At 44.1% G+C, this 71,103-nt stretch overlaps 2 protein-coding genes and 1 long non-coding RNA gene across 4 annotated transcripts; 2 read left to right on the forward strand and 1 right to left on the reverse strand.

The window, feature by feature from the left end:
- Positions 1 to 33,467: 33,467 nt before the first annotated feature.
- On the forward strand, positions 33,468 to 47,294 carry LOC124881294 (alpha-tectorin-like). The gene is made up of 19 exons (XM_047386840.1): positions 33,468 to 34,537; positions 34,861 to 34,936; positions 35,184 to 35,275; positions 35,996 to 36,202; positions 36,369 to 36,440; positions 36,639 to 36,741; positions 36,884 to 37,010; positions 39,500 to 39,755; positions 40,619 to 40,775; positions 40,903 to 40,990; positions 41,083 to 41,145; positions 41,301 to 41,497; positions 41,576 to 41,710; positions 41,802 to 41,989; positions 42,137 to 42,288; positions 44,109 to 44,354; positions 44,447 to 44,609; positions 44,858 to 44,941; positions 45,721 to 47,294. Exons 2-18 carry the CDS (start codon positions 34,891 to 34,893, stop codon positions 44,939 to 44,941), a joined length of 2,376 nt encoding a protein of 791 aa, XP_047242796.1. The 5' UTR covers positions 33,468 to 34,537; positions 34,861 to 34,890; the 3' UTR covers positions 45,721 to 47,294.
- A 5,171-nt stretch (positions 47,295 to 52,465) lies between these two features.
- Positions 52,466 to 54,835, reverse strand: LOC124881336. Of its 2 annotated transcripts, XR_007041622.1 has the most exons (5): positions 54,823 to 54,835; positions 53,741 to 53,838; positions 53,501 to 53,658; positions 53,269 to 53,368; positions 52,466 to 53,192 (listed from the first exon to the last, which is right to left on the reverse strand). It is a non-coding gene; the product is annotated as an uncharacterized LOC124881336 (long non-coding RNA). The 2 variants fall into 2 exon arrangements; XR_007041621.1 differs by lacking the exon at positions 54,823 to 54,835 and having other exon boundaries at positions 53,741 to 53,990.
- Positions 54,836 to 58,704: 3,869 nt separating this feature from the next.
- On the forward strand, positions 58,705 to 69,609 carry LOC124881293 (alpha-tectorin-like). Its single transcript, XM_047386839.1, has 19 exons — positions 58,705 to 58,845; positions 59,168 to 59,243; positions 59,491 to 59,579; positions 60,300 to 60,506; positions 60,673 to 60,744; positions 60,943 to 61,054; positions 61,196 to 61,322; positions 62,297 to 62,552; positions 63,440 to 63,596; positions 63,724 to 63,811; positions 63,904 to 63,966; positions 64,122 to 64,318; positions 64,397 to 64,531; positions 64,623 to 64,810; positions 64,958 to 65,109; positions 66,936 to 67,181; positions 67,274 to 67,436; positions 67,685 to 67,768; positions 68,605 to 69,609. Exons 2-18 carry the CDS (start codon positions 59,198 to 59,200, stop codon positions 67,766 to 67,768), a joined length of 2,382 nt encoding a protein of 793 aa, XP_047242795.1. The 5' UTR covers positions 58,705 to 58,845; positions 59,168 to 59,197; the 3' UTR covers positions 68,605 to 69,609.
- Positions 69,610 to 71,103: the final 1,494 nt, after the last annotated feature.

Below are 71,103 nucleotides of genomic sequence, written 5' to 3' on the forward strand. Positions count from 1 at the left end.
TAGCATATTTCATTAATTTATTTTTTTTCTTTATCTTTCCAGAGGCAACGTTGATGGTGGAGCAGATTTAATCGAGACCTGGACAGCAACATCGCAGACAGAGAGTTCCCCTATCCTTACGTGACCGTTGTAATAAAGCATCATGTTTAACGCTTCTGGCAGCATGTCAGACATTGTTACTGAAACATTGCGCTGATATCAAGGTAATTTAAACTGATCCCTGGGTCTTCTTCTTCTGATACTCATGTTAATATGGAAAGCCAGATCACACATGCGCTGAATGAGATAAGGAATGTTGTTGCTCATCTTAATGAAAGTCCTGTTAATGCTGATGTAGCAGATAACATCGGGTTAAATGCATCTCCGACTAACAGTGAAAATGTAATAAATCAAAATCTCCCTGCCCTGGTCATGTTCCTGATCTTGCTACAATCTATATAAACATCATGCATATTCTCACTGAATTAGCCGATACTGCAAGATCTTTAGCCAGACGTAACAATGTTGTGCAGCTAGAATTAGTCGGGGAAAATCTGAACCGTAACGTCACATTTACCATTAACGATGATGGGAATATGATTCTGCCTGCTTTTGAGGATTTTCTGGATGAGTTAGTACAGTCCAACGCTGAAATGACTGCCGATAATAACCTGGAATTTGTTCTACAGGTAGTTAATGACCCTGCAGGAGGGTCGAAACGTAAGGTTAAAGGAACGTTAGACTGTGAACTGATTAATAAGAAAAAGCGTCACCTGTATATTGTAGATAATATTGGTAATCAATTATGCTTTGCCATCAGTCTTGCACACGTCTCTGACTCTAACCTTACTGATAATCAGGCTTTAGAGCTGGGGAGGGAGTGGCAACACAGGGCTGGTTTAGATGATCAGACAGCAGTAACTTTCAGCGACATTGGTACATTTGAAAACATTCTAAAGAGAAAAATTGTAGTGTTTCACAGAACCGTTACAGGCTCTGCAGCTCTGTGTAAATTTGAGACCAGTTTCCCTGATCGATCAAACCCTCTCTTTCTGCTGTTATTTCAAGGTCACTACTATGGGATAAAAACTCTCAAGGGTTTTATAGGATCGAGATACATCTGTGCATATTGTTACGGGAGCTATGAAAAGCCAGACACACACCATTGTGAAGGCCATTGTCCGGTGTGTCACTCATACCAGTGTATGCGTGAAATTAACGAACCTGTCGCCTGTGCAGGTTGTCACAGAATCTGTTGTAACTCTTCTTGTTTCAGTAGACACAGGGAACCTCGCAAAAGACCTAGTGCTGACAGGCCCATGAGTGACTGTGAGTTGGTAAAACTGTGCAAGGTGTGCAAAAGGATATACGTTATTCCAATCAGCAAGCAGGATAAATCACACGTGTGTAATGTAAAATGCCGTATTTGCGGTGAGAATATACCTCCTGATTTAGATGTGACGTGCGATGGTCATCTGTGTTACATTCAAACCGCCCAAGCCTGTAATCAGTTAGATGATAAACTGGTTTTTTATGATTTTGAATGCTTCATTGACGAGAACGGTGTGCACATCCCTTATCTGGGCTGTGTTAAAACGCTGAAAGGTGAGGAATGGCATTCTTATGGATTGAATTGGACCCAAAAATTACTTCTCCATTTCAGGAGACCGATGTACAGAGGCTTTACCTTAACAGCTCAGAACGCACGTGGGTATGATAGCTACCTGATTATCACAGCTATACTGCAGTTAGGCATTAAACCTCATCTCATCATGCAGGGAAGTAAAGTTCTCTGTTTAACCGACCCTGATTACAGGTTAAAATACATTGATAGTCTGTCCTTCATGTGTATGAAGCTTAGTGCGATGCCGAAAGCATTAGGTTTTAGTGATAAGACCAAAGGTTTTTTCCCTCACCTATTCTCGTCTGAGCAACATCTCCAGTATGTGGGGTCTTTTCCTCCTCCATCCTCCTACGCTGTAGAACGCATGAGCCTTCAAGAACAACAGGTGTTTAGCAGCTGGTACAGAGAAGCGAGCAAAGGGGTCTTTGACTTTGAGAAGGAAGCTCTTCGTTATTGTAAAAATGATGTGGACATTCTTTATCAAGGTTGTGTTAAATTCAGGGATGAGTTCTTTAAGGAGACAAGTGTGGATCCGCTTAAATGCGTCACGATAGCATCAGCCTGCATGAAGGTTTTTGTAACCAATTTCCTTCCTCCTAAAACCTTGGCTATCCCCTCACCTCTGGACTACAGGCGTAGTAGTAAGACGTTTTCCAGCACGTCCATTCAATGGCTTTTCAGACAGCAGAAAAATTGACATCGAGCATGCATTAAACATGGGGGAAAGAAAAATTGGTCCATATTCTGTGGATGGGTATGCAGAGATTAACGGTGTCAAAGTTGCATTTGAATTTTATGGCTGTTTTTTCCACGGCTGTAAAAAGTGTTACATGCCTCATGACAAATGTCCGTTGAGAGGGGTCGCATTTGAACAGTTGTACGCAGCCACTGTTGAGAGAAGCAAGGTACTCCAAACTGTGTACGGTCTTCGTCTCGAGGTCATCTGGGAGCATGAGTGGACTGAAATGAAAAAATCAGACCCAGGGGTGATCAGCTTTCTTGAGAAAGTGAATGCACCCGAGATGCTCTGTATGGTGGACGCACCTGTCCTATGAGGTTGAGGTACACAGCAGGGGCAGGTGAAACTGTACACTATGTGGATTACACATCTCTGTACCCCTATGTAAATGCTAGCTGCGTCTTTCCCATCGGGCACCCCACCATCATTTACAAAACTTTTGATGACCCCAGCAGCTACTTTGGCCTCATCAGAGCTGTGGTCTACCCCCCACGAGGGCTCTTTTTCCCTGTTTTGCCTTACAGAACATCCCAAGGTAAACTGGTGTTTACTCTCTGCCGCACATGTGCTGAAATAAATAACCAGTCAGGTCCCTGCAGGCATAATGATGAGGACAGAGCTCTGACAGGTGTGTGGTGAGTGTAGAGTTTTGTAAAGCGTTGCAGTGTGGTTATCGCCTAGCTAAAATCACTGAAGTTTGGCATTTTGAGAAGACCAGCGACACAATCTTTAAAGGTTACATTCACTGCTTTTTAAAGGGTAAGCAGGAGGCTTCAGGCTACCCAACTGAAGCGGTGGATGAGGAGAGCAGGTCAAAGTATGTTGCAGACTACAAACTTCACCAGGGTATCCAATTAGACGCAGGCAAAATCGAGGTGAACCCTGCCAAAAGACAGGTAGCGAAACTGTGCTTAAACAGCTTTTGGGGAAAGTTTGCGCAGCGAAGTGATCTGTCTCAGACCACAGTCATCACTAACCCTGATGAGTTTTTCAGCTTCATGTTCTAGTAAATACAGGGTTAACTACTTCCATTTCTTCAACCCTGAAATGTTTGTAGTGCAGTGGAACTACAGCAAACGTGTCATCTCTCCCCCAAGCAAGGTAAACAATGTGTTTATTGCAGCATTCACCATGCGCGTTTAAAACTTCTCAGCAGCATGGAGCAATTGCAGGACAGATTGATTTATATTGACACAGACAGTTTGATTTATGTGACAAAAAGTGGTGAAACTCCTCTGGAGTTGGGGAATTATCTGGGTGATCTTACTGACGAGCTCGCAGGAGACAGCATTTCGGAGTTTGCATCAACAAGACCCAAGAGTTATGCATATCAAACCAAAAACCAGAAAAAGCTAGTGATACGTGCTAAGGGTATCACTCAGACACATGAATGCAGCAAGAGGGTCAATTTTGACAGCATCAAAGGGCTGGTCCAGGGCTACTTACAGAGGTCAAGTGAGGGTGTCATTGAAATCCCTCAGCACACAATCAGGAGGGATAAAAAGAGATTCCTCTTAAGAAATGCTGCATTTGTTAAAAGGTTTCAGTTGGTGTATGACAAGAGATGCCTTTTTTCTGACGGGACAACTCTGCCTTTTGGTTATTAGAGCATAAGAAGAAGAAGAAGAAAGATAAAATAAAAATGTTGCAATCTGCCAATTTACAGGAGGTTGATTTTGATCCTAGATTTAGAGCACCTTTCTCATGTAGGATAATAGGACCCAGTGGTTGTGGAAAAACATTTTTTGTAAAAAGTGTTTTGCAAAACTGTAACCATGTCATTGATGTTGTTCCAGAAAATATTGTATGGATTTACACATCTTTTCAGCCGATGTATGCTGAATTGCAGAAGATGAATAAAAATATTACCTTTGTGGAAGGATTGCCTCATTCTTTTGAAGATGAAAACCTGTTTCCTCCTGATCAGAATCATCTGATTATTCTAGACGATGTTATCGCTCAAGCCTCAGATGATGAAAACGTGATGAAGGTCTTTACCCAGTTTCGTCACCATCGTAATATGAGTGTTATGATGTTGACTCAGAATGATTTTCATCAAGGAAAGTTCAGTCGCACTATTAGTTTGAACTGTAATTATATGGTGTTGTTTAAAAACCCGAGAGATAAACTCCAGCTGAATATACTGGCCCGCCAAATGTTTCCATCTCAAAAGGGTCTCTTCTTGGAGAGTTTTGAAGACGCGACGAGAGAAGCTCATGGATATTTAATCATCGATTTTACGCCTACCTGCCCAGAACATTTCAGACTGAGAACGGGGATACTTCCTCAGCAGTGGCCTGCTGTGTACGTACCCAGAACAAAGTAAGTCATCATGTCTGCACGTATAAAAAGGAATGTACCATTATTCAGAGCCTTGTTTGAGGCCACCCCGCAGAAACGTAAAGATATTCTCGCACACTGCTCTCCCGACTTTCTTCAGGCTCTGTGCGAGATTGCTCTGAATATCCTAAAATGTAACATTAAACTATCTCCATCTCAACACCGGAAATTGAAGAAGCAAAGAAAAATAATCAGATTGTTGGGTGATAAAAAAACCGGAATAAAAACTAAACAGTTGGCTCTCAAAAGGCAACGAGGTGGTTTTATTCTCCCCATCTTAACGGCTCTTGCTCCCTTGATAGGTGATCTAGTGGGTGGTATAATCAGGAGATAATGTCTCTCAGAACATCGCAGAAGATGTTTCTCATTTCCCCTCATCCATTCAAGCGTCTGACCCAGTCAGACACGTCCATCAGACAGACGGCGGAGGAGAATTTGGATGCTGAAATGAGAGCGATAATAAATGAGCCCGGTTTGACTTCTTATGAAAAAACCAAGAAATACGATGCGCTTTTGCAGAGGTATCTGCCTCTACTCAAGCAAGGTGTGAAAGAAGAACAGCGGGTAAGTTTAACGCTGCAGCGTGACATAGAAGGTTCCTGAACATGAGCGGTCCCAAGAAAAACAAGGCCCAGGGCAGGACGAGGCCCCTAAGGATCAGGTTGTTACGGATGTACTGAAAAGCCTACCGAAGCATAACCGTAAAATGCTGAGTACATTTTGATGAAATTATCCGAAAGAAGTGAGAGTTGGACTTCGCGAGGTGAATTTGTATATAAAGGGAATGTTGTAAAGGGGTCCCACATGATTGACTTGTTGAAAAATCTCATCCTACCGTTTAAAAAATCTGGAGCATGGCTACCCCAAGGGTGGTCAGACTTTCTACATACCTTGTCAGAGGTAAACATCCCCATATCTTCAGTCATTAACCCTTATGCTCGTGATGAATATAGACGGTTCAAAACAGGGGGTATATCTATTGAAAATGGGGGTACACCACCCAGCATTAAGCAGAGAAGAAAAAGAAGAAGAAGGCAGATAACTCATTCTCCCCACTGGTCGAGATCCGAGCTGGAAGATCCAAAAAATGCTGATGGGAAGTCAAAAAAGTCTCTTCGTAAGACGACACTACCACCCTGATGGATTACATTTTCACCATAAACCGTTATAAGAAAAGGAAACATGTAGCCTATTTCTTTTATTCAATAAAATATTTATTGATTATATTTTCAAGTCTAGCTTCGTTCTCTACTTCACACACTAACATATGATATCATTACACAAATATTATATCACGTCCTGACATGAGAACTGTCCTTAAACGATCACCAGGGGGTCTTGTTCTGGGTCTTTTGGATAAAACCATAATTCCTGAACCTTCTTGACCTTCGGTGCGTGTAGAACCACTCGTTTTACTCACGGCTCTACCGATGACATCCGAAGCGATATTTGATGCAGCCGTTTTAAGATGGGGTTTTGCAATAGCAAATCCTTTTTTAACCAGAGGGGATACGAAGCAGAATAATTTTGAAAATAATGATCCAATTCCGCGTCCGTACATGACCGGGGCCCCATAAAACCCTGGCAGATTACCGCCTGATTGACTTACATAGTAATTTACAAAGCGATTTGGATCACGTCTCAGACTTAGATGTGCCATGTTCTCTCTTGCCTGCTTGATGCCGTGTTGAAGGACCAGGGTAATATGAATGATAATCAATCAGTCTTAGAGGTTATATATATTTCTCTGGAATAGTTTATACAAATAAAATTTATCTCAGGCTACGTTGTGATATCACCGGTTTGAATTGTAGTCTTACGATGGTCTTACCATAGACGAAATTTACAGGAACATTTTGGTCCGATTTAATTTCTACATGGATATTTTCAATATGTCTTCTGGAAACTGGAAGGTAGTGGGCAGGGTTAAACATCAGAGTAACCATATCACTGAAGTCGCCTTGTACTTTGACGGTCCGCAGTAAAGGCGCAAAAGTGTCGCCTACTATTTGCGGGCTGACCACGTCGCTGTAACAGTATAGGTGATAGAAACCAGCCTTTATATCTGCCGGAAAAGGAGCCAGTTTTGGTTCAGATACATGAATCCATTCCCCTGGTTTCACGCCCATCATATAAGCCAGAGTGTTGAAGAAGCGTATTTCATACGGACCGCTTGCTTGAAATGCAAATCTCTTTTGAACTTTGCTGAATTTAATGCGGATACCCGAGTTAATTTTTTTGAAAAACATTTCCATCTCTGTCTCGAGTTGAATAACACTGTTATAGTAGCCACTTCTGATCCTTTGCGTATTGATCTCCACATCGCCAACCTTCCTCCATTCAAAGTAGGCATCATAATCTGGTAAATTATGCCATGTATGAGGGTATGAAATCTCTGCTAATGCAACCATCCATTGGCCTTCTAAATCAATATGTTGAGCTAAATTTACACGGAAACTCGAACTGGTATTATTTTTAAACACTTCCATGCTAGCGTTAGAGGGAAGGGTAATGTAAAAACCGTCATCCTCTGCCTTGCTGTCCATGATGCTGTATGAATCGTTAGGTTTTAGCACACACCTATTTTATACGTTTCGTAGTTCATCAAACTTGATCCAACTGTTGAATTTCTCAGGCCAATTTTTCCAGCGTACAAAAACCTGTTTGACACCCTTGACCGTACGTCGTTTTAATATTTTATTTTTACTTTTTGAAGTTCCTCAGCGTAAAAAGAACCCTCAATAGGTTCTCCATCCAAATCTTTGAGTTTGTATACAGGAGGAGATCGGGGTATCCGTTCATACACTGTAAACACTTCATCTGTAAAACTCTGTTTGTATTTTTTGTCAAACACTCCACGTACCTTGGATATTCTGACAAGATCCCCCTGTTTAAACATTGTCACTGAGTCCCTGCAATATCTGTTGGAGGTACATTGTACAGATTCTGAAACACCTGAAAGGCATTTTCTGAGGTCACTTCCATTGGGCTCATCTTAATGCTGGTGTGGTAGCTGTGGTTGTAGCTTCTAGTTAAATTTTGCAGGACATCCTTGTTTTTAACGTACGTTTAAACTTCTCAACCACAGAGGCTTTTGCTTCACTTGCTGTGGCAAAATGTTCAATACCGTGTTTCTCCATTAGAAGCCTAAATTTCTTGTTAAAAAATTATTTCCCTGCATCAGTCTGAAGTTTTTTTGGGACCTGACTTTCTTTAAAAACTGATTCAAAAGCCTTTAGCACCTCTGCAGCAGTTTTCCTCTTCAAAACACGTACATACGCCCTCTTTGAAAAGATGTCAATGACTGTTAATAAACAATTGTAACCGTCATTTTCCTTGGCCAGAGCTTGCATGTCACAGAGATCGGCTTGGAACTGTCTCAATGGTCTGGTGACAAAAACTCTGTTTCTCGGGAACTTTATTCTTGCAGGTTTATGTAGAGTATAGGTATCTTCTCCCGATAAAAAATCTTTAACTTTTTCAACCGCTACCTTCTTCCCCATTTCATCTTGTATAACCCTCCTCAACCTTTCTAAACCCCCTCAACTTCCAGGATTTGATGGGTTGTAATATACATTTTTCATGATCCTTCTTTCAGACATCCCAGTTTTATGCTCACTCTGACGACTACTTGTTAAATAATGAATAAAACAAACACCTGAGGGTATATTTATACTTCTTTTTTTTACTTTGTACCCGTATTTAATAGAGAAACAGAAAAAAAACACATTCAGATAATAAAGATCAATTCAAACATTGCAATCTTTAAAAAAAAAAAAGACTGTTATATATGTATACCAGTAGAAAGCCAAGAGAGAATACAGAAAAGACAAAACAAGTCATCAATCATCTGAGATCGGATCGTAGCACTCTGAGACAGAGTTAAGCTGCTTGAGACAATCATTACCGCTCATCTTAAAAAGAGGGTGGGTCCTCAAAAGAGGGTGGGCTTTAGATCCACAACAGGGAACGTCAGGATTCTTTTCACTGCAGCTCATGATGTTTGTTTCTGTCTCCATCAGCTGCAGCTTGGACACCATCTGCACTGTGACGGGTCCCGCTGTCATCAACTTCCACGGCCAGCAGAACTCTGTGAAGGATCAGTGTTCGTACTCTCTGCTGAGGATCCCATCAGTCCCAGACTTCCAGGTTCTGGCCAACTTCCAGGAGCGGCACCGTAAAGATGTGAGCTTTCTGGACAGCGTGACGCTGCGACTGAACGGGTCGGGCGTTCACATTTACCTGAAACAAGGAGGCAGAGTTCTGGTGAGTCGCCTGCAAACACAGTCCATGAGATCCAGCAGGGCCGTAATCAGGATCCTGGTTTGCTGTTTCATGTGGAGGCAGAGAACTGATGTTAGATTGACTAAATAAATCAATTACCTACATTAAATTTAATATCCAAAACTACACTCTGATTTGATAATAAGTGAAGGAAATCCTGCTTTTATCTTTATGATACAATGTCACACCTGGTTCCAGGTAGCCAGACAGTCAGAACTTAGCTACACCCTCAATGTCAGATGATGAGCAGATCAGATGAACAGGTTGGAGGTGAAAGAAAGCCAAATGGATTTCACAGAGAAGAAGGAGGAGGACATGAGGAGAAAATGGTCAAAGTCTGGTCCTGTTGTCTTCTCAGGTGGCTTCCACAGTGACTGGCCGAAAGGCTGCAAACCTCCATGATGATCCCAGTCTTTGGACCAGTTCTGACCCACAGCCTGGATGTTATGAGGACATCTCTGACACATAATGGGTCTACAGCTGATACTCTCTTTGATTTTATGTGAATCTGGTGAAGGGAAATGAGTGGGTTACATGTGATGTTTATTATAACCAGATGAAAACTTCTAAGAAACATTCAAATAATCAGATTTTATGCTTAGAGTCTCTGTATCCTCCTGCATCCTGAAGGCCATATGTTGGATTAGAGTTGGTACAAACCAGTTGACCTTCTGTCTTCAAGAAGTGTCTGGACACAGGATACAGATGTCTAAGAGCAGTGAGGCCTTCAAGCAAAGAAGCTTTTTAATTAGATGTGAAACTATCCCATGATGCACAGAAGAAAACAAGGAGCAGAAATGAGGCTGCAGTGACTGACAGATACAATCTGAAGACATAATGGGCTTTAATGGTTCAAATGATAAATGTTTAAATAAGTTGAATAATCAGAGGGAGGAATTTGTTTTAATCTGCATTTTTAACAATAATAAGTCGATTTTTCAGGGATTTGTAGCTTCTACAAGAAATCATCAGTAATCTAAACATAAAGAAATTACATGAAACCGCATGTTTTCAGCGTATCTGAAGATCAGATTTGGATCAAAGTTCAGCAGGTTAATAACAAACTTATAAAACTGAGACGATGATGAAAAAGCCTAGATGCAGTCAGTTTGAGAGAAACTTCAGTTTTGGAGGAAGAACCACCACAGGAGGACAGTAGAGCATACTGATGATTAAAAGGTCACATTTAACAGCAGAAAGTCTGCAGACATCCAGATTTTCTTGATGCTCTTTAAATCCTCTGCAACTAAAACTATGGTTTCATATACGTTCATGTTTTTCTTCTTCTGAAGCTGGTATCTGTCAGTGTGTTTTCGGTTCTGTATTTGTTTATGTTTAAATCAGATGTTTTTGATGTCTTTGAGTTCCTGCTTCTGGTATTTTATTTCCTAGGTTCTGTTCTGATTGACTGTGTGATTTTATTGTAATTTTTAGATCTGTTGTTCTCCCCGTGTTCTGGTTCCCTGGGTGTGTTTTTCAGTTTGTTTCTTCATCTTGCTCCTCCATGTCCTCATTTGTCTCTGTATGCTTCACCTGCTCCCTCCCTCCCTGCGTCCCTGTCACATCTGTTCCCTGTTTCTGTGATTATCTGCCCTTTGTTTCCCCTCTCACATCTTCCTGTATATTAGTTGGTCTGTGTTCTTTGTTCCCCGCTGGTTCCTCTTGTCTCTTACCCTGTGCACTACCCGCATCCTTGCCTTGAATCCCTGCAGTATTTTTGTAAGTTTGGCTCTGACTCTGGTTGACACCTGCAGTGTTTTTGTTACGTTTTTTGTTACTTTTCATTTTATGATTAAAAACCAAGACTGCTTGAAATGCTGCTCCCGAGCTCTTGACTGCGCTTTGGTCCAACCCCAAACCCGAATGTGACAGTATCTACAGAAGCTCTAACATTAAAGTCAGACATAAAGTCTGTTGGTGTTTCTTAAATGTCATTAACTTTGAATCTTGTCTTATTGTTGTCCTGATAACAGATGTTCAGTCCTGTTGGGATTCATGTGGATGATAAAAATCATCATTTATAGTTACAGTTATTAATCATTGAGGTGACTGTGGCTCAGTAGGAAGAGTAGTTGTCTTGCAATCAGAAGGTTGTGGGTTTGATTCCAGCTTCCTCCTGCCATATGTCAATGTGCCCCTGGGCAAGGCACTTAACCTCAAGTTGCCTACCGATCTGCGTATCGGTGTATGAATGTGTGAGCGTTAGTGAGTGCGATTGGGTGAATGTGGCGCTAGTGTAAAGCGCTTTGAGCGGTCTGTATGACTGGAAAAGCGCTATATAAATTCAGTCCATTTACCATTTAGTTTTAACTCACAAAGTTAAAATAAAGATTTTCTTTTTTTTATTTTACCATGTCCTGTCCGGCAGAGTATCGCTCAGAATTGTTGTCTGAGTGCCAAGAAATTGCCCAACAGATTTACTTTCACAAGCAGAGCATCACAGCTAATGCTTTAAAGCTCTGCTTGATATTTATAGAAGAAACTTTATTATAAACTTCTTTGGGAATATTTCAATTGTTACGGACTGAAATGAAAAGGAAAAAAGAAGCTCAAAAACGAGAGAGATGGGAAAAAAGGGGAGAAAAGGAGGAGAGAAAGAACGATGAAGAGAATACAAGATTACACCCTGCTTGCTTATACACCTTGCAGCTGTTTTTTTTTTTTTTAACAAAATAGTACACGGTAATTCTGAATGTACAATGTACTTAGTGAGAGGTGCAGCCCAATATAGAACATCTGTGTATCTGTCAACACCTGAAGCTTAATACCTGTGAGTATGAGTGTGGACGCGCTTTTGTATACAAGTTTTCTCCACAAAAATATGCAATAGCTAGTGTGAGGACCCACAGACCGGCCCCATGGTCCCTGGACGGACACTGAGGATATCCGAGCCACAGACATCTAAAGATCCCCCAAAGTACAGGAACCCCAGGAGAACCACCGCCGGGACTACCGCGACCCCCCCAAAGAAGAGCAGTGGAGAGTCCCAGGGGAACCACCCAGCAGCGACAGTGCAGAAGCCCCAGGGGGCCCCAGTGACGAGCCCACAGGCCCCGCCGGCAGCCGTCCACGCCCGAACAGATCCAGCCATGGACCCAGAGGCCCAAGACACCGGGACACACCACTCCCCAAGCAGAGGCCTGACAGAGCCCAGGAGGCCAGGCTCCGGCAAGCGGCCACCAGGAGTGAGCCAACACACACCAAAGCACCTGGCCCCGGACACCGAGAACCACAAGTACACTAGCGGGCAGAGACTCCAACCACCGGCAGGCGGTGTGGCGGGGAGGAAGCTGATCCAGGAGAGGGAGCAATCCAAGATCCAACCTGTCGTAAAAAAAAGAGAAAACAGGCACACACAGTCACAATCACCCACTCCCACCCTCATGCATACACATAAAATCACTCACACCCAACGTAAGGATAAACAACAATGGACGTCATACACTCACTCACACTCCCCATGCATACTCTATACTCCCAGGTCCATGCGCCGGTACCCCATAGGGGCAACCAGCCCCCGGACCCAGGAGGTGCCCCTCCTGGGGCAGAGGCAGGCAGACTGCGCCGGTACTGCCCAGACCCGGGTGACCCCAGCCCAGCTCCCGCCTCCCCGCCCCGAATCCAGTCCCCAACAACCCCCATCCACCTCCGGAGAGGGGTTCAAGGAGGGGATATACAGTGTTGGGGGTTATGATTATTGATTGATTAACCTTGATCAATAATTATAATCAAAAATCATAATTTGACAAAATTAACTTCTTAACCAAAATCCTCATTTATGAATCGAGACCAGAGATGTTTCTAGTGTTGTAATTGTTGCTCAACGCCTTTGACAATTACAACTGTCAAATACTCCGTAATAATTAATAACTATTGCCGGAGATGGCGGGGGGGTTGTCGAGCGAGAAAAGGTGGAAAGGGGTTAATTGTGCGTCCACAATTAACTTCAGGAAAAACGGTCAGTCTTCATCTTCTTGCCTTTTTGGCGAAAAGGGGAAATATGATCTGACCATCAAAGTCGACTTGGGATGAAGCACGGTAGCGGTTTGACTCCTCGAAACTCCGTGTTCTTAGTTACCTGTTAAGCTCAAGTCTTCGATCGGCAAAGTGAAATTTCTGGCCTTCCTAGTCCAGAAACCTCAGTTATGAATTGTTCGTTGTCCAACGAGAGAATGAATGAATGAAGTCCGCCAGGAGCTCTTCTCTTAAAGGAGAGATTAAAGTGAGATGAATCGCAGTCTTTGAAGCTACTGGGACCATTATGTCCTTTGCTGAACAATCAGTGATCCGTAGCAAAGCAGAACAAAACAAACTGTCTCTGTGTTCCTCAAAACCTATGACTGGGCAGGATAGAGGTTAGCCTGGGCAGGACTAAACTCTGACTAACTCATACCTTTCTACGTTGTTCAATGAGAAAATACAGGTCCTTAGCATATTGTGATAAAGTTTATTATTTTCCATAATGTCATGATGAAAATTTAACATTCATATATTTTAGATTCATTGCACACTAACTGAAATATTTCAGGTCTTTTATTGTCTTAATACGGATGATTTTGGCATACAGCTCATGAAAACCCAAAATTCCTATCTCACAAAATTAGCATATTTCATCCGACCAATAAAAGAAAAGTGTTTTTAATACAAAAAACGTTAACCTTCAAATAATCATGTACAGTTATGCACTCAATACTTGGTCGGGAATCCTTTGGCAGAAATGACTGCTTCAATGCGGCGTGGCATGGAGGCAATCAGCCTGTGGCACTGCTGAGGTCTTATGGAGGCCCAGGATGCTTCGATAGCGGCCTTTAGCTCATCCAGAGTGTTGGGTCTTGAGTCTCTCAACGTTCTCTTCACAATATCCCACAGATTCTCTATGGGGTTCAGGTCAGGAGAGTTGGCAGGCCAATTGAGCATAGTGATACCATGGTCAGTAAACCATTTACCAGTGATTTTGGCACTGTGAGCAGGTGCCAGGTCGTGCTGAAAAATGAAATCTTCATCTCCATAAAGCTTTTCAGCAGATGGAAGCATGAAGTGCTCCAAAATCTCCTGATAGCTAGCTGCATTGACCCTTGATAAAACACAGTGGACCAACACCAGCAGCTGACACGGCACCCCAGACCATCACTGACTGTGGGTACTTGACACTGGACTTCTGGCATTTCCTTCTCCCCAGTCTTCCTCCAGACTCTGGCACCTTGATTTCCGAATGACATGCAGAATTTGCTTTCATCCGAAAAAAGTACTTTGGACCACTGAGCAACAGTCCAGTGCTGCTTCTCTGTAGCCCAGGTCAGGCACTTCTGCCGCTGTTTCTGGTTCAAAAGTGGCTTGACCTGGGGAATGCGGCACCTGTAGCCCATTTCCAGCACACGCCTGTGCACGGTGGCTCTGGATGTTTCTACTCCAGACTCAGTCCACTGCTTCTGCAGGTCCCCCAAGGTCTGGAATCGGCCCTTCTCCACAATCTTCCTCAGGGTCCGGTCACCTCTTCTCGTTGTGCAGCGTTTTCTGCCACACTTTTTCCTTCCCACAGACTTCCCACTGAGGTGCCTTGATACAGCACTCTGGGAACAGCCTATTCATTCAGAAATTTCTTTCTGTGTCTTACCCTCTTGCTTGAGGGTGTCAATAGTGGCCTTCTGGACAGCAGTCAGGTCGGCAGTCTTACCCATGATTGGGGTTTTGAGTGATGAACCAGGCTGGGAGTTTTAAAGGCCTCAGGGATCTTTTGCAGGTGTTTAGAGTTAACTCGTTGATTCAGATGATTAGGTTCATAGCTCGTTTAGAGACCCTTTTAATGATATGCTAATTTTGTGAGATAGGAATTTTGGGTTTCATGAGCTGAATGCCAAAATCATTCGTATTAAGACAATAAAAGACCTGAAATATTTCAGTTAGTGTGCAATGAATCTAAAATATATGAATGTTAAATTTTCATCATTACATTATGGAAAATACTGAACTATCACAATATGCTAATATTTTGAGAAGGACCTGTACAGGACAATACATTTATATCATCATTACATTCCTTGGTCATCAGCTTTGGTAACCCTGAGACAAAATGAAACAACAATAAAAGATACCATACACATATATGTATATATAAAAACAAAAACAAAATCATGGTTCATAGCTTATTCGTCCCAACTTCTATTAGGCACTGGAACCTGGCTGTGTCATTGGCAAAGGCGGTGCTATGAACCGTGAGGGAATGAATGTGAGGGAATCAATCCTGACCTGTAAACGCTTAACCTGTCTGTATGCAGTGTGTGCCATTCCAGCCGTCACGACCCACCCAATTACAAGGAGAACTACCGTAACGGTCACAGTGTGGGTTTCTGTCCATTCTGTTCGCCGGGGGAACTGAGGGAGAGGTGTGAAGCTTAATTCCGCAGGGGTGAGGCTGAACTTAATCTGTTCGGTACCTTCCACTATCAGTTGTTTTCCAATACTAGCGTCAATGCTGAAATTATATCCCTTGAAGGCATCCATAATTTCAATTTCTGTATCATATCAATCGAGATTAAGGTGATGAAGGATTATGTCCCCAAGATGTAGGAGTGCACCTTGGCGTACGGAGACGAACATTGTTTGGTTGGGTAATTTTATACTGGTAACGGTGTCATGATGATCGTAGGATAGCAAGGCTTCTGTTACCGGTGTGCTTAAAAGCCATCGGTTACCCGCACGTTCGACCTTGGTTTCTAACTCTATATCCTTCAGAGTTACCTTTGCCTGACAATTTTGTTCGGGAGATCCCTCCCTTAAACCACACATGTAATCAGTTACACCTCTAATAAATGGGTCACTTGGGCACACCCAATGGAGGTCCTTGGTTTTGGGTGCACAGGTCTAAATTGGGAATCAAATAAAGCTTTGGGTCGGCCTCATGGTAAGCCAAGAGTGATGGGGTTTTTAGTTGTACGTGTGTGTTTTCCTTCCAAAACCCGACAATTAACACTGTTTTAAGCCTGTATACATTTGCTCTTTCGATGATAGGAAGATTGAGCATAAATCTTATCTCTAGGTTATCTGGATTGAAGAAAATTGGGATTGCACTGCCTAAGCTATAAGCTAGCTGTGTTTGTGGAGGTTGCAAGGTGTCTGTTGTGGTGGACTTTAGGATTTTCTCTACCAAATCCAGCAGAACTAGGTAAGGGGTTATCCGTCCTTCGGTTAGGCTGTCTACCGATGAACCAACCTCCCTAATCAGGTCCTGCATCAAATCTCTTACAACCTGTGTGTACATCAAATCATTCCTGACCACTTCTGTGAGGGTTTGCAGTGCGTGCAGGGTATTGTTAATAAAAGTGGAGTGTAAGTTTACAGTAACCACGGTGCCCTGGAGGGTCTTGGTTTGTATTTCTAATAGTCTCTGTTGGAGGAGGAGTCTTTGTTGGATTTCTGGCATTTCGTCATCCAATTCTTGCACGTGTCTGAATAGTTTTCCGGCTAACGGAATTTGCTGCTGAAAGGCCAATGGAAAACAAAGATCCCAGCGCCGCAGCTGAGGCTATCAATCCACCTAGGAATCTCTTTGGGCGTTTACTGCCGCTGAGGTCCTCCTCGGTGACCATGAATTTCTGCAGTTGTTTGAGGATATAGATTGTAGTTTGTTTGGCATGGTCTATGGTGTCGGGGATTTGAGTCCCCTGAGGTCTTCCTTCAGTCATCAGTGGCAGAAGACAGATGTGTTTGCAGTATACATCCCACGGGTCTAGGCGCATGAAGACCCTCTGCGTGTGGAGTCTACAGTGCGTAATAAGGAGTGGGATCCTTTGGGGGTCCTTTGGGGTGTCTTGCAGGACTGTGCCGATTGGTGGTCCTATCTGTATTATCCCGGTTGGTAGAGCAAGTGTGGAGCCAATAAGAATGCCAATCATCCAGATGACTTCCATCCTGCAACAGAGAAATCCTGATTATAGAAGGAAAATGTTTTTTTTTTTTTTATGGGTGGAGTTGTTAGTGGTTAGTGCATGTTAGTGTGGAGCTTATTTACATGCACTTATCTGGCTGAGCCTATGCGCTACTCTCTCCTCCTTTATTTCCGGAAGGGAGCCCTGTTCCTGTGGAGGAGAGTCTGTGGTAGGGTTTGATTTGGTTCGTGTGAACCCATTTGTACGTCGGGGCCTGTTTGGAGTTTGAGATTCTTATTCTGTAGGCCACTGGTGAGAGTTTCCCCACAATTTCGAAGGGGCCTGCCCATTTTGGGAGAAATTTTCTGGAGCGTCCGGTTGGTAGGGCAAATCTGAAATAGAAAACCTTTTCACCCACTTCGTATTCACGGTGGGCTGCTTTCCGGTCATAATATGCTTTTGCGCCCTCTACGCTGGCTTCCAGGTTTGTTTGCGCCCAAGCGAATGTGGATCTGAGGTGCTCCTTCAAGTCTGCGACATATTGGTGTGCTGTGTAGGCAGTTGTCACACACATCTTCTGGATGGTACAGTAGATGGAGTGGAAGAGTCATTTGCCTTCCAGTCATCATCTCAAAGGGTGTCACTCCTGTAGGGCGTTGGGGGGTGGACTGGATGGCCATCAGGATTAAAGGGAGTTTGATGTCCCAGTCCTTTCCATTGTTGCTAACATACTTCTTTAGCATGGCCACTATGGTACGGTTCATCCGCTCCACCTGGCCCGACAATTGAGGGTGGTAGGGAATGTGAAATTTTACTTCCACTCCCAGAATGTCAAACAGCGCTGTCATGACGCTTGAGGTGAAATGTGTCCCTCTGTCTGAGTTAATGGACAGGGGAAGGCCCTACCGGCTGAAAACATGGTTCAGCAGAAGAACAGCTGTGGTTACAGCTGTGTCGTTTTGTGCAGGTAAGCATTCAACCCACTTGGTGAAACTGCACGTCACTGTTAGGAGGTATTTGTTACCTCTGGTCGATTTGGGGACCGGTCCAACCCAGTCGATTTGCAGGTGGGACCACGGGAATGTAACCCCCCTTCGCTGAAGTGGGGCCCGACCGAGTGGTTTTGACGGTTGGAACTGACAGCAGGTCAAACACCCTTGGATGTAGATTTGGGTGTCGTGAGCCATTGAAGGCCAGTATGCCACTTGTTGTAGGGTGCGGAGTGTGGCCTTAAGACCCCTGTGACCCCCTACAGGAGAGTCATGAGCGTAGGCTAACATGACCCCCCTTTGGTCAGTTGGTACCACCAATCGGGGCGTCCCGCGCCAGTTGTGGGTGTAGACTAATAAACCTTTCTCCAGCTTCAGGTGGGACAGGTAACGTCGGAGGGTTCTCAGTTCTTTGGTCTCGCCCGTCGCCAATGGCGACGTTTCCGTTGACCAACCGCTGGCCACTAGCTCCCTGATGGTGTGGAGGTCTGGGTCTTGGTCCTGCATGGTTGCCAAGTCTGTGTCACAGGGTTTTTGTCCAAGGTGGAGAGTCTCCCCGGAGCTTTGGGGGTTTTCACGCCGAGTAACGGCACAGATGGCATGGGTATGAGACGTAGGAAGCTGTTCTTTTTGGAAACTCCATGGGGTTCCACTTTCAGCTCCCAATCGGGCTAGACGGTCTGCTTCATCATTTCCGTCCTTGTCTGGACCCAACGTTCGGGAGTGACCTTTCACCTTTTTCCAATACACTACCATTCCCTGCTCTGTGGTGAGATGGTCACATGCCAGGAAGAGTTCGGAGTGTTTATTCCTGGCATTCTTCATTCCATTCTCTTTCCACACCGGGAGATGGGAGGCGAAACTGTGCCGAGCATAGTTGGAGTCGGAGCAGATCACCATTTGTTTAATGTCCAGGGCTGTAGCCTGCTGGAGGGTGATGAGTACTGCTGCGATCTCTGCATATTGACTTGTTTTCGGCCCCAGTTGGTAGTGGTTTGGTTCGGTGACGTGGTGTCCAACCCAGATGATGCCCACACCAGCCTGTAGTCGACCTTCACGAAGAAAGGCGCACCTGTCAATGTAGGCTCTTGGAAGCCCTTCGCACACATTTTCATCGAAATAGCGGTGATTCGAGGAAAACTGGGAGGTGGCAGGTTTGTCAGTGGTGGTCGCTACTGTGTCGCATTCACAGTGCTGACACGCTGCTAACCCTTGTCCCAACACCATTTTATTATTCTGACCGTACTTGACCTCAACGTTATAACCTTGGAGTGCCATCATCCATGTTGCGATGCGACTGTTGGACACTCTTCCTTCTCTCAACCGTTTGCTGTTCAAGAAAGTGACCGGTTGATGGCACGTCTCAATAATGACTTTCTGCCCCCCAATGTAACTGCGGAAATGTTTGACTGCCCAGACTGTAGAAAGCAGAGCTCTCTCACAGTCGGAGAACTTAACCTCTATGTCACTCAAAGGTCGGCTTGCGTATGCGACAACTCGCATGTCCTGGTCATGTTTCTGCTTCAATGCAGCACTTAGACACTTGGAGGAGAAACCCGTTTCCAGGTAGAACTCCTTGTCCTTATCTGGGTAGGCCAGGCAAGGAGCAGAACCAAGTTTCTGTTTCAGGAGTTGGAAGGCATGCTCTTGGGGTTCTCCCCAAGTAAAAGGCGTGTCTTTGCGCAGGAGTTCTGTGAGGGATCTGGCCATCTCCGCTTAGTCTTCAATAAACTGGCGGGAGTGGTTACAGACCCCTAAGAAACTCCAGAGTTCAGACACGTTCGTTGGAGCCTTTATGTCTTGGATGGCTCGGATCCTGCTGGTTTGGGGCTCAATGCCGTTTGGGCCCACGGTTAAACCAACATATTCCACCTTTGTCCGGAACCATTGGCCTTTGGCGAGTGCTAGCTTAGCCCCTGCTGCGCCAAGCTGGTCCAGGACGTGCCGGAGTTTGGCTAGGTGTTCCTCAAACGTCCTGCTCCTCATAAGGATGTAATCGACATAAATGAGGTTTCCTCGGGTTGTGGCATCAGACATGGCCTTGTGAAGGAAGATGTTAAATTCAGCCGGAGAGTTCGAGTACCCAAAGGGGCACCTGTTCCAGGTATACTGGCGGTTCCCAAAGGAAAACGCCAATTTGTACTGGTCGGCCGGGTCTACCTTCATTGTCCAAAAGCCATTCGCCACGTCCACTGTGGAAAAGAAGCGAGCGTCTCTCACCTTAGCCAGCTACTGGTCCAGATGAATTATGGGCCAGCGTGAGAGGGGTACCTGCTTGTTCAGTGAACGGTAGTCAATTGTCAGGCGCCATTTCCCGGTCAGTTTCAACACCAACAAAATTGGGGAGTTGTACGTGGAGTTGCATTCACGTATTATCTGTTTCTCCAACAGCTTGTTGAGGATCTCCTGAATCGACTCATAAGCGGCCAGAGGGATCTTATATTGACGCAAGAACGTGGGGGGTGCATTTGGGTTCGTTGGGATACGAACCATGTGGAGGTTGGTGACCCCACAGTCATGGGAGTCCTTCGAGAAGACTGACTGATATTCATAAAACAACTTCTTAAGAGCTGTTCTTTCCTCTTCTGTGCTTAGCGCATTGGCTTTCTCCAGCTGCTCACTGACCTCGGTCTCAAAACCGGGGTAGGGCTCGCTAGAGTAGTCCTGGGTCCCAGGCTCTTCTTGAGCTGGTTGTTCTGGGTGTGTCGCCAGTGCGTACACTACCAGGTTGCCTTCATGCCCCAGGGTAGCACCACAGGTGGATTTGGATTTAAAACCCCATGTCTCTCAATTGTGATCATGTCTGACGGGAACGTGGACACAACGTCTGGAGAGTCCTGTCTATCGGACACAAATAAGGACATGTCTCCAATCACGGGGATGGTTAGCTCGAAGTCATGATAAGAACTGTCTATGAGCATGCCCAGGTGTTTTCTTGCGGCTACCTGGATCGGCACTTGGGTTGGATTCTCCACCAAAAGATAAGTCGAACGGTTGTTCAACTCAAGCATGGCCGTGCCGCAGGCCACCAGGTTCAAGTCCCGGAAGTAGGGAAGAGGTTGGAAGAAAACGTGGGTGTTCTGAAGCTTCTGTCCTGTTTTGACCGTCAGTCGGATCGGTACCCCTGCTGTTCGCTGCGATATTAGTGAATCGGTCTCACTGATGGCCTGGCAGGCCTGAGGGATAGTTTGTCCCGACAGCATGACCTCAGGGGTTCCCAGGAAGGGACTTGAGGGAGCGTTGGCTCAGGCCCAAACAACCTGGTTAAAGGTGTCCAACTGGGCGCCCAGCCGAACCAGTAGATCTGCCCCGATGAAAACCGGCGGGTGCAGGTGTTGAGCAATACTGAAGGTATGGGAGAGCTGTCTCACGCCCAGCTGCACATTGAGGATGCAGACTCCAGTTGCCTTCAGCAGACGGCGTGGCCAGCCTGCTGAGAGCAGACTGTGGCTACGTCGCGCCTCAATTATATGTGGGTTTTCCCGGGACAGACGGTCATATAACTCACTGCTGATTGCGGACTTCTCCAGCCAAAGTGCTAAGATCACTTCCGGTGTGAAGGTGTCCTCCAGGTGCACACCTTCCACTATTTTGGGGTTGTAAGGTTTCAACCCTTCGCTTTCCAGAGAGCAGAGAAACGAGTCATGACAGTGAAGGGCAGTTCCCTGGGTGGCCGGATGCACTTGTGCCCGAGACTGGTTCTGTCGAAGGCATAAGCTTCGCTAGAGGTTCTTTGGGCCCCTCCACACTGGAAACTTGGTTGGTGGAAAAGGGCGGTTTACTGCTCGTGCCCAGGGGTTTTGGCGTCTCCACCTGGGCCCAGAGTTGGCCCTGGTGGCAGTCAATGAGCGGGGCTAACCTGCCCAGCAGGTCTTGGACGACAAGGAGAGGCTCTGTGTCCAATGTGCAAATGTAAATGGGGTGGACCAAAGTCATGTCTTGGAATGAAACATTCAACCACACCCGACTGGTTATGTATGAGCGATCTTGGGTGTAGCTGGTTATGCTTACATCGCAACCCTCAATTTGAAATGGTTTACCGAGAGCGAGCATCGCTCTACTCACCTCCTCAAACAGGGTTGAGCACATCAGGCTAATTTCTGATCCGGTGTCCAGGAGTACGTTCGCCTTAACGCACCCCCCTATAATTGTCGGACAGTATAGGCGACCGGCATGCGTGTTGTGGGTTAGTTCATCTAAGAATTTTAGGAAGGGAGTCCGGGGTGTTTCTCCTGACGAGGTCTCAAGGGGTACTTGAGTTTTCTCAGGTTTGTCTCCCCACCCGACCAGATAGATTTTGGTTGCCGTCGAGGCGGAGTCCACGCCTAGTCATGCTGACGGGGGTTTCTGGATCTGGTTTATCTAGGTGGTCGGTTTCCCGTTTTGAAGGTGGTGGTGGTGCGGTGGCCTCACGCACCACTTCTGTTACCATCTTGCGTAAGGCCTCCTTCATCTCTCTCCCCATAATTCCCTCTGCATGTTGGTCACACCCTTTTCCATCAGTCTTACCTTTCGGCCTCGCTTGGTAGTCAGGGCGCCTGTTGGACCTAGGGTTATCAGATTTACCGAACTTTGGTTGCCGTTTATTGCCAACCCCGCGGTCCTGCTGACCAAACCTACGTTGTTCCCTGAACCGGTTCTTAGCGTGGGTTACTGCTGGAGGTATTTCCTGACCTTCTAACGCAAGGCTGGTTCTTTCAGTCTGGACCTGTAAAACCCTAGTCTCGCTCTCCAATCCCTTGGTCGGGCGAAGGTTTCATGAAGGTTGTGGAGGAACAGGGATTTAAAAGCATGTTCCTCCTCAATGCCGGGCGCATTGTGTCCTTGGAAGTAAACGGCTCTCAAGCGCCGGTAATACTCCCTGGGTGTTTCATTTTTCTTTTGCTGGATAGTGAAAGCACCAAGTGTGGCGGAGGCCTGGTCCGTGTACACAGAATATTCTTCACTTAAAGCTTCGCAAAGGATTGAATAATGGTCTCGGACTGCGGGTGTCAGGCTCTCCATGAAAACATGGACGCTCCTGGATGTCGTCTTCCAGATTAGCTTCAGTTTCTCCCGTGCTGATGGGCAGTACAAATCTAGAAGACAGCGTTCCACTTCCCTAAGGTAATCATCAATGTTTGATTCTGCCTTATTAGGGTCGAAACGCTCTGTCTTTGGCAAGAGACTCAAGCTGGCGGGTGCGCAATCCACTCTCAGGGATTGGTTCCGGCCCATCTGAGTCATCATCAGAGAGTTCACTCCGGCTGCACTCAGGGGGTATCAGTGCATCACGCCTCATCCTCGGAGGAGGCAGTGGAGGCCGCTCCCACCTGAATCCCAGGGGCGGCTCTCCTGTCCCCTTGGCAGAGGTGAGGGATTGTAGAGGACCGTACTTCGAGTCACGTTTGAAGGCTGCTCGCATCTGAGCCGTGAACTATTTACACCTGCTGGGTCCCCAGCTAGGTACCATTCATGGCTGCTGATTGCAGTGGGGTGGGGCACCGCAACACTGAATCTATTCTGACTACTCACACCTGTTCTTGCCTCGGTGGATGTATGGGGAACCCTATGAGCCTGGAAAGGTAATCTCTGGAGAGCAGCTTCTACATCCTCCAGATCTGACCTGCAGGTTCTCTCAGGGTTTCACAGGTGTGGCTCACCTCCAAAGGTTTCAACCTGTGAGGTGAGCCTCGGTTCGTCCCCCCATTTTTCCAGGGGGGGAGGGGTGGCATGGCTACCCTCTATTGCTTCCAATCTATTTCTAACCTCTGTTATTTCACCTCTAAGGACATCCACTGTCTGCAAAATATCATTCAGCTCGAACTGCAGTTTAACGCGCTGGTCAATTTCCAACATTAACCTTTGCTGATATAACAGAGTGAGCTGTCCTAACACATCTGAGACCCGTCTGTCCTTCGGTGGGTTTTTAATGATTTGGAGCAACTCCTGAATCCTGGCTTCACATTGCTCAATGCCATACTCGTTGAGACCTTTACGCTCCTCTGGGGACAACAGAATCAATGACCCAATCACCTCTTGTGCCTGCATTCCTATGGGGTCCTCCACCATACACACATCTCCAGCTGCAGTCTGGGATGTTCCCTCCATCTTTGGCCCAAAATGCACAATGCAAACACACAAACTGTTTATCTATGTACCACCACTAAAGAAATTAGCAGCACACAACAGGCTGAGCTGTTCAGTGATTAAAGGATTGCTAAAATTAATTAGCAGCACACAACAGGCTAAGCTGTTCAGTTAGCTGTCTGATTCATACCTGTATCTTCCAGGTGTATGGGTTTGCTTAAAATGGGCAAACAGGCTTGACCGTTCAAACTGTGGCTTACCAAAGTCTATGCTTTAATGGGGTAATCAAGCAAACACACAAAAAGGGGAAGAAAGAATTTTGAAATAACCCAAAACCAAATTCAAAATAAAATTAAAAAAATGGGAAAACGAAACTAAACATTCGCTGCTGTTCTTAGCTTCAAATAAATGCTAGTGTTCTCTAATATGAATCACCTACCTTCCTATTAGACAACTAAGTTAGTTTTATGAGTCAGATCAAAACATGCTTCACACAATAAAATCCAGCAAACGCTTAGATTTTATCCAAAAGTGGTAATGAATGATCTGTAACTTCAACTTTCAACTTTAAGTTATGCCCTTTTGATCATAGGTGATGGAATAATCTGCCTGTGTTAATGAATTGAGTGATTTAAAAAAAAATCAACGTAGGAAATGCAAGTCGCACTAGTGACCACCAGATGGTACTGAATGCAGGTCTGCGGTTTGGGAAATCCAGCTGCAACTGTAATTTATTAAATGGCCACCAGATGTAGGTGTTGTTCTCTACCTGACTGGGAGAATGTTTTGGTCACAAGAGTAATTACGCCCAGCGGACACTGGGGGCAGGTCTGCTGCTTATCAGCGCTGGTTTTCTGCAACTGAATGCAGCAGGCTGGCGACTGGAAATTAACTTTAACTTTTCCACAAGTTAAACCAACTTTCACCTTGCACCCACAACCAACACCTCTGAAAGATAATGTTATCCTTTGCAGTAGAACTGAGCACAACCTAGTCAAAATATCCCCTAATTCACAAACGTTCTGTGCGAAACTCAAAAGTCACACAATAAAACGTCTACTTAACGGAGATCACAATTGTTTATTTATCGAGCGAGGAAAGGTGGAAAGGGGTTAATTGTGCGTCCACAATTAACTTCAGGAAAAACGGTCAGTCTTCGTCTTCTTGCCTTTTTGGCGAAAAGGGGAAATATGATCTGACCATCAAAGTCGACTTGGGATGAAGCACGGTAGCGGTTCGACTCCTCGAAACTCCGTGTTCTTAGTCACCTGTTAAGCTCACGTCTTCGATCGGCAAAGTGAAATTTCTGGCCTTCCTAGTCCAGAAACCTCAGTTATGAATTGTTCGTTGTCCAACGAGAGAATGAATGAATGAAGTCCGCCAGGAGCTCTTCTCTTAAAGGAGCGCGCTATATAGCGTCTTGTGACGCAAGACTTGGGACACTCGTCATATCCGTCGCAATGCTCGATGGGATATATAGGAGCGGCTGTCCTGGATACCAAAATGGCCGATGCCATTGGAGAGGCACAGTGACGTCCAACAACGTGCAGATAGACCAATACTCAGCAAATAAGTGGTCCAACAACAGGGGATGGACAATGAAACTGAAACACCTGTCAATTTAATGTGGGAGGTTTCATGGCTAAATTGGAACAGCCTGGTAGCCAGTCTTCATTGAATGCACATTGCACCAGTAAGAGCAGAGTGTGAAGGTTCAATTAGCAGGTGTTGTGATTATGAATCACAGGGTAAGAGCACAGTTTTGCTCAAAATATTGAAATGCACACAACATTATGGGTGATATACCAGAGTTCAAAAGAGGACAAATTGTTGGTGCACGTCTTGCTGGCGCATCTGTGACCAAGACAGCAAGTCTTTGTGATGTATCAAGAGCCACGTTATCCAGGGTAATGTCAGCATACCACCAAGAAGGACGAACCACATCCAACAGGATTAACTGTGGACGCAAGAGGAAGCTGTCTGAAAGGGATGTTCGGGTGCTAACCCGGATTGTATCCAAAAAACATAAAACCACGGTTGCCCAAATCACGGCAGAATTAAATGTGCACCTCAACTCTCCTGTTTCCACCAGAACTGTCCGTCGGGAGCTCCACAGGGTCAATATACACGGCCGGGCTGCTATAGCCAAACCTTTGGTCATTCGTGACAATCCCAAACATCGCTTTCAATGGTGCACTGTTCAATTTTTTCTACTTACAGTCAGAGTTACACCTTGCAGAAAATCTACCCATCACCCTCAGAGGCAGGAGAGAGCCTCCTGGACAGAAGCAGCATCTTCCTCATCCTTCTGTGGAGGGTGAGACAACCACTCTCTTTTAATCTACAATGGTGCAGTTAAAGTAACTCTCCTGAGGAGCAGATAGCAAAGACTAGAATTCCAGCCCCCTTTTTAACTCAGTGAAGAGACTTCCTGTCAGGCAGGGCCAATTGTACAACATATTGGGATGGTATAAATAGTAGCACTTCTGCATATATTATGCAGTCATATTCAATAAATTAGAATATGCTTTCCAATGAAGCTCGTTGGTCAGATTAGTAGCACCTTTTGAAAATATCAACCTTTAAGCAAATATTAAACTTTATTGAAAATGTTGTTTTTTTTTATTGATTTGATGTAATATTCTAATCTTAAATTTCGTGTTTTCATTTGCCGTTAGCAGAAAATCTTTAGAATTAACAGAAATGAAGGCTTTTAAACATCTCTCTGTGCAATTAATCTATATAATGTGTTTGAGTTAGTGATGGGGTTGCTAAAATAAATTGACTTTCAAAAATATTCTAATTTTTGATTGAGTCTGTAGGACGTATTATGACAAAGTTGCTATCTGGAGTTTTTAATCTTACTGTGCATCATTTGTTTCCTGTACAAGGGATTGGATTTATTATGGGAAATTATGTTGTTGGAAACAAAATTGCCAACCCCTCCAGTGGTGGATTACCCTGATTGTTCTAAGGAAGATGAGATGCTGAAACCCCTTACTGATAGGTTTTGTGGTAGAGTACTGTCCAGGTCACAAAGCTGTAAGCTGGAGGAGGTGAACTTGACTGACTTGGTTCCTTCATGGTTTTCTTTACAGATTTGACCCACATGCAGAATGATACTCAGGAGGCAGGAGAAAAGTGTATTTTGACAGGAAGTGGATATGGACCTGGAGCAGGATGCACCAAAGTCTATGGGGAGGAAGATCAGGTAAGTTACTCTGGTCTGATGTAGATTATTGGAGAATTAATTTAAGTTCTTGCTTACAGATGATGAGAACGTGGTGGGCCGAGGGAGAACGATGCGGAGCCTGGCGGATTAGTTGCTGCTGAGTCAGGGTATTAATCCAAGGTAAGAGGAGAGCTCTCTGTTGAAGATTCAGGTTAGCACTAGGAAGTTGGATTCTCACACAACAGTTCAAAGAAATAATGATCACCTGGAGACGTTTCTTGAGACTTGATGCAGAGTTAAAGGTGCAGGGTGAGCAGTGTGAGCTTACCTGAGATCTTAGGAGTCGAAGGGCTTGGACTGTCTGCAGGAACTTGATCCAAAACAGTTCTTGAAGGCTTGATATCTTGACTTTGGCAGGAGGCGGACTAAAGCTTGAAGCCAGCACTAAACTGACACAGAAGCTTGGAGCCAGGACTAGGAAGTCACCTGAGAAGGAGCACAGGAAGAGGTAAGACAAACTGGAGTCAAAAACTAGAGACAAGCAAGGATTCTGGCCAGGAGAAGTTACCACAAAGGCTAACAGTCAGGCACTGGAGTGCAGACAGCACTGCCTTCTTATACTCCTCCATGAGAATGTAGATTGGCAGCACCTGTTCATCTCTGCACCTGTTATTCACAGAATCAGAGGCTCTGGCGGCATCTAGTAGCAGGCAGAAAACACACTAAAATCCCAGACTCCGACACAGACCTTCTACCGTTCTCACCACACTTACAAATGTACACTTACAGGTGACAAACTTGCACTCACACACACCTACTCAACACAAACACCTATTTCCGCACGTATGCTCAAACAAACACACACACAGACCTGTGCAACAACACACAATACTTAAATGGTTGAAGGTTATCCAAACATAGCTTACCATAACATCAATGTGGCCTGCCTACTTTGATGCTGGATTAAGTCCAGAAATAATAAAATAAATCATGCAATTAGGATACTGTCTTGAGATATCTATTTTGTAAAGCATAACTGTTCTGGCACATGTAGGCAGCCATCATCTATATGGAATGCCTGAAACACCACAACAGGACATGGCTCTGCTGTCGGTGGAAGACACGCGTTTTCTCTCCCTCCCTCTTGCCTGCTTCTGCATCTGCTTTTGTCTGTGTTTTTCTCAGAGCCTCACTTTACATATCTTCCAAACTTGCACATTATGAATTTGGTCAGCTGGTGTCTCAACACAATTGATCAAATTTTTTCCACGGGAAGACGGGATAAAGGAGAACCCTCTTTCCCAGCTGGTACATTCTTCTCTGGATACACACTGCTGCCAGGATTCCTAGCAGCAGTGGAAGATTGTGTGCTTGACTACAATGTTGTTTGAGGATGCAGAAGACGTTTATATATTTGGATTTTTGATAACAGGATTTCTGCTTTTTGGAGCTGGCGGTTACCTAACTTATCGAGTGAGTAGCAAAACGTGGGGAGCTGTTCATAGCATCCCGAAGCTGCCTGCGATGCTGGATGGAGTCTGCAGAGCGATCAATGCTCAGACTGAATTGTTAAGAGAGCTAAGCTGCAAGCTGGATACGGTTCTTGAACAGAATCGTAGCCTGGAAGCGGCTTTTGGACTCAGAGGTGAAAGGATTTAATCATGGAGAAGGTTGTTCGCTCTAGAACTGCGGGAAAGTCCCAGAAATTTGGATATTTGGATTTACAATTGAGAGATAACAGTAAAAACTCTTAAAGTGGTTGGAAATCCTCACAACCGCTTGAACCAGAACACTTATTGTTTTTTCAAAATCTGGTGCCCCAACGTGGCCTTGGCACCGTCTGCTAAGTGGCTATCGACAAAATATCTTCTGGATGTCATGTAAACATGGCGCTCTTTCCCAGCACCCCGAACAGCTGTGACCCAGATAAGATTTTCCGGCCGATTGAGAAAACTTCCATCTCTCTCCTCAAGGACAATGGCCCTCTATCTGTGACAGTCTAATTCTTGCACAGACACTCGCAGTTATATATTCACACCCCCAGGTTTCCACCGCACTCTTGCAAAATCTTTTCTTCTTGTGTGTCGCTTAGCCCTGCACCTAATTGCGTGATTTCATTACTTTTTCATTGATTTTTAGTTTTATCAGAAGGATTACCAGCGAAAACCAAACATTATTAATAATAATCGTTCATCCTGGTCGGTGTTTACATCCCGCCGCAAGCTAACGTGCAGGTCACACAGCGCATGCTCGCCGACCAGATACTGAGTGTGGAGCGGACCAACCCGGACTCCTTAGTTATCGTTGTTGGTGACTTTAACAAAGGTAATCTCACCCACAAACTCCCCAAATAGAGACAGTTTATAAAATGTCCGACCAGAGAGGACAACATTCTGGATCACTGTTACACTTATCATGCCGTCCCACGTGCTGCACTGGGCCAATCCGACCACATCATAGTCCACCTGATTCCTGCATACAGGCAGAAACTAAAGCTCTGCAAACCTGTTGTGAGGACGACAAGGAAGTGGAGCAGTGAGGCTGTGGAGAATCTCCAGGCGTGTTTAGGCTGTACAGACTGGGATGTGTTCAGGACTACTACCAACAGTCTGGACGAGTACACAGAGGCTGTGACTTCCTACATCAGCTTCTGTGAGGACAGCTGTGTACCATCATGCACCAGGGTGAGTTACAACAACGACAAACCCTGGTTCACAGCCAAACTCAGAAGGTTAAGACTGGATAAGGAAGAGGCCTTCAGGAGTGGGGACAAAGACATATACAGAGAGGCGAAGTACAAGTTTGGCAAGGCGGTGAAAGAGGCCAAACGACTGTACTCTGAGAAGCTCCAAAACCAGTTCTCAGCCAACGACTCTGCATCTGTGTGGAAAGGGCTCAGGCAAATCACCAACTACAAGCCGAAAGCCCCCCACTCCATCAACGACCGACGCCTCGCCAACGACCTGAACGAGTTCTACTGCCGCTTTGAAAGACAAAGGGACAGTCCTGCAACCATCCCCCAAAACACCCCCCAACAGCTGCAGCCACAATCCACCACCCCCACCTCCCCAACCTCAAGAGGGGCCTTGGCACCTCCAACCCCCACCCTGAAGTTCCCCCCCACCAGCCCCCTACCCACGCCGAGGACGGCTCTTTCCATCCAGGAGAGGGACGTCAACAAACTCTTCAGGAGACAGAACCCCCGGAAAGCTGCTGGACCGGATTCTGGCTCACCAGCCAGCCTGAAGCACTGCGCTGATCAGCTGTCTCCAGTCTTCACAGACATTTTTAACACCTCACTGGAGACATGTCATGTGCGAGCCTGCTTCAAGTCCTCCACCATCATCCCTGTTCCCAAGAAGCCAAGGACCACAGGGCTTAATGACTTCAGATCCGTCGCCCTAACCTCTGTGGTGATGAAGTTCTTTGAGCGCCTTGTGCTCTCACACCTAAAAGACATCACCGACCCCCTCCTGGACCCCCTGCAGTTTGCCTACAGAGCCAACAGGTCTGTAGATGATGCAGTCAATCTAGCCCTTCACTTCATCCTCCGGCACCTGGACTCCACAGGAACCTACGCTAGGATCGTTTGTGGATTTCAGCTCTGCCTTCAACACCATCGTCCCAGCTCTGCTCCAGGAGAAGCTGTCCCAGCTGAGTGTGCCCGACTCCACCTCCAGGTGGATCACTGACTTCCTGTCTGACAGGAAGCAGCGCGTGAGGCTGGGGAAGCACGTCTCTGACTCCCTGACCATCAGCACTGGTTCCCCACAAGGCTGTGTTCTCTCTCCTCTGCTCTTCTCCCAACAGCTTCACCGCCAGTCACCAGTCTGTCAAGCTTCTGAAGTTTGCGGACAACACCACCCTGATCGGACTCATCTCTGATGGTGACGAGTCCGCGTACAGGTGGGAGGTGGACCATCTGTTGGACTGGTGCAGCCAGAACAACCTTGAGCTCAACGCTCTAAAGACAGTGGAGATGGTTGTGGACTTCAGGCAGAACCCAGCCCCACCTGCCCCCATCACCCTCTGTGACTCCACAATTGACACTGTGGAATCTTTCCGCTTCCTGGGAACCATCATCTCCCAGGATCTCAAGTGGGAGCCAAACATCAGCTCCCTCATCAAGAAAGCCCAGCAGAGGATGTTCTTCCTGCGGCAGCTGAAGAAATTCAACCTGCCAAAGACTATGATGGTGCACTTCTACACAGCCATCATTGAGTCCATCCTCACCTCCTCCATCACCATCTGGTACGCCGCTGCTACAGCCAAGGATAAGGGCAGGCTGCAGCGTGTCATTCGGTCTGCTGAGAAGGTGATTGGCTGCAGCCTACTGTGGCTCCAGGAACTGTACACCTCCAGGACCCTGAAGCGGGCAGGGAAGATTCTGGCTGATCCCTCCCACCCTGGTCACAGACTCTTTGAGACTCTCCCCTCTTCTAATTTAGACTATAGCTGCTCCTACACCAATGACCCAGCTTTCTTAATTAGACTACAATGGACTGTTATTACTTAGTTCAACTTCAGTACCAGTAAAAGCAATATATTATGAGTACCTGAAAATGTGGATTAAAGCTGTTTTGTTCCAGTGATTCAGCTTCCTTAGTTAGAATTCAGTGGAATGATGAGACTATCAATATTATCATCTTCTTTTAGCATAAGATGCTTTATTACCAGTAAACTTGGAAGGATTATTAATTATTATTACTCCCAATGATTATTAGTGTCATTTGATTTGTTTTTCCTTAGATAGAGGACTTAATTATATAATTACTTCTTTAAAAAGATTGGTTTAGAACCAGTTCTTACCAGTAAAACCCAAAGGATTATTAATGTTATCTACCTTTTTGTGTTTATTTTCTTTGTGATTGTTTTGTAATTGTTCTTCCTCATGTACAGCGCTTTGAATGTCTTGTTACTGAAAAGCACTGTATAAATAAACTCACCTTACCTTACAAAGAAAAAAAACACTCAATATATTAAATTGTTGAAGTTTTCGCATTAGATAAACTAGGCCGGATTAATTTCTGCCTATTTTTTGCAAGATTGCAAATTTGGTTAAAATGTGCTTAACCTGTGGAGAAATGCACGTGAATAAAGAAGTAAATCTTTTAAAATTAAAAGTTTACTTGCTATAAGCCCAAAAGCCCAGTAGACTGCAAAAATGACTATAATTTGCATTAGTGTCATGATTTTTACAGCCGACTTAACCCACATGCAGAGACACTCAGAGAACTAGTTAAATAAAGAAGTTTATTGCAAACTTGGTCAAGCACAACAGAAGCGGCGAATCTAATCTCCTGTCACTGAAAAAACACAAAGAGAAACGATTAGTGGCTGAACCTCAGAACATGACCCAACTGAAATATTCTCTTACTGGAGACTGTGGGGAAACCGCGAGGGAGAGGATAAATGTCAGGAAAGAAGCCCCGCTTGCCAGGTTCAGTCCAATTCCAGGAAATAGCCAGTACAACAACGGAGGACTGGGACAGGTCAGGCAGAAATCGCACCTGGAACAGGTAACAAGGGAAGTTAAATTTCACACAGAGAAAATACTTCAATAGTCCTTCACAGCAATTCTTGCAAAGTTTTCAGAGCTGGCCAGAAGATTACCACGGAGGCAAAAACACTCAGGCGACAAAGTGTTGGCAACCATCCTCTTTATGCTTCTCAGCTGATGAATAGATGCACAACACCTGTCACCTCAGGACTCTCCTACTGGCGGCACCTAGTGTTGGAAAGGTGTTAGCAGCAGGCAGCAGATGACTCCAGATCCTGACAATTAGACTTTGTACATACTTTACAGTTATTACCCTGGCACAGTATCATCAATGTATTAATGCATACCTATCAGCTGAGACATACAGTTTTTGATAGATGTTCATCCAAAACCACTTAAAACAACTGAAAAAGCTAGTTTACATTTCATACAATCAATAGTTCCTCATAAAATTCAGAATAAAAAGAAGATATTACTTACAAGATGCCGAACCTTAGTACCTGTTTGCATTTTGGTCCAAAACAACCTCATATCATGACATTGACTAACTCTGAACATTGGTTCTGATTCTGTTCAGGGTGTCTCTAAGGTTCAACCATCTCGTAGCTGGAGTTCCTGGGTGTTGGCATGTTTTAACGGTGACACCCTGGTCAGTGACGAGTACTCAGCATAAACAAGTCATGAATACCAGATTAATATCAGCTTTGTGTTGATGGGGAACTTGTTATAAAGCATGGTGTGAATCATATACATACCAGGACATAGATACGCGGTATTCAACATTGGGTTTAAGGAAGTTCAGTTAAAACATTAAGATATAAACAAGAGAATCTCCCTCAGGCTCAGAAGAGCAAATTATGTGACCCACAGTTTGTTGTTCAGTAGCATTTCAGTCCCACCCTGAACTGCTTGAACCTCAGAATGGTATTTAAATAATATCTCCATGACAGTCCAGATGAACCTGTTTTGTAAACTCAGACACCTGCTGAGCTGATCACATCTACAGAATTAAACAATGTTTGATTACAGCTTGAAGGAGAGCTCAGTGAGCTTTGGACAGATGCTAACTAACATTCAGGACAACTAAAACAGAGAAATTATAGATATTTATTTGTTCTGCACCAATCACAGCTTTACTTCTGTTCATTAATGTCATCATCAACATCATCCACTGGCAGCCAAACAAGACTACCTGTAATCTGGAATTTATAGTCAGATTATCTGTTTTTAGTGATAAATGTTGTGACTCATCATTTCAGGCCAGATGCTCAGAGATCCGGCGGTGGAGGTTGGAAGAACAGAAAGGTTCTAGATTTAGATTTCACTCATTTCATTTGAATAATTTTTAGTTCATAGAAATGTTGGTAAATCATTGGAGCCTCTCCCAGTCGTTAGGTGGAAAAGTTCAACATCTAAATTCTTGTTTGGAGCATTTAGGGTTCTGTTGGTTTCTGAACCAACCCACAGAAACACAGGTACCAGACATGCAGAACAAAGGGATCTTCAGTGTAAACTCACTATTATTTGATATTGTATCTTAATATTTACACATTGGAAAATATACACATTAATGTCCATTTGCTTGCATTTGTTATTTATTCTATTTTTGATGTTAATGTTAAATAGTTCTGCTCAACTAAATCCATCCAAGCCCTCCAAGACCGTCTCTGGTTTACTCACATTCCTCTGCAGATGCTTTTGCCAACAGCAGATATTTTACAAACATACCTTTGAACTTAGGACGTTTTCAGCCTGGGGCATGTACCTGTGACATACCGAACCTGTCCCAGGTGTCCTTTCTTCCAATCAGGAGGCTTGACCATCAACTCCTCCTCTTCTCTGAGGAGAGGATAAACTGAAGGTCACGGTCAGAGCGAACAAACAGATCAGAGTCCACCAGACTGATACTTCAACTTCAGAGTCATCAGAGAGCCTCCTGGACAGCAGCCTTCATCCTCCTCATCCTCCTGCAGAGGGTAAGACCAGCTGATCATTCTTCTTCTGCTCTCCTGTATTGTTGCTGTTCATTCTCAGGATCAGTCAATGACTTTGACTCCAACACAATAAGAGACGTTGGGATTTTATGACACATTTCTACATATTTCTGTGTCTGTGAGCTCTTTAATGTTTTCATCCTGTTCCTTTAAGAGTTCATCTGCCTGAGAGAAATTAAACTCTGTCTCATAGGAATTCATAAACACTTGAAATAATAAATATATTCAGGTTTAAACTATAAACTCTGCAAAAATGACTGATTTGTTTTTGCTGGGATGTTCTGATCCACTTGTCTGTCTTCCAGCTCTCTGTCAGCTGATTGGTCACCTCCAACATGCTCCGCCTCCTCCTTCTCCTCTCTGCTGCCATAGCCCTGTCAGGTGAGCTCCTTCAGTAGATAACCTGAGCTTCATCTGAGTCTGTAGCCCAGCTGGATGTGATGATGCAAGAACGGAGCTTTCAGTGTCAGACAGGAGGAGGTTTTGCTGCCATCTTTGTATCTAAACAGACCCTCTGATGCTGTCCTGGAACCAGAGGACAGCTGCTGTTTTATTCATCAACACGTGCAGATTGTCTTGTTGCTGACACACTCTAGTTCACACCTCTCATGCGTCTCCATGTTCTCAGGTGCTGATGAACAGATGATAACTACTAACTCAGAACTCGACATCAGCTCGTGTCCCATCACATATTTTGGACAGAAGTATGAACGAGTCTATGTGAGTAGATGAGGCCAGATGAATCTCTTCTTCTCTGTCTGTTGTCTTCATTATTGCTGAGTCAGCATGTTTGTTAGAGCTGCTGTTTGCAGTCTGAAGACACATCAGCGGCTAATAAGACTGAGACTACCTGCAGTCTACAGTCTGAGGTTCATCGTGCAGCAGAAACCCTCAGATCACTGGTTCATGCTGGACTCCAGACTGTCAGAGTCACTTTATCACATCAAGACTGAAGGAAACATTTAAACTTGTTTATCTGTATTTAGACAAACTAAAGGTTTTAAAACAACCAAGTTAAGAAATAAATAGCAGACTGACATCACTTCAGGTCTGATTCTTGTGTTTAAATGTTGGTTTCCTCTGCAGCTCCAGAGCTCTGAGTCAAACTTCTGCAGCTCTGCCAACATCAGCGAAGGAGTCTGTTGGTCTGCTTTTATTTTGAAGCAAACAGTGAACTAGGATTTAGTTTAATAGAAGCAAACAACAGGCGAACGAAGGATTTCTGCTCCTCTGTGACTTTAAGAAGATTAAGACCTGGCAGCAAGATTCAAATAGAAACTGATGTGTGGAGAAGAATTTTAAATCATAACGTATTTGATTGTTTAATAGAAATATTTGACTTTCAGACACATTTTTCTCCAGTCGCTCTCAGACTTCCTGCTCTGTTAGATCTTTGTAGGACAGTTTTTCGTTGACTTGTCGTGTTTCTGTGTTTTTCAGGTGAACTTCACCAGTGAGAACGTTGTGATCTGTTTCAACGGCTATTATGACCCTCAGAACAAAGGAGACTGTTTGGTGGGACCTAAAGTAGTTCGGGTTCAATTTTACATTTTTTACAGAGATCTGTATACTGAAAAGCTTTTCAGACAGGACCTGCCATCCATTTCCAACTCTCTGGAATGTGACTTGGAGTTTTTCACTTCCTCAGTGAGTTCAGTTCAGTGTGGAGCAACATCTTAAATTTAAAGAAATGCATAAGTGTCTCAGAAGTGTTTACCTTAAATCTTTATTCATTATTTATGTTTCATCATTAATATGTAATTTCACATAAAAAAATAAAGAGTTAACCATGCTGACTGTGTTGTTTTCACAGGTGGATTTTTGGATAGCAAACTTCGGGTCACAAGCAGCTTTACTTGTAGCAATCGGTAGTGAGGGTACAGTGGTGAGTCAGCCTGTTTTCTTTAAATATAAAATCAGTCACAGCTGATGATGCATCATATTTTGTAAAACCATAAAGTGTTACTAAAAAATTTTCTCCAACTGATTTTTGTGTTGATCAGGACCTTTTTATGAAAAACAGTTTCCATCATATTCTGTCCTTGTTCCGTCTCTGTGGTTCTAACTGCTCGTTGGTTTGTAGCTCACAGATGTTCTGGTGGATGGTAACAAGGTCAACACGGTGAATGTTACAAACGCTGCAGGTATCTTCAAATTTGCAGACCTGAGCAGCTGCAGACATTCAGGTTGGTGAGCCTCTGAATCCAAACATGAACTTTCTAAATCTGCGAAACTGTCAAATAAAAAAAATTCTGTTTCTATTCAGAGAAACGAAATAATTCAGAAATCTGTGAGTTTTTCAGCTCTGGATCTTCCTTCATTTCTCAGGGGTTCTGCTCAGGCCTGGTGAGGTGAGTTCTGATCCTGAAACCTGTTTCAGTCTCAACTGTTCTCAGACTGCAGTCCTCCAGACCTCCACCTGTGGGCCTCTGGAGCGTTGTCAAGGCAACGGCATGTAAATATGTTCACTTTAAATTTGAAATAGAGCAGTTGTCAACATGAGAAATAGAAATTAATTTAAAAACTTTATTAATAAACGATTGTTTTACTGGAGCTGTTATTTTTAATATAGAGCTTTTATTGTGAAGGAACAGAAGGAAGTGTTACAAAAAACCTTTATTTTGACGGACCAACAGAACGTTTTACAGAAAGCTTTTATTGTGAAGGAGCAGTTGAATGTTTTATAGAGAGCATTTCAGAATCAGAATCAGAAAAGCTTTATTGCCAAGTACGTTTTTGGACATACAAGGAATTTGTTTTGGCGTAGTCGGTGCAATACAATACAAATTAAACAGTATAAACATATCTACAATATAATATAAATATATGTGCACAGTTTTAAGTGAGTGAGAGTAAATATAGAGCAGTATAAGATGCAAGAGCAATACAACAGTGCAGGTGATCATTGTGCAAGTAAAGCAGGAGTCCAAGCTGAGCGTTAATGTAACGCATAGAGTTACAGGTTACAGGTGTCCTGTCAGCAAAAAAAGGGGGGGTGTGGGGGAAGGGAGAGTGTCAGGGTGGTTTCCGGGCTTTGTTAACAAGGCTGGTGGCAGATGGGAAAAAACTGTTCTTGTGGCGTGAGGTTTTGGTCCGGATGGACCGCAGCCTCCTGCCAGAGGGGAGAGTCTCAAAGAGTCTGTGACCGGGGTGGGAGGGATCAGCCAGAATCTTCCCGGCCCGCTTCAGGGTCCTGGAGGTGTACAGTTCCTGGAGCGACAGTAGACTGCAGCCAATCAGCTTCTCAGCAGACCGAATGACACGCTGCAGCCTGCCCTTATCCTTGGCTGTAGCAGCGGCGTACCAGATGGTGATGGAGGAGGTGAGGATGGACTCAATGATGGCTGTGTAGAAGTGCACCATCATAGTCTTTGGCAGGTTGAATTTCTTCAGCTGCCGCAGGAAGAACATCCTCTGCTGGGCTTTCTTGATGAGGGAGCTGATGTTTGGCTCCCACTTGAGATCCTGGGAGATGATGGTTCCCAGGAAGCGGAAAGATTCCACAGTGTCAATTGTGGAGTCACAGAGGGTGATGGGGGCAGGTGGGGCTGGGTTCTGCCTGAAGTCCACAACCATCTCTACTGTCTTTAGAGCATTGAGCTCAAGGTTGTTCTGGCTGCACCAGTCCAACAGATGGTCCACTTCCCATCTGTACGCGGACTCGTCACCATCAGAGATGAGTCCGATCAGGGTGGTGTCATCCGCAAACTTCAGAAGCTTGACAGACTGGTGACTGGAGGTGCAGCTGTTGGTGTACAGGGAGAAGAGCAGAGGAGAGAGAACACAGCCTTGGGGGGAACCGGTGCTGATGGTCAGGGAGTCAGAGACGTGCTTCCCCAGCCTCACGCGCTGCTTCCTGTCAGACAGGAAGTCAGTGATCCACCTGCAGGTGGACTCAGGCACACTCAGCTGGGAGAGCTTCTCCTGTAGCAGAACTGGGACGATGGTGTTGAAGGCAGAGCTGAAATCCACAAACAGGATCCTGGCGTAGGTTCCTGTGGAGTCCAGGTGCCGGAGGATGAAGTGAAGGGCTAGGTTGACTGCATCATCTACAGACCTGTTGGCTCTGTAGGCAAACTGCAGGGGGTCCAGGAGGGGGTCGGTGATGTCTTTTAGGTGTGAGAGCACAAGGCACTCAAAGGACTTCATCACCACAGAGGTTAGGGCGACGGGTCTGAAGTCATTAAGCCCTGTGGTCCTTGGCTTCTTGGGGACAGGGATGATGGTGGAGGACTTGAAGCAGGCTGGCACATGACATGTCTCCAGTGAGGTGTTAAAAATGTCTGTGAAGACTGGAGACAGCTGATCAGCGCAGTGCTTCAGGCTGGCTGGTGATACAGAATCCGGTCCAGCAGCTTTCCGGCGGTTCTGTCTCCTGAAGAGTTTGTTGACGTCCCTCTCCTGGATGGAAAGAGCCGTCCTCGGCGTGGGTAGGGGGTTGGTGGGGGGGAACTTCAGGGTGGGGATTGGAGGTGCCAAGGCCCCTCTTGAGGTTGGAGAGATGGGGGTGGTGGATTGTGGCTGCAGTTCTTGGGGGGTGCTGTGGGGGATGGTTATAGGACTGTCCCTTTGTCTTTATTTTGATAAACCAAAAAGAAGTGTTACAGGGAGGTTTTATTGTGAAGCAGCAGCAGGAAGTGAGCCCAGATCAGATGCAGCAGTGATGGAGCACAGAGATCAGTAAACATCAGGCTGATATCAGTCAGATGGTTTACAGCTGAGTTCTTCACATCAACCAGACATCAGTAACATACTGACTACTTCCTGCTGCCACACCAGGTTCACATCATGAAGCTGCTGGCTGTGTGGTCAGTGGGGCTTCCTCTAGTGCCACCATCAGGTCCACAGTTTAGGTGTTCAGTCAGGAACCTGGAACCGTAGAGCGCCCCCTGGTGGCTGTGGACCTCAGCAGCAGCTCATGATGTTAGTTTCTGTCTCCATCAGCTGCTCCTCTGACTCCTTGTTGGGCTCCTTCTGCACTGTGACGGGTCCCGCTGTCATCGACTTCCACGGCCAGAAGAACTCTGTGAAGGATCGGTGTTCGTACTCTCTGCTGAGGATCCCATCAGTCCCAGACTTCCAGGTTCTGGCCAACTTCCAGGAGCGGCACCGTAAAGATGTGAGCTTTCTGGACAGCGTGACGCTGCGACTGAACGGGTCGGGCGTTCACATTTACCTGAAACAAGGAGGCAAAGTTCTGGTGAGTCGCCTGCAAACACAGTCCATGAGATCCAGCAGGGCCGTAATCAGGATCCTGAGATATTGGGGGGTTCAGCCCAGAAATCTTTGGATTATATGAAACAGCTGCATCTTGTTGTGCTGTTATAATAAATACGATCAATCGGATACATTTAATTGAAATAAAATGGATGAATTGAAGGTTAGACTCTGAGGTTTAAATCACATTATTTTAAACTTCTAATAAAAATTCAAATTTTTCCTTTTTCTGTCTCAGAGTTTCTGCTCCTTCTGGTTTCTTATCTCCTAAACCCAAACGAACAGAAACAGTTTTAGGTTTTAATCTGGTCTGAGTATCTGGTTTGGTCCTAAATACACTTTATAACTGAAATTGTTTTCTATGTGTTTCTTTAGCTGAAAACAAGAAATTTAAGATAAAAGTTTTGTTAAACTGCTTGAGTTTGTTCAGCTTTGGACCCGGTGTACAGCTTCAAGTCAGTAAATCAGAATATTATGAAAAAGTGAATATTTTTCAATCATTCTGTTCTTCTAACGACTTTTAGATGAACCTGGATGACATGATCTTGGGTTTTCTGTTTTTAAATTAATAGTTTCTGTTAGATAGTTTAAGATTAATTTATTTAAAGTTTTTATTACAACGAAAACATATTTTTCTTGAGTTTTTAAAACTTTCTTTATTGTACAGAACCACTTCAGAACAATTGAGTAACAGGGTAACTGTAGTTTGAATCTAATCTCTTCACTGCTGCACCAGCAGGGGGCGACACCTTGTCCAGCTCTCCCAACCTCACCTGCAGCTCCTTTTCTCAGATGGATCAGCTGCCTCTGAGTTCTAACAGTCCACTCTGTCTCTCTGTGACCCAGCTGGACGACTCGGCGCTGACCCTCAACAGCTCGGTTCAGACGGTTCATGGTGTGAAGCTCTCTAAGGACCAAACTGGAGTCACTGCTAAGGTGTCGTTGTCCAACTTCAAGGCTTCTGTCTTCTTTGATGGCTCCACCGCACAGATCCACTTGGAAGGTAGAGAACATCGGATGAGTTTGGGTCATGATGAATGTAAACTCTGCTGTCCTTCATCAGCTGCTGTGTTCATCCAGTTTGAACGTTGACCCTGATTTGTCTCTCATTGTGTCCTGAACTTGTCTAGGACCTGCAGGACAGTCTCTGCAGGGTCTGTGTGGAAACTCCAGCAGGTCTCTGAGTAAAGAGAGGGTCTCTGAGGACAGCTCCACCAGGTAAGACCTCCTCACTGACAGCTGCTGCTGGATGAATGGACTCCAGGTCTACTCAGGAACCAGTCCTGACCTTGTTGTGTGTCGCCCCCTAGCTGTGAGATGCAGTACATGGACAGTAATGACACGATGATCAACTGCACCAAGATGACTGAACGGTGAGCAGAATGATCCAGAAACATCTGAGTGTTTCACTATGATCTCTGTGGGAAACTACGTTACATCACATGTTTAATGACTTCAGCTCTAAGAGATAAATCAATTTATGGATCATTTATCATCTCCATGTTGTTTCTTTCTGCATGTGGAGCAGCTGTAACCTCCTGAAGGAGGCGCCCTTCTCCTCCTGTGACATCGACCCAGAGCCCTACATCAGCGCCTGCATAGACACCTTGTGCAGCTACTCTGATCTGGACCACCTCAGGTGTCAGTTCTTGGAGGCCTACGCCAGAGCCTGCAGCCTGAAGAGAGACACCACACTGGAGGACTGGAGGTCCAAGGCTGACTGCTGTAAGATCTGCTTCCTCCATCTGTTCTAAAGAAATCTGCTGCTGGTTTTCAGAATAATATATCAGCGTTGCTCTGCAGCGCCCCCTGGGGCCTTCTGCCAGGACAGGACCTGCAGCGATCATGAGTTCTGTGGAGAGAAGACTGCTGGTGGAGAAACTCGCTGCTTCTGTCGGGCCATTTTTGCCTCCAAGTACAGAAAGATCAACTCTTTGGGTACGACAGCTGTGACAACATGAGAGCAGGTCTGAATGGTTGGAGGAAACCTTTTAACTGTGATTTTCCTCACCAACACTGTAACCTTCAGGTGATCCACCGGTCTGCAGTGAGAACTCTGCGTCTCTCAGTCTGGTCGGGTGTCTCCTGGAGGACAAAGGCATCGACTACTCTGTCTTACAGCTCAAAGAACCGACCTGCAGAGGTCAGATTGACAAGCAGACCCACATGGTGACTTTCAGCTTCAACAGCGCCAACCTCTGTGGGACGGAGATCACGGTGGGTTCTCTCTTCCAGATCATTATATTGTAAAAATCAACCAGATCTCCAACAGTTGGCTGTTGGCGATCTGGTTGACTAACAGATTTTCTGGTTTAGTTTAAGTAAAAGCTCAAAGTCCAAACAGCTTCTTGCTTCACTCTGCAGAACAACAACAGCCAAGTCATCTACAAAAACATCATCATGTCCCAGAACCTCTCCTCTGGTGGCATTACCCGCCAGGACCAGGTGTACATCGACTTCTCCTGCATTCATACTCAGCCGGACATCCAGACCGTGGGCTTCAAAATCAAGTCCAGGTGTGTCTGATGCCTGTTCACATCTCTTTAAGGATTAATTTAGTTTATTTCAATCTATAGAAAACTGAATCATAATTAAGTTCAAGAACCTGTTTTGAGTTCACTTTATTAGATCCAGATTCAGGGAGGAAAGCTACACTATCTCCTTCAACAGTACAGCTCAGCATCATCTGCATATAGAGTCATGAGTAAAACTAAGTACACCCTAGCTGCTTTTGTAGAATTGAACAGGCTAAGCAGCAGTCAGCAGTTGTTAATAGAGTTTGTTTGGTTAAATAATCATCTTTAGCATAACCGCCTCTTTAAAAGTAGGAATGTTAGCGGTTTTCCACATATAGAGGATCATACAGATGTGTGTTAACACAATGCTCATCAGGAAAAATCTCAGCAACAATTCAAGAAAATGCTGCTGCTGCCAATTAATCTGGGAAAGACCCAAAATCCAGACTATTTCAAGTTTATCATTGAACAGTAAGAATGTTTTTTCAGAGCTGGAAAATATTTAAATCAGCTTTCAATCTTATCAGGATTCGGCATCCCGGTAAATTCACACTAAAGTCAGAGCGTCCAAAGCTCAGAGAATTGACATAACTTCATCTCCGTATGATTTCCTTCAGGTCTCATTTAACACGTTAAATGTTAAAGTTCATGACAGGATATTTGAAAAATGGATGAAGAAGTCTGGCTTGTTTCGGACGACTGCCAAGAGAGATCTTCTTAGGTTTGCAAAGTTTTGTCTGAAAGAATCACTTTGGGACCAAAGTAGAGATGTTTGGCCATAACGCAGCGGACACCAACTAAAGCATGTCAGCACAGACAGCTCATACCAGCTGTCAAGCATGGAGGTGGAGGGCTGATGGTGAGGGCTTCTTTTGCTGTCAGAGGACCTGGGCACCTTGCAGTCGTCGAGTGGACCTTGAAGTCCTTTCTGTACCAAAGTATTCTAGAGTCAAATGTGAGGCTATATATCAGACAGATGGATCCATATAGAACTGGCTCATCAGCAGGGCAATGATCTCAAAAATTAGTACACCCCATTAAATCTTCACTTCTTTCCAAACAAATATTCACATATTGATGTCTAATCCTTGGTTTATGTATGGAAAACCGTTTTTTTTACTCTTAAAACGACAGAACAAAAGCCATATATAACTCCTAAAATAAATTATATCAACAAAAATGTGGTTTTTAGCTGAGAAAAAGTTGGGACACCTTGCCCACTAATAACTGGTCTTACCCCACATTTGACTGAAATAACGTCAGTGAGAAACTTTTTGTAGCCATTTACCATTTCTTACATCAGTCCTAGAAAACTTTGCTCTCGCCTCACTTTAAGCTGTGAGATTTTTCAGGGGTTTCTTGCATGTTCTGCCCATTTTCAAGTCATTTCACAGCATCTTAAAGATATCAAGATCTGGACTTTGACGTTGCACTAGGACTTTCTGTGGTGTGTTTTGGGTCATTGTCATGTTTCAGGATCACGGTTCTGTTTCAGCTTCAGGTTTTTTAACAGATGATCTCACATTTCCATTTGAACACCCTCTGATACATGGTAGAAGTCATGTTGGATTCTGTTATAGTGAGCTGGCCAGGTCCTGCTGCAGTGCTGCAGAGCATTCCCAAACCATTGGCAGTATAACCTTCCTGTCTTAAAGTCCGTATGAGGTTCTTTTTCATACTGATGAGCCTTCCATTAAAGTTTCAGATTCCGACTGCTGATAAAATTAGTAGTTGCCACTACATAACATGCATGTCTGACCATCAAAATGTTGGTTGGAGTGAAACAACAAAAACAACCGAGCTGTGTGTGTCCTCTGCAGCTCCGTGGTTCAGGTCATCTCATCCGGACCTTGGAGGTACTCTCTGGCCATGAAGGCCTACACTGACCCCGGTCGAACTCAAGCTGTGTATTCAAACACCGAAGTGCGGCTGAACCAGAAGATCTGGGTGGAGCTGGACACTGATGGCCTGGATGAAAAACTGGTTGCCGTGGTGACCGACTCCTGCTGGGCAACAGACCAAGCCTCCCCCACTGGGGGTCGCAAATATTACCTGATCAAGAATGGGTGAGACTGCTGCCTGAGATTCAGTCTTGATAACCTTTCTAACCTCTCTGGTCTGACCATCAAACTAAGTTTGTTTTCATGTTTGTGAGCAGCTGTCCAAGCTCTGAACATCAGATGGTGAGAGTGGAGGGAAATGGAGAGGGAACCTCCAACTACTTCTCCTTCAACATGTTCCAGTTCACTGGGAGCTCTGCTGATCTCTACCTGCACTGTAAACTGCAGCTGTGTGACAAACAGGAGAACAGTTGTGTCAAGGTGCACCTTCTATAAATCTTACCAGCTTAACCTGAGGATGCTTGATTCTGCTGCATCATTAAAGACAGGGTTTACAGTCATTATGACCATTTCTACTGGTTTTATCTTATTTCTTTAACAAAGGTATACAGTTACAAACACAAGTCATAAAACTGAAGGCCTCTGACACATCAGTGCACATGTTTGCTTTCAGCAGCTTCAGGTCTCTAAAATGTGGACTTCATTATCTGTCTACCCTTAACTTCTAGAACTGTGATGGAGCTCGGAAGCGCAGATTTGCCAGATCCAATTATGAAGCAGCTGCCTTCATCAGCATGGCTTGGACTACTTAGGTAAGACTCAGCTCTGCAGTGGTAAATTAGTATTATTTTGAAATCAGAAAACCAGGAAAAAACCTTTATTGTCAAGTAATGTTTCACATGTACGAGGAATTTACTTTGGTGGTGAGGAGCTACACATAGACAAACATACAGCTAACATAAATACATTTGGAAATATGTAGTTAAAAACAAAAACAAGTTGTGTTGGAATGTTATGAGAAAAAATAGATATAATTGCAATATTCGAATATTGTAACTAAATATTCTGATTAATGCTTGCATATTTTTATGCACCCATCTATTCATCTTTTAGATGGGACACAGGAGCAATAGCTTTAACAAAAATCTACAGATCTTGCTCTCTCCAGCTACCTCCAGCTCACTAGGCTGGAGCTCCAAGTTGGTCCCATGAGCCCTGGTTCTATCCCATGGCCTCCTCCCATTGGGACCAGTTCACCAGTTCTTTGAACCATTACAGTTGGGCCCATTTAATGTGGATAATTAACGACAGCAAATTTTGGTTTGCTGTTTTATGTTTTAAATTTAATATCCAAAACTACACTCTGATTTGATAATAAGTGAAGGAAATCCTGCTTTTATCTTTATGATACAATGTCAGACCTGGTTCCAGGTAGCCAGACAGTCAGAACTTAGCTACACCCTCAATGTCAGATGCTGACCAGATCAGATGAACAGGTTGGAGGTGAAAGAAAGCCAAATGGATTTCATAGAGAAGGAGGAGGAGGACATGAGGAGAAAATGGTCAAAGTCTGGTCCTGTTGTCTTCTCAGGTGGCTTCCACAGTGACTGACTGAAAGGCTGCAAACCTCCATGAAGATCCCAGTCTTTGGACCAGTTCTGACCCAGAGCCTGGATGTTATGAGGACATCTCTGACACATAATGGGTCTACAGCTGATACTCTCTTTGATTTTATTTGAATCTGGTGAAGGGAAATGAGTGGGTTACATGTGATGTTCATTATAACCAGATGAAAACGTCTAAGAAACATTCAAATAATCAGATTTTATGCTTAGAGTCTCTGTATCCTCCTGCATCCTGAAGGCCATATGTTGGATTAGAGGTGGTACAAACCAGTTGACCTTCTGTCTTCAAGAAGTGTCTGGTCACAGGATACAGATGTCTAAGAGCAGTGAGGCCTTCAAGCAAAGAAGCTTTTTAATTAGATGTGAAACTATCCCATGATGCACAGAAGAAAACAAGGAGCAGAAATGAGGCTGCAGTGACTGACAGATACAATCTGAAGACATAATGGGCTTTAATGGTTCAAATGATAAATGTTTAAATAAGTTGAATAATCAGAGGGAGGAATTTATTTTAATCTGCATTTTTAACAATAATAAGTAGATTTTTCAGGGATTTGTAGCTTCTACAAGAAATCATCAGTAATCTAAACATAAAGAAATTACATGAAACCGCATGTTTTCAGCGTCTCTGAAGATCAGATTTGGATCAAAGTTCAGCAGGTTAATAACAAGCTTATAAAACTGAGACGATGATGAAAAAGCCTAGATGCAGTCGGTTTGAGAGAAACTTCAGTTTTGGAGGAAGAACCACCACAGGAGGACAGTAGAGCATACTGATGGTTAAAAGGTCACATTTAACAGCAGAAAGTCTGCAGACATCCAGATTTTCTTGATGCTCTTTAAATCCTCTGCAACTAAAACTATGGTTTCATATACGTTCATGTTTTTCTTCTTCTGAAGCTGGTATCTGTCAGTGTGTTTTCGGTTCTGTATTTGTTTATGTTTAAATCAGATGTTTTTGATGTCTTTGAGTTCCTGCTTCTGGTATTTTATTTCCTAGGTTCTGTTCTGATTGACTGTGTGGTTTTATTGTAATTTTTAGATCTGTTGTTCTCCCCGTGTTCTGGTTCCCTGGGTGTGTTTTTCAGTTTGTTTCTTCATCTTGCTCCTCCATGTCCTCATTTGTCTCTGTATGCTTCACCTGCTCCCTCCCTCCCTGCGTCCCTGTCACATCTGTTCCCTGTTTCTGTGATTATCTGCCCTTTGTTTCCCCTCTCACATCTTCCTGTATATTAGTTGGTCTGTGTTCTTTGTTCCCCGCTGGTTCCTCTCGTCTCTTACCCTGTGCACTACCCGCATCCTTGCCTTGAATCCCTGCAGTATTTTTGTAAGTTTGGCTCTGACTGGTTGACACCTGCAGTGTTTTTGTTACGTTTTTTGTTACTTTTCATTTTATGATTAAAAACCAAGACTGCTTGAAATGCTGCTCCCGAGCTCTTGACTGCGCTTTGGTCCAACCCCAAACCCGAATGTGACAGTATCTACAGAAGCTCTAACATTAAAGTCAGACATAAAGTCTGTTGGTGTTTCTTAAATGTCATTAACTTTGAATCTTGTCTTATTGTTGTCCTGATAACAGATGTTCAGTCCTGTTGGGATTCATGTGGATTCATGTGGATGATAAAAATCATCATTTATAGTTACAGTTATTAATCATTGAGTTTTAACTCACAAAGTTGAAATAAAGATTTTCTTTTTTTGTTTTTTTTACCATGTCCTGTCCGGCAGAATATGGCTCAGAATTGTTGTCTGAGTGCCAAGAAATTGCCCAACAGATTTACTTTCACAACCAGAGCATCACAGCTAATGCTTTAAAGCTCTGCTTGATATTTATAGAAGAAACTGTATTATAAACTTCTTTGGGAATATTTCAATTGTTACGGACTGAAATGAAAAGGAAAAAAGAAGCTCAAAAAAGAGAGAGATGGTGAAAAAGGGGAGAAAAGGAGGAAAGAGTGGAGGAGAGAAAGAAGGATGAAGAGAATACAAGATTACACCCTGCTTGCTTATACACCAGCAGCTGTTTTTTTTTTTTTGTTTTTTTTTTAACAAAATAGTATGCGGTAATTCTGAATGTAAAATGTACTTAGTGAGAGGTGCAGCCCAATATAGAACATCTGTGTATCTGTCAACACCTGAAGCTTAACACCTGTGAGTATGAGTGTGGATGCGCTTTTGTATACAAGGTTTCTCCACAAAAATATGCAATAGCTAGTGTGAGGACCCACAGACCTGCCCCATGGTCCCTGGACGGACACTGAGGAGATCCGAGCCACAGACATCTAAAGGTCCCCCAAAGCACAGGAACCCCAGGAGAACCACCCCCAGGACTACCGCAACCCCCCCAAAGAAGAGCAGTGGAAGGTCCCAGGGGAGCCACCCAGCAGCGACAGTGCAGAAGCCCCAGGGGTCCCCAGTGACGAGTCCACAGGTCCCGCCGGCAGCCGTCCACGCCCGAGCAGATCCAGCCATGGACCCAGAGGCCCAAGACCCCGGGACACACCACCCCCCAAGCATGAGGCCCAACAGAGCCCAGGGGGCCAGGCTCCGGCAAGCAGCCACCAGGAGTGAGCCAACACACACCAAAGCACCCGGCCCCGGACACCGAGAACCACAAGTACACTAGCGAGCAGAGATTCCAACCACCGGCAGGCGGTGTGGCGGGGAGGAAGCTGATCCAGGAGAGGGAGCAGTCCAAGATCCAACCTGTCGCAAAAAAAAAAAAACAGGCACACACAGTCACAATCACCCACTCCCACCCTCATGCATACACATAAAATCACTCACACCCAACGTAAGGATAAACAACAATGGACGTCATACACTCACTCACACTCCCCATGCATACTCTATACTCCCAGGTCCATGCGCCGGTACCCCATAGGGGCAACCAGCCCCCGGACCCAGGAGGTGCCCCTCCTGGGGCAGAGGCAGGCAGACTGCGCCGGTACTGCCCAGACCCGGGTGACCCCAGCCCAGCTCCCGCCCCGCCGCCCCGAACCCAGTCCCCAACAACCCCCATCCACCTCCGGAGAGGGGGCTATGTACAAAAGAGGGGTCCACATGGCCAAAAGCAACCCGCCAACCGGAGCCGCCCCAGGACGGAGCAGTCCTGACCCCCCAACGAGCACCAATCCCAACCCCATGAGTCTCCCACCCCCAGTGAACCCCAACAAGAACCTCCCCACAGGGCCACCTCCAACAAGGACACCGATATCGAACACATACCCCTGAACCCAAACGCCACAAATCCCCACCCCCACAGGGGCACATCCCCACAGGTGAACTCCGTGGCCGAGAAGCCGATGAAGCCACACCCACACAGCGCAAGCTCCACACACAGCCCCGCTCCAAGAACCCCCGCTGCACCCCGCTCCCCCTCCACACAGTGCCTCGCAACGGCAAGGCAAGGGCCACATGCAACGCCACCCCCGTCCACTGGCGCAAAAGGGCAGACCCCACCCTGCACCGCACCCTTAACCGGACCCTCGACCCCGCACCATGACGGGACAAACTGATCCACCAAGAGAAATAAAGATTTTCAACACTAAAAGATATAATAGTGGAGCACTTATCACTCTTGTAGCTAAAATTGGAATTACATAAAATGTATAACGTGTTATTTTTGTGGTGTTTTTTGTTCTTTTTCTTAGCTAAGACAGTAGAAAAGTAATTTGGATGAGGGCAGAGAAATTCGCATTTTCACTCTTCTCTTTCAGGCCTTCTGTAGTTTTCATTCAGTCTTTGAATGAATCGTTTGTGTTTTTTCAAGTTGGACATTTGCATAACTGGTATGGAGGATTTAAAAGATTAGCTCTTATGATCAGCTCTTTTAATTTCTAATCAGTACCAGCTCCCCCGTGACCCACTATGGAATAAGCGTTAGAAAATGACTGACTGACTGACTGACTGATATTTCTCCTATTTTAGCTTCCCTTCATTGGCTCCCTGTTAAATCCAGAATAGAATTTAAAATTCTCCTCCTCACATATAAAGCCCTTAATGATCTAGCTCCATCATACATCAGAGATCTGATTGTTCCATATGTTCCTAACAGAGCACTTCGTTCTCAGACTGCAGGTTTACTGGTGGTTCCTAGAGTCTCTAGAAGTAGAATGGGAGGCAGATCCTTTAGTTATCAGGCTCCTCTCCTGTGGAACCAGCTCCCAGTTTTAGTCCGTGAGGCAGACACCCTGTCTACTTTTAAGGCTAGGCTTAAAACTTTCCTTTTTGATAAAGCTTATAGTTAGAGTGGCTTAGGTTATCAGGGAGGGAGCCTTCTTCCCTCCCTGTTGGATGGAGTTAGGGGGAGTCAGGTTTAGCCTAAACCGGCTCAGTTATGGTTGAGGTGCAAACACACCCTCCATTTCTGCTACCTGCATGACCCCTTCTCTTTTCCAATGGTTATAATCAGTCTGACAGAGAGAGGTATCCCAATCCTTGTGGTTTTTAGTATAACAATGACCATCAGTGGGACCCTTTGTGGGGTGTCTTGAGAGGACATTGTTGTAAATAAGCGCCGTTTAACTAAATAATCTGAACTGAAACTTTCTGTGTAGTTATGCTGCTGTAGGCAGGACATAATGACCACTTTCACCCTCTTCGCTACATTCTCACACTACTCTCCAATGTTGCATAATTTGCTGTTATTTTAACTTTTAACTTTGTTCTCTCTTTTCTGTTCCTAGAAGCTACACCTGGCCTGCCTCTGTGTGCAGAGGGGCATCGTCCGAGCTTCTGCTGGCAACAACTTAATGCTCACCCTCTACCAATGATCCACATAGCTCTGTCTTTCAGTGTTTAACCGTTTCTCTCTCCTAGACATGGTGATTGACTGAGCTTAACTGTGACTAACTCTATGTGCTCTCTTTCAGACTCTAACCTTGAAAACTGGCTCAGAGTTTATCTGTTCTTTCTTTCTAGGTGAAACAACTAAAGGAGCTACATCCATTAACATTTACTTTTCCTTCCCATAGAAAGTACTCCTGGATCAGTGCTTCTTTGTTCTCTTTGTGTCTCTGCTCTGTTCTCTCAAACCCCCAGTCGATCGTGGCAGATGGCCGCTCACACTGAGCCTGGTTCTGCTGGAGGTTTCTTCCTGTTAAAAGGGAGTTTTTCCTCTCCACTGTCGCTACATGCAAGCTCAGTATGAGGGATTGCTGCAAAGTCAACGCCAGTGACTGTCCACTGTCTCTACATGCTCATCCAGGAGGAGTGAATGCTGCAAGTCACTGACTGGATGTAATCTGCTGGGTTTCCTTAGACAGAAAAACTTTTTATCCAATTTGAATAAATAACTAACTCTGACTGCACTGTTCAGTGGTTAGGATTAATTGGAATGTATGTACCTGACTGTTGTGAAGTGCCTTGAGACGACATGTGTTGTGAATTGGCGCTATATAAATAAAACTGAATTGAATTGAACGTGGAGAACATGGGCCACTTGGACTCTATGTCTCCAACCTCCCCTGGAATCTGGTCAAAGCTCTACCAGAGATGGGAGTTGCATACATCCCTGGCCGAGGGCTCCCCCAGACGTTCCCAGCAGACCCTCACTATGCAATTGGGCCTGCCAAGTCTGTCCGTCTTTCTCCTCTTCCAGCAAATCCAACTCACCGCCAGGTGGTGATCAGTGGACAGCTCAGCCCCTCCTCACACGAGTGTCCAAAACATACAGCCGAAGGTGTGACGACACGATAACAAACTCAATCATTGACCTCCTGCCTAGGGTGTCCTGGTGCCAAGTGCACCAAGTGATGATCACCTTTATGCTTGAAAATAGTGTTCATTATGGACAATTCGTGCCTGGCACAGAAGTCCAATAATGAAACACCACTCAGATTAAGATCGGGGACACCATTCCTTCCGATAACATCTCTCCACTTTCGTTCACTGTCGTTTCTCACGTGGGCATTGAATGGATTCCCCGGGAGGGGCACTATGCAGCACTCCCGACAGGGACGCCAAGAAGGACAGATACTCTGCACTACCGCTTGGCCCATAGGCCAAAACGAAGGTCAGAGGCCTGTCCCCAACCCGAAGGCGCAGGGATGCGACCCTCTCTTTCACTGGGGTAAACCCTAACACGAGACGGCTGAGCTGGGGGGCAACAAGCAAACCAGGCCTGGCTCCAGGGTGGGACCCCGGCTCCGCAGTACTGGGTGACGTCACATGCCTCGATTGTGCGGTCCTGATAAGGGTGTCTTGAACTGCTCTTTGTCTGACCCGTCACCAGAGCCTGTCTGCCATGGGAGACCCTACCAGGGTCATTTAAGCCCCAGACAACATAGCCTCTAGGATCATTCGAGCACTAAAACCCCTCCACCGTGTTAAGGTGGCAGTTCAAGGAGGGGATATATTTCTACATGTACGTAAAAAACTGGCACCATTTTAGATATAATTCTGAAACACTAACTTCATGACTGAAGAACGCATTATCTTTATTCTTTTTGTCCCGCCTTGTAACTGCTGAAATTAGGCAAAAATTGAACGAGAGGCCTATTGAACAAACCAGTCAATGTTTGTGCTAACATAATGCCTAAACATTTAACTTCCTACTTACAGTCAGATTGACACGTCTCGCAAAATCTACCTATCACCCTCAGAGGCAGGAGAGAGCCTCCTGGACAGAAGCATCATCTTCCTCATCCTCCTGTGGAGGGTGAGACAACCACTCTCTTTTAATCTACAATGGTGCAATTAAAGTAACTCTCCTGAGGAGCAGATAGCAAAGACTAGAATTCCAGCCCCCTTTTTAACTCAGTGAAGAGACTTCCTGTCAGGCAGGGCCAATTGTACAACATATTGGGATGGTATAAGTAGTAGCATTTCTGCAATAAATTAGAATATGCTTTCCAATGACGCTCGTTGGTCAGATTAGTAGCACCTTTTGAAAATATCAACCTTCAAGCAAATATTAAACTTTATTGAAAATGTTTTTTTTTATTATTGATTTGATGTAATATTCTAATCTTAAATGTTGTGTTTTCATTTGCCGTTAGCAGAAAATCTTTAGAATTAACATTAATGAAGGCTTTTAAACATCTCTCTGTGCAATTAATCTATATAATGTGTTTGAGTTAGTGATGGGGTTGCTAAAATAAATTGACTTTCAAAAATATTCTAATTTTTGATTTGGGTATGTTTGTAGGATGTATTATGACAAAGTTGCTATCTGGAGTTTTTAATGTTACTGTGCATCATTTATTTCTTGTACAAGGGATTGGATTTATTATGGGAAATTATGTTGCTGGAAACAAAATTGCCAACCCCTCCAGTGGTAGATTACCCTGATTGTTCTAAGGAAGATGAGATGCTGAAACCCCTTACTGGTTTTCTTTACAGATTTGACCCACATGCAGAATGACAGTCAGGAGGCAGGAGAACAGTGTATTTTGACAGGAAGTGGATATGGACCTGGAGCAGGATGCACCAAAGTCTATGGGGAGGAAGATCAGGTAAGTTACTCTGGTCTGATGTAGATTATTGGAGAATTAATTTAAGTTCTTGCTTACAGATGATGAGAACGTGGTGGGCCGAGGGAGAACGATGCGGAGCCTGGCGGATTAGTTGCTGCTGAGTCAGGGTATTAATCCAAGGTAAGAGGAGAGCTCTCTGTTGAAGATTCAGGTTAGCACTAGGAAGTTGGATTCTCACACAACAGTTCAAAGAAATAATGATCACCTGGAGAAGTTTCTTGAGACTCGATGCAGTGTTAAAGGTGGAGGGTGAGCAGTGTGAGCTTACCTGAGATTGTAGGAGTCGAAGGGCTTGGGCTGTCTGCTGGAACTTGATCCAAAACAGTTCTTGAAGGCTTGATGTCTTGACTTTGGCAGGAGGCGGACTGAAGCTTGAAGCCAGCACTAAACTGACACAGGAGCTTGGAGCCAGGACTAGGAAGTCACCTGAGAAGGAGCACAGGAAGAGGTAAGACAAACTGGAATCAAAAACTAGAGACAAGCAAGGATTCTGGCCAGGAGAAGTTACCACAAAGGCTAACAGTCAGGCACTGGAGTGCAGACAGCCCTGCCTTCTTATACTCCTCCAAGAGAATGTAGATTGGCAGCACCTGTTCATCTCAGCACCTGTTATTCACAGAATCAGAGGCTCTGGCGGCATCTAGTAGCAGGCAGAAAACACACTAAAATCCCAGACTCCGACACAGACCTTCTACCGTTCTCACCACACTTACAAATGTACACTTACAGGTGACAAACTTGCACTCACACACACCTACTCGACAAAAGCACACCTATTTCAACACGTATGCTCAAACAAACACCTACATGCACACACACACACAAACACACACCTGTGCAACAACGCACAATCCTTAAATGGTTGAAGGTTATCCAAACATAGCTTACCATAACATCAATGTGGCCTGCCTACTTTGATGCTGGATTAAGTCCAGAAATAATAAAATAAATCATGCAATTAGGATACTGTCTTGAGATATCTTTTTTGTAGAGCATAGCTGGCCTGGCACATGTAGGCAGCCATCATCTATATGGAATGCCTGAAACACCACAATAGGACACAAAAAAGAAAAAAAAAAAACACTCAATGCATTAAATTGTTGAAGTTTTCGCATTAGATAAACTAGGCCGGATTAAGTTCTGTCTATTTTTTGCAAGATTGCAAATTAGGGTAAAATGTGCTTAACCTGTGGAGAAATGCACGTGAATAAAGAAGTAAATCTTTTAAAATGAAAAGTTTCCTTGCTATAAGCCCAAAAGCCCAGTAGACTGCAAAAATGACTATAATTTGCATTAGACTTTGTACATACTTTGCAGTTATTACCCTGGCACAGTATCATCAATGTATTAATGCATACCTATTAGCTGAGACATACAGTTTTGGATAGATGTTCATCCAAAACCACTTAAAACAACTGAAAAAGATAGTTTGCATTTCATACGATCAATAGTTCCTCATAAAATTCAGAATAAAGGACAAAGAATATTCCAAATTGGTTTTTACATAAAAACTGATACCGTTTTACATATTTTTCTGAAAAACTAACTTCATGACTGACGAAAGCATTACCTTTGTCATTTTTTTCCCACCTTACAACTGCTGAAAGTAGGCAAAAATTGAACGAGAGGCCTACTGAACAAACCAGTCACTGTTTGTGCTGACATAATGCCTAAACATTTAACCTCTTACTTACAGTCAGATTTATACCTCTCGCAAAATCTACCTATCAGAGGCAGGAGAGAGCCTCCTGGACAGACGTGTCATCTGCCTCATCCTCCTGAAGAGGACAAATACCTCTAAACAGTTTAATGCCTTTATTATTTATTCAATTTTGAATGTTTATGATGTACAACTTTGTGGACCAGTATTGACTGATCCCTCCAACAGTCACCAGGTGAAACTCACTGCTGCAGCATTTTTATTTCAAGCTTTATCATTTCAACTGCATTTCTCTGCACCTGCTTCTGCCTTACAGCAAATACCTTTTAATTATACATTTGTAAAGAGTTCACATCCAGCCCGGGGCATGTACTTGTGACATACCATACCTTTCCAGATGCCATGTCCTCCAGTCAGGTGACTTTACAATCCAGTCCCCCTCCTCTCTCCAATGAGGATACATCCAGTGACCAAACTCCAAGTAGGTACATCTACAACTGGGCTGGAGCTCAGAGGGGGTTAAGAGATTTGGGTAATGCCCAGTTGGAGTTTAGTAAGACTGGGGGGTTTTGGTGCTGGGTGCACCTGCCAGTTCCATGGAAACGCTTACAGTTTTGGATAGATGTTCATCCAAAACTACTTATAACAACTGAAAAAAGCTAGATTGCATTTCATACAATCAATAGTTCCTCACAAAATTCAGAATAAAGAACAAAGAATGTTCCAAATTGGTTTTGGACAAACTGATACATAGTCTGGTGCAGCCTACCAATGAGATCTATCAGTGTGCCTAAAACACTCTTTCTCACTTTGCCTGCCCAGAGATATGTCAAACATCACTATAGAAAGAAACAAATCCTACATGGTCCTGCAACTCAAGAAATCACAAATAAAAATTTCTTAAAATTAAGAAAATATAGGTATTACTTAGTTTAACATGTTAATGTCATTTTGCAATTTCTGCTGGTAAAAAAACAACTAGAACTAATGTGGACCCCGATTATTCACTTAACAACAGAGTTACTAGATTTTCTTAGCCCTGTACACTTACCGAAGGTGACCTGCTTTGCAGGAGGTGTGAGGAAAAAGGTTAATCTATGGTTCAGGTATTGGTAGGGGTAAAGACGGTGTGGGGTTGGTGCCCACCGGGGGTGTGTGAGATGAAGGGTGGGGTAGGCCGACTCTGTTCCTGAGGCGTCTTCATGATGTGGTGTTTGTCTCACTGGCTGCAGTCAGATGAAGGCTTTCTTGGCTGTCTGGTGGTTGTTGTTGGTGTCCTCCTTTTAGATTTCTGGGGGCTGGGTGGATGGGGCTTTGGTCTGAGGTTGGCCTAGGTGTTGTGCTGTAGCCTGGTTTGATGGCATGGATGGTTTAGTAGATCCATTGTTCCCAGAGTTTTGTTCCTAGTGGAGAGACAATCTGACTAAGAGGGGTTGATTTGGAGGTTGCGTCAGCTATAGCTGGGTGGCAATTTGCAGCCTACAGGATAGTGGTGGATCTTTCTTTTGCCCTGGTGGTGAGATTAGCTTATTGTGGGCTTAGTTTTGGAGTAGTCATAGTTGAGGTTCTTGGGACGAGTCAATGAGGGTCTGCTAAGTCTTTGACCACTTCTGCCAATAGGCTTTGGATTAGTGTTTTCCAACGCTGCAGTTTTTTGCAACCATATTTTTGACAAGAAACTTCCTTTAGAAGGCTGTGGCTCTTTCCATAAGTTTACAAGACATAACTTTTTTTAGATTGTGAAGGCTCTTTCTGTTATGCTGAAATAACAGGTCCTTGTATCTACGATATCATTTTACCACACTGTAGCTGGAGTTTCAGCTTCCAGGAACATTGTGTATGAGATGGTGTTTTGCAAAGTGGAGACCTATGAACCACACAGTGAGAACCCAGACAGTCTGAACCCCTTTAAAAAGGATTAAAAAGCTGCTGCAACTTATTAAGAATGTAAATAGTCATTGCGGCGTTTTTACGAGGTCATTTAAGGTGCAAAGGGCTCTTTATGAAGTACGACAGAGCAAGAGTTTTCATCCACAAAGAGTCCAAAGTTATGTTGTGGTGGTTTATATCATGTCTGGGGTAAGAATGGTGGAGTGTGGTGGCAGTAGAGGCAGTATAACTCTACTCTTCTGTGTAGCTGAGTGTTCTTATAATGCTGCTCATAAGATAATTTAAAGCAAGTCTAGCCACAACAGCTTCATTAAAACGAATCCTATCAGCTTGAAATTACACATCTTTCTTTAGAAATTTTATTAAAAACCATTTACAAAATCACTGCAACTGCAACTCCTGGGGTTCCTCGATGCAAGGAGCTAATTGTTCTCATAAATGATGATTGAAGCAAGATAAAACTTGCCATTAGTTTAAAATTTTAGCCTCATCTTTATCATGGAAGCCTCAACCATTTATTAAGCCACAATGTCCACCAGTAGGTGCTACAAACAGCAATCTTATTTCTCATTGATGGGTTTACTGTGCTGTAAGAAACTTCACTCATTAGGTGTTGTAATACTTTTGATACACCTTGACTGACTCTGAACATTGGTTCTGATTCTGTTCAGGGTGTCTCTAAGATTCAACCATCTCGTAGCTGGAGTTCCTGGGTGTTGGCATGTTTTAACGGTGACACCCTGGTCAGTGACGAGTACTCAGCATAAACAAGTCATGAATACCAGATTAATATCAGCTTTGTGTTGATGGGGAACTTGTTATAAAGCATGGTGTGAATCATATACATACTAGGACATAGATACACGGTATTCAATATTGGGTTTAAGGAAGTTCAGTTAAAACATTAAGATATAAACAAGAGAATCTCCCTCAGGCTCAGAAGAGCAAATTATGTGACCCACAGTTTGTTGTTCAGTAGCATTTCAGTCCCACCCTGAACTGCTTGAACCTCAGAATGGTATTTAAATAATAGCTCCATGACAGTCCAGATGAACCTGTTTTGTAAACTCAGACACCTGCTGAGCTGATTACATCTACAGAATTAAACAATGTTTGATTACAGCTTGAAGGAGAGCTCAGTGAGCTTTGGACAGATGCTAACTAACATTCAGGACAACTAAAACAGAGAAATTATAGATATTTATTTGTTCTGCACCAATCACAGCTTTACTTCTGTTCATTAATGTCATCATCAACATCATCCACTGGCAGCCAAACAAGACTACCTGTAATCTGGAATTTATAGTCAGATTATCTGTTTTTAGTGATAAATGTTGTGACTCATCATTTCAGGCCAGATGCTCAGAGATCCGGCGGTGGAGGTTGGAAGAACAGAAAGGTTCTAGATTTAGATTTCACTCATTTCATTTGAATAATATTTAGTTCATAGAAATGTTGGTAAATCATTGGAGCCTCTCCCAGTCGTTAGGTGGAAAAGTTCAACATCTAAATTCTTGTTTGGAGCATTTAGGGTTCTGTTGGTTTCTGAACCAACCCACAGAAACACAGGTACCAGACATGCAGAACAAAGGGATCTTCAGTGTAAACTCACTATTATTTGATATTGTATCTTAATATTTACACATAAATACCTTTGGAAAATATACACATTAATGTCCATTTGCTTGCATTTGTTATTTATTCTATTTTTGATGTTAATGTTAAATAGTTCTGCTCAACTAAATCCATCCAAGCCCTCAGACCGTCTCTGGTTTACTCACATTCCTCTGCAGATGCTTTTGCCAACAGCAGATATTTTACATACATACCTTTGAACTTAGGACGTTTTCAGCCTGGGGCATGTACCTGTGACATACCGAACCTGTCCCAGGTGTCCTTTCTTCCAATCAGGAGGCTTGACCATCAACTCCTCCTCTTCTCTGAGGAGAGGATAAACTGAGATAACGAACAGATCAGAGTCCACCAGACTGAGACGTCAACTTCAGAGTCATCAGAGAGCCTCCTGGACAGCAGCCTTCATCCTCCTCATCCTCCTGCAGAGGGTAAGACCAGCTGATCATTCTTCTTCTGCCCTCCTGTATTGTTGCTGTTCATTCTCAGGATCAGTCAATGACTTTGACTCCAACACAATAAGAGACGTTGGGATTTTATGACACATTTCTACATATTTCTGTGTCTGTGAGCTCTTTAATGTTTTCATCCTGTTCCTTTAAGAGTTAATCTGCCTGAGAGAAATTAAACTCTGCCTCATAGGAATTCATAAACACTTGAAATAATAAAAATATTCAGGTTTAAACTATAACTCTGCAAAAATGACTGATTTGTTTTTGCTGGGATGTTCTGATCCACTTGTCTGTCTTCCAGCTCTCTGTCAGCTGATTGGTCACCTCCAACATGCTCCGCCTCCTCCTTCTCCTCTCTGTTGCCATAGCCCTGTCAGGTGAGCTCCTTCAGTAGATAACCTGAGCTTCATCTGAGTCTGTAGACCAGCTGGATGTGATGATGCAGGAACGGAGCTTTCAGTGTCAGACAGGAGGAGGTTTTGCTGCCATCTTTGTATCTAAACAGACCCTCTGATGCTGTCCTGGAACCAGAGGACAGCTGCTGTTTTATTCTTCAACACGTGCAGATTGTCTTGTTGCTGACACACTCTAGTTCACACCTCTCATGCGTCTCCATGTTCTCAGGTGCTGATGAACAGATAACTACTAACTCAGAACTCGACATCAGCTCGTGTCCCATCACATATTTTGGACAGAAGTATGAACGAGTCTATGTGAGTAGATGAGGCCGGATGAATCTCTTCTTCTCTGTCTGTTGTCTTCATTATTGCTGAGTCAGCATGTTTGTTAGAGCTGCTGTTTGCAGTCTGAAGACACATCAGCGGCTAATAAGACTGAGACTACCTGCAGTCTACAGTCTGAGGTTCATCGTGCAGCAGAAACCCTCAGATCACTGGTTCATGCTGGACTCCAGACTGTCAGAGTCACTTTATCACATCAAGACTGAAGGAAACATTTAAACTTGTTTATCTGTATTTAGACAAACTAAAGGTTTTAAAACAACCAAGTTAAGAAATAAATAGCAAACTGACATCACTTCAGGTCTGATTCTTGTGTTTAAATGTTGGTTTCCTCTGCAGCTCCAGAGCTCTGAGTCAAACTTCTGCAGCTCTGCCAACATCAGCGAAGGAGTCTGTTGGTCTGCTTTTATTTTGAAGCAAACAGTGAACTAGGATTTAGTTTAACAGAAGCAAACAACAGGCGAACGAAGGATTTCTGCTCACCTGTGACTTAAAGAAGATTAAGACCTGGCAGCAAGATTCAAATAGAAACTGATGTGTGGAGAAGAGTTTTAAATCATAACTTATTTGTTCATTTAATAGAAATATTTGACTTTCAGACACACTTTTCTCCAGTCGCTCTCAGACTTCCTGCTCTGTTAGATCTTTGTAGGACAGTTTTTCGTTGACTTGTCGTGTTTCTGTGTTTTTCAGGTGAACGTCACCAGTGAGAACGTTGTGATCTGTTTCAATGGCTATTATGACCCTCAGAACAAAGGAGACTGTTTGGTGCGACCTGGAGCAGTTCGGATTAATTTTTTCAATTATGAAAGAGATTCTAAGTTTGAAAAGTTTTTCAGACAGAATCTGCCATCCATTTCCAACGCTTTGGAATGTATCTTTGTGTTTTCCGATTACTCAGTGAGTTCAGTTCAGTGTGGAGCAACATCTTAAATTTAAAGAAATGCATAAGTGTCTCAGAAGTGTTTACCTTAAATTTGTATTCATTATTTATGTTTCATCATTAATATGTAATTTCACATAAAGAAATAAAGAGTTAACCATGCTGATTTTGTTGTTTTCACAGGTGGATTTTTGGATAGCAAACTTCGGGTCACAAGCAGCTTTACTTGTAGTATTTGGTAGTGAGGGTACAGTGGTGAGTCAGCCTGTTTTCTGTAAATATAAAATCAGTCACAGCTGATAATGCATCATATTTTGTAAAACCATAAAGTGTTACTGAAAAATGTTCTCCAACTGATTTTTGTGGTGATCAGGACCTTTTTATGAAAAACAGTTTCCATCATATTCTGTCCTTGTTCCGTCTCTGTGGTTCTAACTGCTCGTTGGTTTGTAGCTCACAGATGTTCTGGTGGATGGTAACAAGGTCAACACGGTGAATGTTACAAACACTGCACGTATCTTCAAATTTTATGGATCTGCAGACCTGAGCGGCTGCAGACATTCAGGTCAGTGAGCCTCTGAATCCAAACATGAACTTTCTAAATCTGTGAAACTGTCAAATAAAAAAATTCTGTTTCTATTCAGAGAAACTAAATAATTCAGAAATCTGTGAGTTTTTCAGCTCTGGATCTTCCTTCATTTCTCAGGGGTTCTGCTCAGGCCTGGTGAGGTGAGTTCTGATCCTGAAACCTGTTTCAGTCTCAACTGTTCTCAGACTGCAGTCCTCCAGACCTCCACCTGTGGGCCTCTGGAGCGTTGTCAAGGCAACGGCATGTAAATATGTTCACTTTAAATTTGAAATAGAGCAGTTATCAAAATGAGAAATAGAAATGTATTTTAAAACTTTATTAATAGGGCTGCATGGTGGTGCAGTTGGTAGCACTGTTGCCTTGCAGCAAGAAGGTCCTGGGTTCAATTCCTGTCCAGGGGTCTTTCTGCATGGAGTTTGCATGTTCTCCCCGTGCATGCGTGGGTTCTCACCAGGTACTCCAGCTTCCTCCCACAGTCCAAAGACATGCCTTTTAGGTTAATTGGTCACTCTAAATTGCCCTTAGGTGTATGAATGAGTGTGTGCATGGTAGTTTGTGTGTTGCCCTGCAATGGACTGGCAACCTATCCAGGGTGTACCCTGCCTCTTGCCCATAGACTGCTGGAAATAGCTCCCCCCATCACCCACTATGGAATAAGCGGTAGAAAATGACTGACTGACTTTATTAATAAACGATTGTTTTACTGGAGCTGTCATTTTTAATAGATAGCTTTTATTGTGAAGGAAGAGAAGGAAGTGTTACAAAAAAACTTTATTTTGAAGGACCAACAGGACATTTTACAGAAAGCTTTTATTGTGAAGGAGCAGTGGAATGTTTTATAGAGACCATTTATTTTGATAAAACAAAAAAAAGTGTTACAGGGAGCTTTTATTTTGAAGCACCAGCAGGAAGTGGACCCAGATCAGATGCAGCAGTGATGGAGCACAGAGATCAGTAAACATCAGGCTGATATCAGTCAGGTGGTTTACAGCTGAGTTCTTCACATCAACCAGACATCAGTAACATACTGACTACTTCCTGCTGCCACACCAGGTTCACATCATGAAGCTGCTGGCTGTGTGGTCAGTGGGGCTTCCTCTAGCGCCACCATCAGGTCCACAGTTTAGGTTTTCAGTCAGGAACCTGGAACAGTAGAGCCCCCCCTGGTGGCTGTGGACCTCAGCAGCAGCTCATGATGTTAGTTTCTGTCTCCATCAGCTGCTCCTCTGACTCCTTGTTGGACACCATCTGCACTGTGACGGGTCCCGCTGTCATCGACTTCCACGGCCAGCAGAACTCTGTGAAGGATCGGTGTTCGTACTCTCTGCTGAGGATCCCATCAGTCCCAGACTTCCAGGTTCTGGCCAACTTCCAGGAGCGGCACCGTAAAGATGTGAGCTTTCTGGACAGCGTGACGCTGCGACTGAACGGGTCGGGCGTTCACATTTACCTGAAACAAGGAGGCAGAGTTCTGGTGAGTCGCCTGCAAACACAGTCCATGAGATCCAGCAGGGCCGTAATCAGGATTCTGAGATATTGGGGGGTTCAGCCCAGAAATCTTTGGATTTTATGAAACAGCTGCATCTTGTTGTGCTGTTATAATAAATATGATCAATCGGATACATTTAATTGAAATAAAATGGTAAAACTAATTGTTCACAACAGCAATAAAACATTAGCAATGAATTTATGTTTAGACTCTGAGGTTTAAATCACATTATTTTAAATTTCTCGATAAAAATTCAAATTTTTCCTTTTTCTGTCTCAGAGTTTCTGCTCCTTCTGGTTTCTTATCTCCTAAACCCAAACGAACAGAAACAGTTTTAGGTTTTAATCTGGTCTGAGTATCTGGTTTGGTCCTAAATACACTTTATAACTGAAATTGTTTTCTATGTGTTTCTTTAGCTGAAAACAAGAAATTTAAGATAAAATGTTTGTTAAACTGCTTGAGTTTGTTCAGCTTTGGACCCGGTGTACAGCTGCAAGTCAGTAAATCAGAATATTATGAAAAAGTGAATATTTTTCAATCATTCTGTTCTTCTAATGGCTTTTAGATGAACCTGGATGACATGATCTTGGGTTTTCCTGTTTTTAAATTAATATTTTCTGTTAGATAGTTTAAGATTAATTCATTTAGGGTTTTTACTACAACGAAAACATATTTTTCTTGAGTTTTTAAAACTTTCTTTATTGTACAGAACCACTTCAGAACCACTGAGTCAAAGGGTAACTGTAGTTTGAATCTAATCTCTTCACTGCTGCACCAGCAGGGGGCGACACCTTCTCACCAGCAGCTCCTTTTCTCAGATGGATCAGCTGCCTCTGAGTTCTAACAGTCCACTCTGTCTCTCTGTGACCCAGCTGGACGACTCGGCGCTGACCCTCAACAGCTCGGTTCAGACGGTTCGTGGTGTGAAGCTCTCTAAGGACCAAACTGGAGTCACTGCTAAGGTGTCGCTGTCCAACTTCAAGGCTTCTGTCTTCTTTGACGGCTCCACCGCACAGATCCACTTGGAAGGTAGAGAACATCGGATGAGTTTGGGTCATGATGAATGTAAACTCTGCTGTCCTTCATCAGCTGCTGTGTTCATCCAGTTTGAACGTTGACCCTGATTTGTCTCTCATTGTGTCCTGAACCTGTCCAGGACCTGCAGGACAGTCTCTGCAGGGTCTGTGTGGAAACTCCAGCAGGTCTCTGAGTAAAGAGAGGGTCTCTGAGGACAGCTCCACCAGGTAAGACCTCCTCACTGACAGCTGCTGCTGGATGAATGGACTCCAGGTCTACTCAGGAACCAGTCCTGACCTTGTTGTGTGTCGCCCCCTAGCTGTGAGATGCAGTACATGGACAGTAATGACACGATGATCAACTGCACCAAGATGACTGAACGGTGAGCAGATTGATCCAGAAACATCTGAGTGTTTCACTCTGATCTCTGTGGGAAACTACATTACCTCACATGTTTAATGACTTCAGCTCTAAGAGATAAATCAATTTATGGATCATTTATCATCTCCATGTTGTTTCTTTCTGCATGTGGAGCAGCTGTAACCTCGTGAAGGAGGCGCCCTTCTCCTCCTGTGACATCGACCCAGAGCCCTACATCAGCGCCTGCATAGACACCTTGTGCAGCTACTCTGATCTGGACCACCTCAGGTGTCAGTTCTTGGAGGCCTACGCCAGAGCCTGCAGCCTGAAGAGAGACACCACACTGGAGGACTGGAGGTCCAAGGCTGACTGCTGTAAGATCTGCTTCCTCCATCTGTTCTAAAGAAATCTGCTGCTGGTTTTCAGAATAATATATCAGTGTTGCTCTGCAGCGCCCCCTGGGGCCTTCTGCCAGGACAGGACCTGCAGCGATCATGAGTTCTGTGGAGAGAAGACTGCTGGTGGAGAAACTCGCTGCTTCTGTCGGGCCATTTTTGCCTCCAAGTACAGAAAGATCAACTCTTTGGGTACGACAGCTGTGACAACATGAGAGCAGGTCTGAATGGTTGGAGGAAACCTTCTAACTGTGATTTTCCTCACCAACACTGTAACCTTCAGGTGATCCACCGGTCTGCAGTGAGAACTCTGCTTCTCTCAGTCTGGTCGGGTGTCTCCTGGAGGACAAAGGCATCGACTACTCTGTCTTACAGCTCAAAGAACCGACCTGCAGAGGTCAGCTTGACAAGCAGACCCACATGGTGACTTTCAGCTTCAACAGCGCCAACCTCTGTGGGACGGAGATCACGGTGGGTTCTCTCCTCCAGATTATTATATTGTAAAAATCAACCAGATCTCCAACAGTTGGCTGTTGGAGATCTGGTTGACTAACAGATATTCTGGTTTAGTTTAAGTAAAAACTCAAAGTCCAAACAGCTTCTTGCTTCACTCTGCAGAACAACAACAGCCAAGTCATCTACAAAAACACCATCATGTCCGAGAACCTCTCTTCTGGTGGCATTACCCACCAAGACCAGGTGTACATCGACTTCTCCTGCATTCAGACTCAGCCGGACATGCAGACCGTGGTCTTCAGAATGAAGTCCAGGTGTGTGTGATGCCTGTTCACATCTCTTTAAGGATTAATTTAGTTTATTTCAATCTATAGAAAACTGAATCATAATTAAGTTCAAGAACCTGCTTTGAGTTCACTTTATTAGATTCAGATTCAGAGAGGAAAGCTACACTATCTCCTTCAACAGTACAGCTCAGCATCATCTGCATATAGAGTCATGAGAAAAACTAAGTACACCCTAGCTGCTTTTGTAGAATTTAACAGGCTAAGCAGCAGTCAGCTGTTGTTAATAGAGTTTGTTTGGTTAAATAATCATCTTTAGCATAACCGCCTCTTTAAAAGTAGGAATGTTAGCGGTTTTCCACATATAGAGGATCATACAGACGTGTGTTAACACAATGCTCATCAAGAAAAATCTCAGCAACAATTCAAGAAAATGCTGCTGCTGCCAATTAATCTGGGAAAGACCCAAAATCCAGACTATTTCAAGTTTATCAATGAACAGTAAGAATGTTTTTTCAGAGCTGGAAAATATTTAAATCAGCTTTCAATCTTACCAGGATTCGGCATCCCGGTAAATTCACGCAAAGGTTAGAGCGTCCAAAGCTCAGAGAATTGACATAACTTCATCTCCGTATGATTTCCTTCAGGTCTCATTTAACACGTTAAATGTTAAAGTTCATGACAGGATATTTGAGAAATGGATGAAGAAGTCTGGCTTGTTTCGGACGACTGCCAAGAGAGATCTTCTTAGGTTTGCAAAGTTTTGTCTGAAAGAATCACTTTGGGACCAAAGTAGAGATGTTTGGCCATAACGCAGCGGACACCAACTAAAGCATGTCAGCACAGACAGCTCATACCAGCTGTCAAGCATGGAGGTGGAGGGCTGATGGTGAGGGCTTCTTTTGCTGTCAGAGGACCTGGGCACCTTGCAGTCGTCGAGTGGACCTTGAAGTCCTTTCTGTACCAAAGTATTCTAGAGTCAAATGTGAGGCTATATATCAGACAGATGGATCCATATAGAACTGGCTCATCAGCAGGGCAATGATCTCAAAAATTAGTACACCCCATTAAATCTTCACTTCTTTCCAAACAAATATTCACATATTGATGTCTAATCCTTGGTTTATGTATGGAAAACCGTTTTTTTTTACTCTTAAATGACAGAACAAAAGCCATATATAACTCCTAAAATAAATTATATCAACAAAAATGTGGTTTTTAGCTGAGAAAAAGTTGGGACACCTTGCCCCCTAATAACTGGTGTTAGCCCACCCCCACCTTTGACTGAAATAACATCAGTGAGAAACTTTTTGTAGCCATTTACCATCTCTTACATCAGTCCTAGAAAACTTTGCCCTCGCCTCACTTTAAGCTGTGAGATTTTTCAGGGGTTTCTTGCATGTTCTGCCCATTTTCAAGTCATTTCACAGCATCTTAAAGATATCAAGATCTGGACTTTGACGTTGCACTAGGACTTTCTGTGGTGTGTTTTGGGTCATTGTCATGTTTCAGGATCACAGTTCTGTTTCAGCTTCAGGTTTTTTAACAGATGATTTCACATTTCCATTTGAACTCCTTCTGATACATGGTAGAAGTCATGTTGGATTCTGTTATAGTGAGCTGGCCAGGTCCTGCTGCAGTGCTGCAGAGCATTCCCAAACCATTGGCAGTATAACCTTCCTGTCTTAAAGTCCGTATGAGGTTCTTTTTCATACTTATGAGCCTTCCATTAAAGTTTCAGATTCCGACTGCTGATAAAATTAGTAGTTGCCACTACATAACATGCATGTCTGACCATCAAAATGTTGGTTGGAGTGAAACAACAAAAACAACCGAGCTGTGTGTGTCCTCTGCAGTTCCGTGGTTCAGGTCATCTCATCCGGACCTTGGAAGTGCTCTCTGACCATGAAGGCCTACACTGACCCCGGCCGAACACAAGCTGTGTATTCAAACACCGAAGTGCTGCTGAACCAGAAGATCTGGGTGGAGCTGGACACTGATGGCCTGGATGAAAAACTGGTTGCCTTGGTGACCGACTCCTGCTGGGCAACAGACCAAGCCTCCCCCACTGGGGGTCGCAAATATTACCTGATCAAGAATGGGTGAGACTGCTGCCTGAGATTCAGTCATGATAACCTTTCTAACCTCTCTGGTCTGACCATCGAACTAAGTTTGTTTTCATGTTTGTGAGCAGCTGTCCAAACTCTGAAGACCAGACGGTGAGAGTGGAGGGAAATGGAGAGGGAACCTCCAACTACTTCTCCTTCAACATGTTCCAGTTCACTGGGAGCTCTGCTGATCTCTACCTGCACTGTAAACTGCAGCTGTGTGACAAACAGGAGAACAGTTGTGTCAAGGTGCACCTTCTATAAATCTTACCAGCTTAACCTGAGGATGCTTGATTCTGCTGCATCATTAAAGACAGGGTTTACAGTCATTATGACCATTTCTACTGGTTTTATCTTATTTCTTTAACAAAGGTATACAGTTACAAACACAAGTCATAAAACTGAAGGCCTCTGACACATCAGTGCACATGTTTGCTTTCAGCAGCTTCAGGTCTCTAAAATGTGGACTTCATTATCTGTCTACCCTTAACTTCTAGAACTGTGATGGAGCTCGGAAGCGCAGATTTGCCAGGTCCAATTATGAAGGAGCTGCCTTCATCAGCATGGCTTGGACTACTTAGGTAAGACTCAGCTCTGTTGTGGTAAATTAGTATTATTTTGAAATCAGAAAATCAGGAAAAAACCTTTATTGCCAAGTAATGTTTCACATGTACGAGGAATTTACTTTGGTGGTGAGGAGCTACACATAGACAAACATACAGCTGACATAAATACATTTGGAAATATGTAGTTAAAAACAAAAACAAGTTGTGTTGGAATGTTATGAGAAATAGATATAATTGCAATATTCGAATATTGTAATTAAATATTCCGATTAATGCTTGCATATTTTTATGCACCCATCTATTCATCTTTTAGCGTTTATCTTAGATGGGACAAAGGAGCAATAGTTTTAACAAAAATCTACAGATCTTGTTCCCTCCAGCTACCTCCAGCTCACTAGGCTGGAGCTCCAAGTTGGTCCCATGAGCCCTGGTTCTATCCCATGGCCTCCTCCCATTGGGACCAGTTCACCAGTTCTTTGAACCATTACAGTTGGGCCCATTTAATGTGGATAATTAACGACAGCAAATTTTGATTTGCTGTTTTATGTGGAGGCAGAGAACTGATGTTAGATTGACTAAATAAATCAATTACCTACATTAAATTTAATATCCAAAACTACACTCTGATTTGATAATAAGTGAAGGAAATCCTGCTTTTATCTTTATGATACAATGTCACACCTGGTTCCAGGTAGCCAGACAGTCAGAACTTAGCTACACCCTCAATGTCAGATGATGAGCAGATCAGATGAACAGGTTGGAGGTGAAAGAAAGCCAAATGGATTTCACAGAGAAGAAGGAGGAGGACATGAGGAGAAAATGGTCAAAGTCTGGTCCTGTTGTCTTCTCAGGTGGCTTCCACAGTGACTGGCTGAAAGGCTGCAAACCTCCATGATGATCCCAGTCTTTGGACCAGTTCTGACCCAGAGCCTGGATGTTATGAGGACATCTCTGACACATAATGGGTCTACAGCTGATACTCTCTTTGATTTTATTTGAATCTGGTGAAGGGAAATGAGTGGGTTACAAGTGATGTTTATTATAACCAGATGAAAACGTCTAAGAAACATTCAAATAATCAGATTTTATGCTTAGAGTCTCTGTATCCTCCTGCATCCTGAAGGCCATATGTTGGATTAGAGTTGGTACAAACCAGTTGACCTTCTGTCTTCAAGAAGTGTCTGGACACAGGATACAGATGTCTAAGAGCAGTGAGGCCTTCAAGCAAAGAAGCTTTTTAATTAGATGTGAAACTATCCCATGATGCACAGAAGAAAACAAGGAGCAGAAATGAGGCTGCAGTGACTGACAGATACAATCTGAAGACATAATGGGCTTTAATGGTTCAAATGATAAATGTTTAAATAAGTTGAATAATCAGAGGGAGGAATTTGTTTTAATCTGCATTTTTAACAATAATAAGTAGATTTTTCAGGGATTTGTAGCTTCTACAAGAAATCATCAGTAATCTAAACATAAAGAAATTACATGAAACCGCATGTTTTCAGCGTCTCTGAAGATCAGATTTGGATCAAAGTTCAGCAGGTTAATAACAAGCTTATAAAACTGAGACGATGATGAAAAAGCCTAGATGCAGTCAGTTTGAGAGAAACTTCAGTTTTGGAGGAAGAACCACCACAGGAGGACAGTAGAGCATACTGATGGTTAAAAGGTCACATTTAACAGCAGAAAGTCTGCAGACATCCAGATTTTCTTGATGCTCTTTAAATCCTCTGCAACTAAAACTATGGTTTCATATACGTTCATGTTTTTCTTCTTCTGAAGCTGGTATCTGTCAGTGTGTTTTCGGTTCTGTATTTGTTTATGTTTAAATCAGATGTTTTTGATGTCTTTGAGTTCCTGCTTCTGGTATTTTATTTCCTAGGTTCTGTTCTGATTGACTGTGTGGTTTTATTGTAATTTTTAGATCTGTTGTTCTCCCCGTGTTCTTGTTCCCTGGGTGTGTTTTTCAGTTTGTTTCTTCATCTTGCTCCTCCATGTCCTCATTTGTCTCTGTATGCTTCACCTGCTCCCTCCCTCCCTGCGTCCCTGTCACACCTGTTCCCTGTTTCTGTGATTATCTGCCCTTTGTTTCCCCTCTCACATCTTCCTGTATATTAGTTGGTCTGTGTTCTTTGTTCCCCGCTGGTTCCTAGTTGCCTACCGATCTGCGTATCGGTGTATGAATGTGTGAGCGTTAGTGAGTGCGATTGGGTGAATGTGGCGCTAGTGTAAAACGCTTTGAGCGGTCTGTATGACTGGAAAAGCGCTATATAAATTCAGTCCATTTACCATTTAGTTTTAACTCACAAAGTTGAAATAAAGATTTTATTTTTTTTATTTTACCATGTCCTGTCCGGCAGAATATGGCTCAGAATTGTTGTCTGAGTGCCAAGAAATTGCCCAACAGATTTATTTTCACAAGCAGAGCATCAGAGCTAATGCTTTAAAGCTCTGCTTGATATTTATTGAAGAAACTTTATTATAAACTTCTTTGGGAATATTTCAATTGTTACGGACACGGAGACTGAAATGAAAAGGAAAAAAGAAGCTCAAAAAAGAGAGAGATGGGGAAAAAGGGGAGAAAAGGAGGAAAGAGTGGAGGAGAGAAAGAAGGATGAAGAGAATACAAGATTACACCCTGCTTGCTTATACACCTGCAGCTGTTTTTGTTTTTTGTTTTTGTTTTTTTAACAAAATAGTACACGGTAATTCTGAATGTAAAATGTACTTAGTGAGAGGTGCAGCCCAAAATAGAACATCTGTGTATCTGTCAACACCTGAAGCTTAACACCTGTGAGTATGGGTGTGGATGCGCTTTTGTATACAAGGTTTCTCCACAAAAATATGCAATAGCGAGTGTGAGGACCCACAGGCTTGCCCCATGGTCCCTGGACGGACAATGAGGAGCCACAGACATCTAAAGGCCCCCCAAAGCACAGGAACCCCAGGAGAACCACCGCCGGGACTACCGCAACCCCCCGAAAGAAGAGCAGTGGAGAGTCCCAGGGAAACCACCCAGCAGCGACAGTGCAGAAGCCCCAGGGGGCCCCAGTGACGAGTCCACAGGCCCCGCCGGCAGCTGTCCACGCCCGAGCAGATCCAGCCATGGACCCAGAGGCCCAAGACCCCGGGACACACCACCCCCCAAGCATGAGGCCCAACAGAGCCCAGGGGGCCAGGCTCCGACAAGCAGCCACCAGGAGTGAGCCAACACACACCAAAGCACCCGGCCCCGGACACCGAGAACCACAAGTACACCAGCGTGCAGAGACTCCAACCACCGGCAGGCGGTGTGGCGGGGAGGAAGCTTATCCAGGAGAGGGAGAAGTCCAAGACCCAACCTGTCG

Source organism: Girardinichthys multiradiatus, chromosome 14 (genome assembly GCF_021462225.1).
Source record: "Girardinichthys multiradiatus isolate DD_20200921_A chromosome 14, DD_fGirMul_XY1, whole genome shotgun sequence".
NCBI classification, from domain to species: domain Eukaryota; kingdom Metazoa; phylum Chordata; class Actinopteri; order Cyprinodontiformes; family Goodeidae; genus Girardinichthys; species Girardinichthys multiradiatus.

Excerpts from the sequence above, each read along its gene's own strand:
- LOC124881293 (XM_047386839.1), top strand. The coding sequence starts at position 59,198 with ATGCTCCGCCTCCTCCTTCTCCTCTCTGTTGCCATAGCCCTGTCAG. Across the intron at positions 63,812-63,903 it reads TCTGAGGACAGCTCCACCAG|CTGTGAGATGCAGTACATGG; the intron begins GTAAGACCTCCT and ends GTCGCCCCCTAG. Across the intron at positions 67,437-67,684 it reads AGGAGAACAGTTGTGTCAAG|AACTGTGATGGAGCTCGGAA; the intron begins GTGCACCTTCTA and ends CTTAACTTCTAG.
- LOC124881294 (XM_047386840.1), top strand. The coding sequence starts at position 34,891 with ATGCTCCGCCTCCTCCTTCTCCTCTCTGCTGCCATAGCCCTGTCAG. Across the intron at positions 40,776-40,902 it reads CGCACAGATCCACTTGGAAG|GACCTGCAGGACAGTCTCTG; the intron begins GTAGAGAACATC and ends GAACTTGTCTAG. Across the intron at positions 41,146-41,300 it reads TGCACCAAGATGACTGAACG|CTGTAACCTCCTGAAGGAGG; the intron begins GTGAGCAGAATG and ends CATGTGGAGCAG.